At 36.4% G+C, this 52,863-nt stretch overlaps 1 protein-coding gene across 2 annotated transcripts; it reads left to right on the forward strand.

Annotated features, from left to right (window-relative positions):
• The first annotated feature begins 19,004 nt into the window (after positions 1 to 19,004).
• LOC120311859 (WAP four-disulfide core domain protein 5-like) lies at positions 19,005 to 31,776 on the forward strand. Of its 2 annotated transcripts, none has more exons than XM_039351931.1 (5): positions 19,005 to 19,290; positions 20,584 to 20,727; positions 24,001 to 24,138; positions 25,556 to 25,696; positions 31,641 to 31,776. In XM_039351931.1, the coding sequence occupies exons 1-4, from the start codon at positions 19,197 to 19,199 to the stop codon at positions 25,693 to 25,695; spliced, it is 516 nt and encodes a 171-aa protein (XP_039207865.1). In that variant the 5' UTR covers positions 19,005 to 19,196; the 3' UTR covers position 25,696; positions 31,641 to 31,776. The 2 variants fall into 2 exon arrangements, with proteins under 2 accessions (XP_039207865.1, XP_039207866.1); XM_039351932.1 differs by having other exon boundaries at positions 20,584 to 20,670.
• Positions 31,777 to 52,863: the final 21,087 nt, after the last annotated feature.

The following is a 52,863-nucleotide window of genomic DNA, read 5'->3' on the forward strand; positions in this document are numbered from 1 at the left end:
TACTTCTGGCTCTGATTGCAGTTTATTTGCCTGTCTGCTTATAAATTTAAGGTGATTTTAAATTTCTCTGAAGAATTCCAGATTTAACCAACTTATACTGCTGAATACAAATACACATACATCTTAAATTAATCTTTGCAAATCAGACATATTTGAGCCTTTAAATAATTAAGGACTTTCCTGGTTTTCTCTTCTTCCTTCTTTTTCACAGTCTGAGCTCTGCTGAATTTGTTGGTAACTGGAATTGAATCTTGGATCCCAAGCTATGTTTTCTTCTTGAAAGTCCCCCATACTTTGGAACTTGAGCAGATATAGGAACTGAAATCTAACAGAGTAACAAATTTGTTCTGTTGTGCAACAAAGCAACAAAGATGATTAGGGGACTGGAGGCTAAAACATATAAGGAACGGTTGCTAGAATTGGGTATGTCTAGTTTAACGAAGAGAAGGACAAGGGGGGACATGATAGCAGTGTTCCAATATCTCAGGGGCTGCCATAAAGAAGAGGGAATTAAGCTATTTTCCAAAGCACCTGAAGGCAGGACAAGAAGCAAAGGGTGGAAACTAATCAAGGAGAGAAGCAACCTAGAACTAAGGAGAAACTTCCTGACAGTTAGAACAATTAATCAGTGGAACAGCTTGCCTCCAGAAGCAGTAAATGCTCCAACACTGGAAGTTTTTAAGAAGAGACTGGACAGCCATTTGTCCGAAATGGTGTAGGGTTTCCTGCCCGAGCAGGGGGTTGGACTAGATGACCTCCAAGGTCCCTTACAACTTTACTATTATTATTATTATTATTATTATTATTATTATTATTATTATTATTATTATTATTATTAAATCAGTTTTCTGGTATTCTTTTACAGAAAACACGTTCAGTTCAGGGCCAATGGTGCTTGCTGATTTTAGGTTTTTGCTTATTTTACCAAAAATATTCCTATGGCTACTCATTTTAAACAATTCTTGATGGCTCACAACTCTGGGCAATTCCAGCAGCACTTGGTCAGAAGAAGTGCATATGAACAAAGAAAACTACATTTTTATAAAATAAACCACGTGGGTGGTTCAGGTCAAAGTCTTGGAACTGTGAACAGTTTTGTGATCTCGAAAAGTCTTTGTATGTGGTATTTCTGCTAACAAGCTGATCTAGTAACAGACATTACTTTAAAGCTCACATGTTAAAATAAGATGATCAATACAATTTGTTTGAAAACCAGATATTTATGATTTCATGACAATCTTGAAGGAGTGTATAAATGCATTTTTTGGCCACCTAATGAGAAGGAAGGACTCATTGGAGAAGAGCCTAATGCTGGGAAAGTTTGAGGGCAATAGAAGAAGGGGACGACAGAGAATGGCAGGGTGGCTGGATGGAGTCACTGAAGCAGTAGGCGTGAGCTTAAATGGACTCCAGAAGATGGTAGAGGACCGGAAGGCCTGGAGGAACGTTGTCCATGGGTCGCGATGGGTCAGACACGACTTTGCAACTAACAACAACAACAAAATGTTTGTGATTATGTCTTCAAAACAGTTTTTGACTCCTGGAGACTGTCTGGACTAGTCCCTGCAGTTTTCTTGGCAAGGGTTTTCAGAAATGGTTTGCCACTGTCTTCTTCCTAGGGTTGAGAGAGAGAGAGTGACTTGCCCAAGGTTACCTAGCTTGCTTCTTGTCTATGGCAAGATTGGAACTCATGATCTCCTAATTTCTAGCCTGATGCCTTAACCACTACACCAAATTGACTGTTCTAAACCTATTTAGTTAAGTATATTTACAATACTGCCAGGAGATCTGCCTTATGAACCTCTGCAAAATGCTTACTAGATGAGGACTTGAAGACTTTTCTAAAGAGTTGGACATGTGGGGATATTAGTAAGGGTTTGAAGTGTTCTGTGTGCATATTCACTTTCCTCTCATTATAAATGGGGTGAATAAATGCAGAATGTGATTGAATTGAATCAAGGAGATTACTGGAATTTTCTTGAAATAATTGTACTTTTTTACTGTGGAGACATGATTATGGTAACAGCATGTCCATGCAGACACCAGGAATCAAGATCAGTTTGACAGTAAATAACAAACACTAAATGGGAATATTTGCACTATAAACTGGTATACTTAATTATTTGTAGATTCCCCAAAGGAATTTTATTTTATTTTTTAATTGATAAATTGCTCTAGACCCACAACGGAGCATTCAGCACAATTTATCCATAAATGCAAACGGCAACGCAATATAGTTCAGCTAAATGTAATAAAACCTTGACAACATTCACAAATCTAATTTAAAGTAGCAATGATTAAAATATAAAAAACTTCAGAAACTATGTCAAAATAAATAGCTCCAGGATATGTATGAAAAATATGTCAGTAGTAGACTTGCAAAGATGAAAAGGTCTGCTTGGCATAGAAAAATCAATAATGTAAAGGGTTCGGTGACTCAGCAGAGATGCCTGGTTCCTTTCAAAAGAGACTTTAGACCCAGTGTTCCCTAAAGAGAAGGAAAGACTGTTTACAGTACAATAATTGGTACCCCACTCCATTCCCCACTGAGCTTCTTGGTATTTGCATGCCCGAAGTCCCTCATTTCAAAAAGGGCTCTGTGAGTAATGCTCTCATTCACATACAGCATTTTCTTTTTAAATTTAGGAGTTTAGTTTTAACAGTTTAATAAATGTTTATGGACTAGGACATTTTTCCCTGATTGGGAACTATAATCCATAGCCTTTAGAATGCCCTGAGTTGAAACTCTTTTTTATTTGTTTGCTATAACTTTCTTTGCTTTTAAAATAGCCCTAATATTGAAGAGAGAGTTTAACAGAATAACAAAATGACATGAATTGGAAGGGGGCTTGAAGTTCCAGTCCAACCCCCTGTTTAGGCAAAAAAACCCATACCATTTCAGACAAATTGTTGTCCAATCTCTTTAAAAACTCCAGCGTTGGAGGACCCACAATTTCTACTGGCAAGCCATTTCATTGATTAATTGTTCTAAGTGTCAGAAAATTTCTCTTTAGTTTTAGATTGGTTCTGTCCTTGATTAGTTTCCATCCATCGTTTCTTGTTCTGCCTTCTGGTAGTTTGGTAAATAGGCTGACCTCCTCTTCTTTGTAGCAGGCTGTTAGATATTGAAACATGTTACCCCTAGTCCTTCTTTTCATTAAGCTAGTCATACCCAATTCCTGCAGCCATTCTTCATATGTTTTAGCCCCCAATCCCCTGATCATCTTTGTTTTTCTTCTCTGCACTCTTTCTAGAGTTTAGCAGATATTAATTAACACATCAATCATCTTTAAAAATCAAGAGGGTAAAGAATCTGATAAACCCAAGGGAGCTGTCTGTAGATATTATATGAGGCAGACTGGATTCCTGAAATTTGGAAGTAATGGGAAAGATTTGCAAATTAACTGTATATATTAATGTAAGTTGACATGGATTTGGTTGGTCCAGAAATTGGATTGATTAACTGAGAACTATTTTCTTTGTTTAAAAGGCTGCTAATTTCCTACTGCATTGTCATTGACCAAAGCTTTGTAACTGGTCTTAATTTCATCACAACAATTATATTAAATAGGCATCTGAGGATAGGACTTTAAAATAATAGTCTCTGACAAACCACTGGTTTGGAACAGTAGCTTGATGTGGGCTCGTTAAGAAAGAGACAGTATTTTTCAAGAGCTCTTCCAGTGAGGTTTGCTCATAGCACTTTAATTAGCTGTCATATGTCTTATGTTTGTGTGTTTAAACACAACAATACTAATAATTATGGGTAGAGCCTTTAATTTCTTATGTAGTTAGACTGAATGTTAATCTAAGTTACTGGCAATAAAAAGAGCATCTGTTCTGTAAATTGGGTAAACAAATCAGATTAGCTTTTGTTAGTAATTGGAGAGATTGATAACTCATTCAGGAGACATCTAAGAATGGAGGCAGTGATCCAAACAACCGCAGGTCTAAGGAATGCTAAAAGATGTTAAAAAGTTAAAGTGAATATGGAAAATGGTAGTATCAATCTGGAACTGATGACCGACCCCCCCCAACCATATATGGAAATGACTATGTCAGCCTTGCCAATTAGTCCAGACAAGAAGCACACCCAGAAGTATTAGTTCTAAGTTTATTGCAAGGTTACATGAACACAGTGCTTTCCAAATCTTGATAAATTACCCCAAATTGTTGTGGTAATGACACAAAAATCCATTAACAAATCACAATAGGGACATTTAAATTGGCGGAAATGTTTTACCTACATTAGGTAGTTTATTTAAACCCTTAGGATCTTTTTTGCAGCCTCCAGAGAATATGAAGAGCGTCTAAATTTACTCTAGGGATGCTTAGGGGGTTGCAAAAAAGATGCGGAAGAGCCATGTTCAGCCTTCTGATCATGGATTTTAAATTCCTACATTAGACGAAAGGCATGTGGAGAATGTCTTTAGGCTTATTGATGAATTTACTGTTGCCCATGCATCTGAAAATATAAAACAGGAAAAAGGAAAAATGTAATCCTTGTGTCCCTCAATTTTATTTTTCAGCAGTCCCCTAAAGAGAAAAACAATACATTCCTTAATGGATGCTGTTCTATGCTTTTCTATAGAAATTAACATTGTTTATTTGAAGACAGTACTTTTTTCTCACCACAGCTATGTCTAAAAATTCAAAGCTACTAGTTTCTTCCTTCTCTTTTCTTTTATCTCAGACAGCTCTTAAATTTTTCCTTCAGTTTGTCAGTAGATGTTATTGCCTGTTAGTCAGTTCTCAGGAATGGGAATGACTTTTCTGTTTTATGTTTTTTATCTAAGTTTTCCATCCTCTTCAGTCATAAGATACTAGGGAATATGTGAGTTATGCCACTCTATATTATCTTATCTGTTTCCTCTGTTTCCTTAGCTTTTTATGACTCATGGACTTCAACTCCCAGAATTCCTGAGTCATAAAAGTCATAAAAGAGCCAAGGTTGCCTACCCCTGCTTTAGAACATAGGTGTCAGACTCGTTGCACCACGTGACATGTTGCGAAGTATCACAATGTTTTTTGCATTGCCAGAACCGGAGTGGGCACAGTCTCAGTATGTTGCAACTGGCCCATGGACAGGCAGTTTAACACCACTGCTCTAGAACATTTAGTGAATTTAAGCAACAACTAATAAAATTAAACCTGTACAGAAAAATGCTTTGTAAAGTTTCTCAAATTTTTATCTCCCTGTAAAAAGTCATACTCTCTTTTTCATACTCTCAAGTTGCTTGAGGATTTATTTCTCATTTCTCCCATTGAACAGATTTTATTGTTGGAAGTGGCAGAGAGTCCTTTTTTAGTATTCTTTCTTGTTCTACATATTTTCATTGATATTAAGCCTCCTCTTCTCCTGTTGTAGCTCTTGCTGTTCATTTTTCAGTCAGTTAGTGGAAGCCCAAGGGGAACTTTTGGCCTCATAATGTCTTCCTTTGGAATTTAACTGAAGCAAGAGAAGTTTCAGAGAGATGATGTGCAGTGAAACATTTCACATAGCTTTTGGCCATTTCATAATATATAGCTGGGGATACAAATAAGTGCAAGAATACAAGTAGAGAAAATTTCACCCAACGGGGAAGCAAATTCTTTTTCCAAATTGAATGAGAAAAGGCAGGTTAGTTTTTCTGCACTAGAATAAGAAACATTCACGAAATGAAGCCATTATTCTCAAAAGTGTGATGATTCTCATCAAGACAATAAAAATGCAAAGATTGGATAGTGGGAGCTAACTTGGTAATATATTTTGAGAACAGCTTGGGATCCCTTTTGAATTTCCATCCTTGATGAGTGTGTCTCTCTCCAGTTCCAATTGCACAGTCAGTTACCTTCACGATGCTTCAGGAATGCATAGTAATGAGAAAGGACTCGTGCCCAGAAAGAGAAGATAAAGCCTAGCTTGATGACAAGCAGGATGGCAGACTTCCCTGTGGTTCTGTCTGGAGCAAGCCCTTGACAGAATATGCTGCATTTTTAGTGAGGTACATGCTGTTTGGAGGACAGAATTTGGCAAGATGTTTATGAAGCATGAAACAGAAAAGGGCAGACAGAATGCTATAGTGTTCAGAATGAGCATCCCTCACTGTGGAATCTGTTTTTTTTTTTTTGTTTGTTTGCCAGTTTCTGCATTCTGCTCTGCTCTCTGTTCAGCAATTCAGCTTTCCTGAATGGATGTTTTGTGACTGGAACAGGTGTGAAAAAGGATGAAATTCCACCTTTCATCTTTCAAAGTAGCTGCTGGAAAAGTTAGTTGATATAAAGGCTACCTGCTGTTTACATTTTGGACACTTTTGCTCACTGTACTGAACAGAACCCAGGATTTTTGTCCTACAATAATACTTAGATGGTAACCAAGATGAACCTATATAGACTGAGGGCCATAGCGAGGTTAGCAGGAATAGCAATAGGAAGAGGTAAGAAAGACAATAGGGTAGAATTTGGAAATCATCATATCAAACCAAATGAATCCCAATCCCAAATCAATCCCAAAGTGAAAAAGAGCCAATTTACAGGTAGTCCTCGGTTTACAACAGCTTATTTAGTGATTATTCAAAGTTACAATGGTTCTGAAAAAAGTGACTTATGATCATTTTTTCACACTTACAATCATTGTAGCATCCCCATGATCATGTGATCAAAATTCAGATGCTTGGCAACTGGTTCATATTTATGATGGTTGCAGTATCCTTGGATCATGTGATCACCTTTTGCAACCTTTTGGCAAGCAAAATCATTGGAGAAGCCAGATTCACTTAACAGCTGTGTTACTAACTTATCAACTGCAAGGATTCATTTAACAATTGTGGCAAGAAAGATTGTAAAATGGGGCAAAACTCACTTAACAAATGTCTCACTTAACAACAGAAATTTTGGGCTCAATTGTGGTCACAAGTTGAAGACTACCTGTATAAAACTCAGAATTGCATATATTAGAATGTTCTCTTCATGCTAACAATCCAGCAAGGTAGTTTAATTCAAGAGATACTGGATTTTCAATGGCCAGCCTTGAATTTCATCGTTATGAAGAGCAGCTGGCTGAAGACCTAACACTGCCTCCATGAGTCTCCATGTGTATCTGTGCCAGATATTATGTTTATTTACCCTTTTTGAAAAAAATTATACTTTGGACGGGCATGCTGCCAGTGGCTAACAACTGGTGATTACAATGAAGGGAATAAAGTTTATTCATATGAAGAATTTATCAACTTTTGAAACAGTGGCAATTTGTAGTCAGTTCCATATTTGTATTTCTAAATCAGGCATGTCAAACTCGCGACATCATGTGACGTTGTGCGACGTATCGGAGCTTTTTCCCATTGACGGCAATGGGGTGGGCGCAGCTCTGGTATGATGAAACCAGCCCACGGGCCGGCAGTTTGACACCCCTGTTCTAAATAAATCAAAAATCTTATCAAACAGAGAAACATCTTGTGTTATTTCAATTAAGAAACAGAGGAACCTGTATATGTTTTGCATTTAATGCATTTAATTTTCCTTGGAGAAATGTTGCACAGAGGAAAATGTTTAAGATACTAGTCTCACAATAAATTCTCTTTAATAGAATCTACAGGTGCATTATTTCAGGTTATATGCAGAGCTAGTGTTTCTACTGGGGAGTGTGAGTGGTAAAAGACCTCATCATGGTTTTCAGAGGAGGCATAAATTTGCCTGGCTTTTTTTATAGTAGACAAATCATATATGTGGCCTGGCCAAAGTTGTAACAATGAAGCATGCTGTAAAAATATGAAGGACTCTATTCAGAGGTTTCAATAAGGAGAAAGAGGCAAAAAAATCAAGATACTATCTGCAACCTCTACAAACAATGTGTGTGTAAAACACCTGTTAAAAACAGATGGCCAAGAGGTGGATACTATTGCATATTTGTATCTGCCATCTTATTTTTTTAAAATCTCCCTTTCCCCAGCAGATCCCTCCCTCCATGTACTAAACAGTGAATTGGATCTGGTGTTACTCTGAGCAGAATTTGCCTGTGGTCTTTAAGAAGCAAAGTTGATTTCCTAGTGGGGAGGACCCAGAATAGCCTTTGCTTTTACATTCTGCTGAAAACCATCTTCCAATTTCTCAACTGTTTTCTCTCTTTAAAACTAGGCATCTTTTGTTTGCTTTTCTTATTTTCTTTTCACATTGTTTCATAATTTTTGTTTCAGGACTTCTTTGGAGAAGCCCTTTATTCTTGGAGCAGCAGGGAATCCTAGTGCTGGTGTTGTTATTTTTTGACTTACATTTTTCCATTTGCCAATCTGGAAAAACCTAAGGGAAGAATTCTCCTCTGGGCGTGTAAAGGAGGCCTGGAAAGCTTCAGTTTACTGGAGAAATGTACGGACAGTACAAATTAAAGCCTACCCCATAACTAGCCTACTAGAATAAAGTTTGCATCCTAGTCAAAAGAATTTCACCAAAAAGTCTCCTTTGAAAAACAATTGAAAGCAATTGCTTTTCCATCAGACTGCATGCAAGCGATTGAAAAGAACTCAGAAGAAATTTTTAACCCAACACTATAAAACAATGTTTTATTTATTATTGCATTTATTTAAAGAACTTTTTAGTCTGCTTTCCATTTCAAATAAACTCAAAGAAATATGTCATAAACCAAAACCCACCAATAAAATCTTATGATTTAAAAGCAACAGGGAGAGAAATACTAAGTCATGACACACAGCATTTCTCAGAATGTCTATATTCTAGAGAAAAATACTATCTGAGCTGAAAATGCCTTTATGTATTTTTGTGCAGATTGGATACGTCTCCTACCATATTCAGCTGTGGCCTTTAAAGGCTTTGCAAACCCAGTGCATGAAAGCCTAAATAGCTGCACAACAAATTACCCAGTATTGCTCTTCTGTTAATTCCCAGACAGAAAGATGATTATTAAAAGAACAGAGACAAAAGAGAACTAGAGAATACATTAAGAGATGGCAGCCTTTTAAATGGTGTTAACATTGCAATCTTGAATAATTTCATTCCATCTCAGAGCTCCCAACCTTTAGGGCAGGGGTGTCAAACTTGCAATGTCACATGATGTGTCACGATGTATTGTGACTTTTTTTCATTGCCAGCAATGGGGTGGGTGCGGTTTCGCCATGATGCATCCGGCTCGTGGGCCAGCAGTTTAACACCCCTGCTTTAGGGGATTGAGAAGTATATAAATGGCACCAAATAAAATACATAAATAACCTAGAATGTTACTGGAGCTCTATTGAAACACAGATTTAATGAGGCATGAATGCTTGTTCATTATGGTCATTAAATTCCATAGAGATTCTTTTCTAAAACATAAATTTAAGGATATAGCTCAGGGGCTTATTCACACACATACATACATACCTATCAACAATTTCTCTTCCGGGAAAGCAGCTTTATGCAATACGCTTAAACAGAGTAAGAAATTGTAAGTCAAAGCAATTAGGAAATGAGATAAGAACAAGAAAAGGGAAAAACAGTTTATAACAATACTTTCTACTATAGCAACACTACCAACAAAAGATATTTACTATATCTGAGTGAGGAGAATTCAGGGGTGCACTTGTAGGCTCATTGTGAGGATTGCTGTAGGTATAATATGTCAGACAGAGTTGCTTGAATTTGCTCAGAGCTGGACTTTACCTATATAGGTCCTATGGAGATGCCTGAGGTACAGTCTTGCCCAGTTATCTGGGAAGAGTTTGAATCTAGTAGCCCCTATGAAGTGGATAAGATTCTTGGAACTGAGAGCTTGGGTACCAGCGTCTTAGATCACATCCTTCCTGATTGGTTATTACTTCCAAGATGTGATATATGGTTGGACACTTGTGGTGATTAATGCTTCTTTAAGGAGAGAGTTATCTGCCTGGTCTTTAAAAGGCCATTGTTGGACCAGAGGAGCTAGACAATTTTTGTCCAGCCTCCAACTTTTTTTTTCTAAGGAAGGTTGTTGAGAAATGGTTAGCCTGCAACTCCAGAGTGGCCTGGAAGAAGCAGATTGTTTGAAGAACAAATGGTGGCCTTTGTGCAGGTTGTTCACCACTGTACCTTTTTTTTAGACTAGAAGACCCCACTCATTGTAACTCATGCCTTAGTCACCTCCTGGTTGGTTTATGATAACATACTTTTCATACCCTTGAAGAGCATTTGGACGTTGCAACTGGTCTAGAGTGCAGTGGCACAGTCAGTTCTGGGAGTACACCACAGTACACCATAGTAACACCTCTGATTTGTGAGCTGCACTGGCTCTCAGTGAGCTTTTGGGTGCAATTTTAGGTGGTGCTTGCTAACTAAAAAGCCTTACATGGCATAGGGCCAGGTCACTTGCACAATTAGCTGATTGCTCACAGGAACCTGCATTTCTTTCTCCTAAGAAATGCCATCTTAAAGAACCTAGGAAACACAGCGCCTTTCCTATGCAGCTTCTGCACTATGGAACAGCATCACCCAGGAGATCGGAATGGCACCAAACCTGTTGGCTTTTTGAAAGGCGTTGATGACCCACATGATTTTTCAGGTATTTGGGTTGGGGGCTAAACTACCCCTCTTGGCTTGTTAGTCTAGTTCATGTCTTCACTGACTGGAAATGGAATAATTATTAGACATTGGGAATGTGCATCATATTATACGTAAAAAGAATGTTTATTTGTAAATTACTATTTTTCAGTTTTAACCCTCTATGTGCCACTGTTGTGAAATGGGTGGTTATATAAATTGTTTCAGTAAATAAATAACCAAGCAAGCAGCTCTTGAGCACCAAAAAGATGCTTATCCCCCAGTATAGACAATGTCAAACTACAGTAGATGATATAAGCGAAATGAAGATGTCATAATTTTGAAGAAGTAAGTTGGATTTGGATATATTGCCTCACATCTTTTGCAGAACTGCTTGCTGGTACACATAGCCTTCCCTTTCCACAGCATTTTTAGTAATTGCCAATTGTCAAATAAACATATTCTTTATTAGTGAAGATACATTACACATAATCAAACTAGTTAGCTATTTAATCTTGTTAAAAGCCATGATAATTGCATCATTATCAAATCAAGTGCAATATAGAGATGCTAGCTTAATAGGTGATAATAACTACTCTTGATAAAGAAGTGAATGATCTGACCCCTTAATTGTTGGATTCACCTTATCCATCCTGTCTGCTTTTTCTAAGACTATCTTTTTCTGCATAGTCTTAGTTGAATAATTTTCAATTGGAGGGAATTAAATGTAAACAGGTACAGGGCTTGCTTGATGCTCAGTCTGATAGGGAATGCCTTTGAAAAAAGCATGGGGAAGCAGTAAATCCATATATTGTTTTAGTCAGATGGGTGTCCTGGAATATAGGACAGACTGAATCTTTGGATGCCTTCTATTAGCTCAGAAATATGAATCCTGCATTTGGACCCTTTTTAGTGGGATTCAGTTTATAGCACTGAGATGACATTGATTACAATTGATGCAATCAAGATTAAATAGCTAACTAGTTTGATTGCGTGCAATGTATCTTCACTAATAAAGAGTATTATTTGACAATTGGCAATTACTAAAAATGTTGTGGAAAGGGAAGGCTGTGTGTGCAATCCCATCTTTGTTGAAACCTCTTAGAGAGGTATCAGGGATTTGACCCCTAATCATGAATAGCCATGTGGGAATTGAATAACACTGGGAGACAGAAGGTTTCTACGCTTGCCTTAGATCATCATTTTGGGTTAGTACAAGATTATACAGGGATATCATATTATACTCTCCTAACTGCAGAATCTGAAATCTGTATCATTATTACAAAATAGTGTAAAATATATTCCTTCTCATGTAGCTCTTGCAAATGGAAGGAGTCCATTTATCTATCATCTATTTATCCATCGTATTTATATTGCAGCTCATCTTACAAAGTGACTCTGGGTAGCTAATTCAACAAAATATAAATAGCACAAATAATAAAAGCATACAAAAACATCCAGAAAAGCAAAGAATGGTAAACCAAAGACAAGCCCATCATAGCAAATTCACACATCTTACAAGTTCAACTACGTCCTGACTTTTGTGCCTAGGAGTATAGGCGTATAGCCACATCTTAAGAGCTTCATAAAAGGCGAGCAAGGTTGAGACCACTTTAATCTCTGATGAATCTCTGCATTGGAGAAGGTATTCTCCCTGGATCCCAACAGATGACACTCTTTAATTGACAAGACCCAGAGCATGCCCTATCTCTGTGTAGAGAGGATGACAGGGAAATGAAAGATCCATTGATGTAGAGGACAGAGGGAATGATCTTGAAAGACAGGAGAAAGAGCCCTACCCAGACAGTAGTTAGATAAAAGGGACCCAAGGCCAGATTTAGAAAGTATTGTGAGTAAATGTCTCATGCAAGCCACTCCTTAGTTTACACAAAGATCAAGGTGGTGCACCAGTTGCACCTATGCCAGGAGGTTCTGCTCACAGTAACTCACGCCCTTATAACCTTTAGGTTAGACTACTGTCACACACTCTACATGAGGCTGTCTCTGAAGACCATTTGAAAGCTTCAGCTGGTGCAGAATGCAGCTGTGTGGGTAGTAAATGTTGCCAGATATACGGCACATGGAACACCACTTCTGCGTGAGCTGCATTGGTTACCGGTGTGCTTCTGAGTGCAATTCAAGGTGCTGGTGATTATCTTAAAGCCCTATATGGCATGGAACTGGGGTACTTGACGAATTGCCTTTTTCCAAGAGTCTCTCTACTTACCCAACCCGATCTAGCAGAATGGGCATGCTGCAGATCCTGTCAACCAAAGAGGTGTGTGTGTGTGTGTGTGTGTGTGTGTGTGTGTGTGATCTGGAAGATGGGCTTTATCCGCAGTGGCTCCTGCTCTATGGAACATCTTCCCTTCAGAGATTATAATGGCCCCAACCCATTAGCCTTTCATAAAGTCCCGTGTTCCTGTGCTTAAGGTGCTGAATGTGATTTGGAAATGTTAGGTTGCAGGTTTCACATGACATGCTTGGCTTTTAATTGTCCTGATTAAGAGAGTTGCGTGTTGTGTGAACATGATCTTTAACATAAGAATGTGCACAACCTTGAGAGAATAAAACTCCAGGAAGCACACAGAAGCCAGGACAAAGGTTTCAGTTTAAATGCAACTAACATGATAAATCTCCATATGTTCTGTATGTAGATGTCTATTGTAGAATTTATTAGAACTCTATGATTGGGGAAATAACAAATGTTCTAGAAGTCAGCATGAGATCAGGAAGTTGTGCAATGGAAATATGCATAAAAAGATCCAAAGAAATTAAATTAAGTCTTAATGGTTTTGATTTTATTTCATGAACTACGTACAATTCTGTATTAAAGGCAGCATTAGCAAACCAATAAGGTTAGAAATTCGGTATCAAATATCCAGAAATCTTTAAGGAGTTTCTATAAAAGGGATGGTTTTGCAAAAAAGAACAACATATTGCCCTCTTGTGGTGATGTGGCAGTACAGCCCCAATGAAAAATTGTAATGACTTAATTTTATGCTGAATCAAAATTCATGATCATTTATATAGCCCTCTTAAATTGAGCCCTGGAAGAAATGGGCTTAATGCAAATAGAGGTAATGATTGCATGGCCTTTTTCTAAGGATACCTCTTTAATGGTGATCTTGACTGAGCCTTGCGGCATGCAGCTACAAATACCAGTGCAGTATTAATGGTGTAGCTAGATCTAGAGATCAAAATCCAAAGTCCTGGAATGTGTTGGGGGAATCCACCCAAATAGTATTGTTACAGACCATCACAAAATGAATCAGGTATCAGGCATCCACAGGGATAGATGAAAGAAAGAAAGGAAGAAAGAAAGAAAGAAAGAAAGAAAAGAGGAAATTTTAAAACTTTGCATTTGTATTGGTCATCTTACTTTTTGAACTGGCCTGTGGATGCATCATCTATTGCTTACAGTATTTTTAGGACTGTTTTAGAGCCAGGAGCTGGATATTTGGGCATGCTTGTTTATTTGAAAGAGGCTATCAGTGCTGCTAACATTGGATGTTCTTGCTTTGACAACAGATGAAAATGTAGCCATCTTTTCTCTTTCTCTTTTAGAGTTAAGTGATGCTGGGAGGGGGGATGTGGATGAGAGCTCAGTTAGTCATAACAACAATAACTCAGCCATGGGAATCAAGGTTATTGTGCCCAGAGCTGATAAAGATTTGGTGGGCTGGAGAGCTGGGGAGAAAGCCTGCGCTTCAAGCTAATTGGGGAATGTGATTTATGACTGTTAATTGGAGGAGGAAATTGTGCTTTGCTACTCTGTGCCCAGGGGGGGGGGGGAATTCAATTTTTGGCTTTAACTATGTAGTGCTGATACTTTGTTTCTCAAATAAAAGATTCTTTAAGGTAAACAATGCCTCAAAGTTCTTTTAAAGAGTTTCATCTGTTGGAACCATGACATTGGCTACAAAGGAAGATATGTTACAAAAATGAGATTGAACGAAAAATACTGTAGAGAAAGTAATATAGTAAGAAAAGGATGACAAACAATTGCAAACAGAAGAGAAAATGCAGGGCAAATTCTGATTCTAATTTAAAACTATTTTGGAAAGAGACCTTGATAGAAAAAAAATGGAGTTAAGAATAAAAGAGATGAAATGATTTCATATGAAACTGAAATTAAAAAATGCTAGAAGGAGTATTTTAGGAATGCTATCATATGTGGAAGAGCAAAATTGAAATGAACATTTCATTTCATTGTTTTAATGTAGATTATGTGGTAGCCTTTAGGAAGCAATCTGATTCTCTGATAAGGTTAACAACTTTAGTCTTGCATTATATAGGTGAAACTCGAAAAATTAGAATATTGTGCAAAAGGTCATTTATTTCAGTAATGCAACTTAAAAGGTGAACCTAATATATGAGATAGACTCATTACATGCAAAGCAAGATAGTTCAAGCCGTGATATGTCATAAGTGAGATGATTATGGCTTACAGCTCATGAAAATCCCAAATCCACAATCTCAGAAAATTAGAATACTGTGAAAAGGTTCAATATTCTAGGCTCAAAATATCCCACTCTAATCAGCTAACACCTGCAAAGGGTTCCTGAGCCTTTAAATGGTCTCTCAGTCTGGTTCAGTAGGAATCACAATCATGGGAAAGACTGCTGACCTGACAGTTGTACAGAAAACCATCATTGACACCCTCCATAAGGAGGGAAAGCCTCAAAAGGTAATTACAAAAGAAGTTGTATGTTCCCAAAGTGCTGTGTCAAAGCACATTAATAGAAAGTTATGTGGAAGGGAAAAGTGTGGAAGAAAAAGGTGCACAAGCAGCAGGGATGACTGCAGCCTGGAGAGGATTGTCAGGAAAAGGCCATTCAAAAGTGTTGGGGACTTTCACAAGGAGTGGACTGAGGCTGGAGTCAGTGCATCAAGAGCCACCACACACAGATGGATCCTGGACATGGGCTTCAAATGTTGTATTTCTCTTGTCAAGCCGCTCCTGAACAACAAACAACTTCAGAAGCGTCTTACCTGGGCTAAAGAAAAACAGAACTGGTCTGTTGCTCAGTGGTCCAAAGTCCTCTTTTCTGATGAGAGCAACTTTTGCATCTCATTTGGGAACCAAGGACACAGAGTCTGGAGGAAGATTGGAGAGGCACACACTGCCAAAAGCACCAAAACCTGGTTCAATGACCATGGGATTACTGTGCTTGATTGGCCAGCAAACTCACCTGACCTGAACCCCATAGAGAATCTATGGGGCATTGCCAAGAGAAAGATGAGAGACATGAGACTGAACAATGCAGAAGAGCTGAAGGCCACTATTGAAGCGCCCTGGTCTTCCATAACACCACAGGCTGATAGCTTCCATGCCATGCCGCATTGAGGCAGTAATTGCTGCAAAAGGGACCCAAACCAAGTACTGAGTACATATGCATGCTTATACTTTTCAGAGGTTTGATATTGTTCTATGTACAATCCTTGTTTTATTGATTGCATGTAATATTCTAATTTTCTGAGATTGTGGATTTGGGATTTTTCATGAGCTGTAAGCTATAATCATCTCACTTATGACACATCACGGCTTGAACTATCTTGCTTTGCATGTAATGAGTCTATCTCATATATTAGGTTCACCTTTTAAGTTGCATTACTGAAATAAATGAATTTTTGCACGATATTCTAATTTTTTGAGTTTCACCTGTATAAGCTCACAATACATAGTCTCTCTCTCTCTCTCTCTCTCTCTCTCTCTCTCTCTCTCTCTCTCTCTCTCTCTCCCTCCCTCCCTCCCTCCCTCCCTCCCCCCCTCTCTCTCTCAGAGTTGAAGTCCTTGGTGGTCTCTGAGATTGGCTGTTTGCAGACATTTCATTATTCACTAGGTAACAACAATCCTAGTGATAAAATGTCTGCAAGCAAACATCAAAGCTCAGAGGACATCAAGGATGCCGTATTTTCTTCCTGATTGGCTTTTATCTTGTAGATCTGCCCTTAAATTGCCATGTTATAGGTGTTCCATATTTGCATTGTATTAAACATTGCATAAATATGTAGTCCTCCACTTACAACAGTTCATTTAGTGACCATTCAAAGTTACAACGGCATTGAAAAGTGACTTATGAGTGTTTTTCACACTTATGACCACTGCATAACCCTCAGTCATGAAATCAAAATTCAGACACTTGGCAATTGACTCATATTTATGACAGTTGCTGTGTCCTGGGGTCACGTGATCAGCTTTTGCAACCTTCTGACAAGCAAAGTCAATGGGGAACCCAGATTCAGTTAACAACCATGTTACTAACTTAACAAATTCAATGATTCACTTAACAACTGAGGCATGAAAAGTTGTAAAATGGGACAAACTCACTTAATAAATATTTCACTTAGCAACATAAATTTGGGTTCAATTGTGGTCGTAACTCAAGGACTACCTATAGTACTTTGACTTAGGACTAATTAGTCTCCTAATTAGCTAAACAGTGGGATCAAGATTCAAATATGAATGACAAGATAAGAGATCAATATATCTCGAGTGGTTGGAATTAATACTGATAGCTTGCAATACATTCTTTAACAATTACTGTTTAGTTATGAAGGAAGACCCCCCTCCCCAAATAGATGAAGAAACCATGAGGCAGAAAAAAATTAAATCACAAACATAATTAAATCACAACAGTTTAAATCCTTTTAAAAATAGAACACAAGCCTATCTTGCTCATTTCCAGAGTTTACAGCCTCAGGCGAGCCCATGTGCAAACACCTGAGATTAACAAAACTACAAAGAATACAGTCTGGCTTGCAAGAATGTAATAAAATGTAGCAAAATACTTAACACAATAACTGCCACTTGTTAAACCAATTAACAAAACAAACAGACACAGGAACTAACCAGATTTGCCAACTCTGCTCCCTTTTTGGGAATGGAGATTAACTTTTTTCCCCAAACAAAGCCAAATAGGAAAATTATCCCATCAATAGGCACAGGATTAAATGTCACCAAATACAGGTTTAGCATATGTTAGACTGAAATCTCAGAAAAGGGTATATAAACTCACGTTTAGATGTCAGTCTTCCTACCTAGCCAGGAAACTGCTGAATGTCACTCATCTTGGTTTCTTCCCATTAAAGACTTCTTTCCAACAGCTCTACTTCAATTCAATTATTCTTCAAAGTGCTAATCCTTGCATCCTGGCTGGAAAAATCCTTATCATGGGGGGGGGGGCAGTTAAGTTTGGGTTTCTCCACAGTTAAGTTTGGATTTCTTCTAATATTTTCTATTTTTCAGTTTTTTAAATGCAGAGAACTTTCTAGTATTCTCTGTGCATGATATAAGTGATGAAAATAATCTGATGATACAGTTGGAACAAAAAAATATTGCAGAAGCTGTAATAATGTTTAAACACAGAGAGATCAATAGATGGTTTAGGAGGCAAGGACTGATAAGAATGTTTCAGTACCCCTCTGCTGCCAGGTATGATTGTATGATTATATGTAGCAAGCTCTAGACCTCAGATCAGATTTAAACTTTTTTCAAATTTACCCTTACCCTTGGATGCCTTTCCTGGAAGCTGGTATTCATTCCAAGGAAAAACATCCCAGATGCCTTTTTATTCTCTTAAGTCACATGTATGGTAAGTTGATTTCTATATACTTAATAGACTTAAGGCTTGAGCTTGCTGGCCCTAATTCAGCTTTACTGGATCACGAGGGCCAACAGCTCCATCCTCTTTGGATGAAAACTCTTCTGAAGGGGCCAAAACATTATATCTATGAGTTACCCAGAGTCATAGCTGTGAGATGGGTGGCTATAGTTAATCAATTCATTAACTAATTAGGTCAACTGTTATCAAGGCTTTCTCCAAAACCTTTTTTAAAATTTTTTTTATTGAATAACAAAAAAAGAAAAAAAAGATTAAAAACATTGAACATGGTAAATCAGATTTGATAAACATCACAGTTCATATTCACAATTAATTACTAATAAAAAATCTATACAATAACATCACTCTTATCTCAATCTTAACTTATCTCATTACAATGACTTCCATATTTTTCCCCCCACCATCTATAGAATTTGTTCCAAATTTGGTAAAAGTCCGTTTCATCCTGATTCTGCGCAGTGCATAATTTTATGAATTAAGATTTCTTCACTAGGTATAGCCGTAGCTTTCCAATTTTGAGCGAAAACAATTCTTGCCGCTGTAACCACATGAGTGAATAAATACATATCTTCTTTACTAACATTTTCTTCTTTCTTTCCTGAGCAAATTGGGATATATAGCTGCCTCCAATGGCGATAACCAAGTCGGTATCTTTGTATAATATTGAGATTTAACAGTATTCCAACTTTTAATTAACCCTTGCCGGACCTTGTGTTTTAAAAAATATTGATAATTTCTATTTTGCCCCTTCCATATATGAGCATGCCATCCCTGCTCAAGATCATAACCCTCTAACCTTTTGAATGTCTAGTGAGGATTCTGAGAATTCTCACTGCTAGAACCTCATTGCCCCCAACAGAGTTCCTAGGATTCCTCAGAGAGATGGAATGACTGTTACAACAGTCAGCAACAGTAGCTTGGAACAGGACCCCTGTGTCCAGTCCAGTGAAAATCTGGAAAACCAGGAATCCTGGCAGCTTTCCAGAACAACCCTGCTGGTGCTCTTTCCTCCAAAAGTTATGTGTAAAAGATCATAAACCATCTTGGATAGCGGTGATAGATCAGAGTAGACATCATTCTAACAGCACCATGGGAGCAACTGACACTTTTTTTCTCACTAGCTTTTTTATCTTCTGTGTAGAACTGACTTGCTTCATTGGAGGTGTCCCACATCCAGCCAAAGGTAAGTGGAAGAACAATATTTGGGGGCTTCATCCAGACTAGAAACCCTCTACCAGTTGCCTTTATTGTGTTTTCGTCTAGAACCAAGTTATTTTCTGTTTTTCTAAAAGTTGAGAATAAAGTCATGCTGTGGTTATTCAGATTTATTTATTTGCTGCATTTTTATCTTGCTTTTGAAAGAACCTTTTGCCTTTCAAAAGGGTCACATCAGTTGATAGGGAAAACCCTCTGTCCTCAGGCTCAAAAAACAAACAAGGCACTCAAAGGGAGAAAAAAAGAGAAAAAGGGGATCAATGCTTCAAAATCAGAAAGCCATGCTGAGTGTGTAAGTGGTGTTTTGTTTGATTTTGGTTGGGCTCAAATTGTCTTCCTGAAGCTGTTGCTTATTTGGGCAAGGGGTAGGGAGAATTGCCACAAGTGATGGATGACCTCTAGCTGTCCAGGCCAAAGCAACTGTCAGTAAGAATTGAAGTTCTATCTATCAGGGAGGTGAAATGTAAGCTTCCTTCAACTATTCCATTTCTGGCTCATAGAAAAGGCCAGGTAGATTATCATCCTCTTTTCCGTGTTTTTTTTTTTTTAATTGGGACGCAGGCTACAGTTTCCCAATGGTTGATGATTCTTTCGGCTATAAATAAAGCCATAATGTTCTACCCTTTAACTCCCCAGGCTATGCTTAATTTGTTAAATGTTTTCGGTTTTCATTCCTAAAGTCTGGGCACTATTTCTAATATATTAGTAACATATTTTTCATATTAACTATACAAACAGTATCAATGTTCAAGATGTAGGCCATAAATTACAGAAACAAAATCAAATGCAATCAGAAAAACTAGTAGAAGATTAAAATGTAAGATTATTATATCCATGAATTAAGTAATTCTATAAACAGATTGAACTTAAATGGACTCCAGAAGATGATAGAGGACAGGAAGACCTGGAGGAACATTGTCCATGGGGTCGCGATGGGTCGGACACGACTTCGCAATTAACAACAACAACAACATAAACAGATTGGGAAGCAGTTAGCAGAAGCTCTACTTATGTGGGATTATCCTAGACCAAGGACCCATATACTGTATCTATGTATAATTTTATGATAATACATGTGTGTTATATTTATTTTTGAATGAAACTTTATCGTAGAAAATTCAGAAGAGTTTAGACAGGTTAGGGTTTTATGTTTACAACTCCCCCCCCCGTTCATGCCCTCTGGTAGATTCTTATCACAACATTTCTAATTGTTCCAGTTATTTACAAATATCCTTAAAACTGTCTTATATTTTTTCCAAAGTGAAACCTGGTGTCTGTCCATACACTGACGCCATCTGTCATGGAGGACCTATTGGAAATCGATGCAAGCAAGATGACCAGTGTCCAGGTGCAAGGAAATGCTGTCCTGGCTCTTGTGGGCAAGCCTGCTTGTTACCAGAGAATGGTACTAGGTTCAGATTTTGCTTCATGGGGAGGTGGTGATTGCTAGTTTATGTAGAAAGCCATCCTGGAAAATAAATAATACATTTTTCAACCCCTGCTTATCTTGCAGTCATTCCTATGCTGAATCCAACCACCTCCCCATTGTTTATGTTATTTCTGTGACATTGTAGTTCCCTAATTGTTAATTGCTTCTGATGTCTAAAGCTTACCAGTAAGCAGTATTGACACAAGGCTCTCTATTTTCAGGAGAGTCTCCCTTAGAGAATGCAATTTCCATAATAAGGGATAAAAAACTATGAAGGCTTTATCCTGCAACCCTATTATTTTCATCAATCCTCTTATAATTAGATCCCGGTCTTACAACAACAACAAAAAATCACAGGACCTTAATGGATCTCTCCCAGAATCAGCAACTAGCTTGCAGACTTAGAATTATGTTGTAATGCTCCCCACCAATCTTTTACTACACATGTCATTAAGTGAAACATGCCCAGCCAAATTACAATAAGTATTAGTCATTTCGGAGCAGACAAGAAGAACTAGAAACATCACTGCCACTATTAAAAATGGCATGTTTGATGGATTTACACTTTGATTATTGAAATAAGCATAGCGATTGCTAGCTTAGATAGATTTCATAGTGCTGTGCCATAATCTGGGTATTTGGTTTGAATTCAAACTACCGAGAAACCCAAACTCTGTAAATGATGACTATAGCCTTGTATGATGCCCTAAAATGGTTAATGAATTTGTGTGATGCTTCCATGAATACAACTAATAATTTAATCAGGGTTAGAGATGGCAAGAAATACATATCACATGTTTAATAATTATCCCATATTTTACACACACACACACACACACACACACACAAACACACTATATATATATATATATATATATCTTAAAATCAATAAATAGTCGAACACCAAGAGAATAAAATTATACAAAAGTTAAAAATGTTAAAACTTTTATTTACTAAACCTAGCTTTCGTCAAGAGCTCTTGACATCATCAGGGTGTAAACGGCAGTTCTTCTATTATATCTATATATATATATTAGTATATATATATATATATTAATTCATCTACATATACATAGACATAGACATACTACATACATACCTATTCTTATATATATAGTAGATATAATATAATATATATGTATATATTTTTTTCTGAGGTTGTCGCGGGTGTTTGTATGTAGGTCTTTGGTTGTTCGGGTTTTCTCCCGCGTAAAATTGGAAGTGTCTTGGCGACGTTTCGACGAAGTCCCATTCGTCCTCTTCAGGCTGGTGTTTTCAGCTTCGTGCTTTGAGCAGCAACATTGCTGCCGAAGCACGAAGCTGAAAACACCAGCCTGAAGATTACGAATGACTTCGTCGAACGTCGCCAAGACACTCCAATTTTACCGGGAAGAAAACCCGAACACCCAAGACCTACATATATATATATATATATATATTTATATATATATATATATATATATAATATCAGTAAAAATTCGACTCCTGGGTACATCCATATATATTGTAGGGAGCATGATGGCTCAGCAGTTAAAGACGTTCAGCTTGACAGCCTGGGTTTGAGACCCAAGTGCTGCACGATGAGTGAGCTCCCATTATCTGTCTCAGCTCCTGCCTACCTCAGCTTGAAAGGATACAAATGCGAGTAGTTAAATAGGTACCACTTCGGTAATAGCATTCCACATGCCTCAGCATATAGCTGGCCACTGCTGGCCACATGAACATGGAAATGCCTTCAAACAATGCTGACTAAGAAATAGAGATGAGCATCGCCCCCTAGAGTTGGACATGACTGGACAGGGGAAACCTTTACCTTTATTGTAAAATAAATCTGTTTCATTGAAAATAAATACACCTCCCCCCCCACCAAATTTCAATCATTGTTTTAAAGGGCATGCCTGCTTACATTTCATTGTAGTCAGAAGAAAGAACATTGCTTTTGCAGATTTGGAATAGAGCTGGGGAAAATATTTTGGATGTCCATACTAAAACATGTGAATACACATATTCCAAAAGGAGAGCAGGCAAAAAATGCCTGGAAGGTGAGCTGTATGTTCAGCAAAGGAGAGATAGGAAAAGGAAGATACTGGGAAGTTATAGGGAGAGTGGGTTGGTGGTCTGTTGGATATGCCATACTTGAAACTAAGGACATTGCTGGCAGCTCAGCTGTTTTCAAGCAAGGCATATCCAGCTCATCTGTGCAACCCGCCAATCTTCTCAGTGCCTTCCTTTCCCTGTCTCCCTTTGCCTGATTTGCTTGGGGTAGTGAAAGGAAGATGCTGGGAAGCTTGGAAGTGGGGTGAATGGGCTAATTGGTTATCCTGTGTTTGAAGCAAGAGCATCAGCCATCTCATCAGCAATTAAGGGGAAAGGAAGGCCCTGGGAAGATTGATAAATAGCTGTACAGAAAGACCTTGCCTTTACACCCTCAGGCTTAGTACTTGGAAATTCCCTTCTCACTGCAGTCTGATCACATTTCCTCATCTCATCCTTCTGCATTGTGGAGTTCAGGGTCAGGGTTTGCATAGCAGCTTGTACCTCATGGACATAATTATTGCTCCTCTAAAAGATGAACTAAAGGCTCAAGTTTCGGACAAGGATCTGAGAACAGGGCACTGCTTTCTATTTAGCATGTTTTTTCCATGAACTGGTCATCCTCTCTCTCTCTCTCCCAGTTCTCTCTTTGAGACCACCTGTATTGGTTGACTGCAGTCCAGCCAATTGCAGCCTATTAAATAATCCATGGTTAAGCAAGCTATGATATAATATATATGAACCAAAGCACTGTTTATCAGAATACTCTACAGGGAGAATTTTCCCATAGTTTCTTCAATATACATAAGAAGTAGAGGCTTACACATATATTTAGCTCCCTCAGAAAACAGCAAAGTGGTATCTCATAAAAGATTATGTTAGAAATCTAGTTTAATGTTTTTTAAAAATAATTCTGTATTCCTCGCAAATTTAGAACAGACAGAAAAATCATTAGGGTAATCAAATAACATATTGTAATAACTTATGCAATGGATTATACAGAGCTATTTGCTATTTATAAGACTCTTGTGACCCACTAAAGTGAATTAATCACATTTCATCATCTCAATAAAATACAGTATTGCTTCGGGAGAATCACGTTGCTGAGTCTCGAAAAATTTTTTTGCAGGAATTTCTCTCTGTAGGAAGCTGGAAGAATCTAATTTCTATTTCACATGTTTGTTTCTCTAATATCTGTACTTTTTTCTTCCACAGTGAAACCAGGAGTTTGTCCAGTGCAATACACAGTTTGCCGAGCAGCCTTTGATGTATGTGAGAAGGATGATGAATGTCCAGGAATAAAAAGATGCTGTGAGGGTAATTGTGGGACAGTGTGTCGCACACCAGAAAAAGGTACTTCTTGGGGCTTAAATCTCTTCTTTCTCTCTCTCCAACTATATGCAATTCTACATATAGTTATCAAAGTGAAAAAAAAACTAATTAGGAAGCAAACCTGGTAACAGGTGATCAATTGATTATTTTTGATTATTTTTGCCTTTTGTGGACATAGGAAGATCACCACTTCATGAATGGGCTATATAAACATTTTTTTCTCACTCTTGAATTAAACTATTAAGTGTCTATTTTATTTATTAAATTTGTTTGCTGCCCATCTCACCCTGAAGTGACTCCATGTGGCTTACCATGTTAAAGCAAGAACAGTGCTATTTAAACTATTTTCTCACATGATCTCTTCATAGCCCTCCCAACTCTGCTTAGATTTGGATGTTTTTAATAGGGATATCTGATGATGCATGCTAGGAACATGCTGGAACAAGAATTGTGAATTCCATCTCAAAGGTCCTGCATTCTGTGATCTCAGAGACCAATTTCTGCTTCTGGAAGGTTAGAACAGAATCCATAGCCTAGTGCATAATAGCCTAAAGTTTTGCAGCTGTCCTTATGTTGAATCAGCACCTTCTCTTAGAGCAGAGATGCTTGAGTCCAAGGAAGGGGGGAAGCATGAGAATTAAATGTAGAATAGCACCTCTTTAATTACTTTAATTGAGGCCTTTGAACTATGGTGCTGGAGAAGACTCCTGTGAGTCCCTTGGACTGCAAGGCGATCAAACCTGTGAGTCCTAGAAGAGATCAACCCCGACTGCTCTTTAGAAGGCCAGATCCTGAAGTTGAAACTCAAATAATTTGGCCACCTAATGAGAAGGAAGGACTCACTGGAGAAGGGCCTAATGCTGGGAAAGATTGAGGGCAATAGAAGAAAGGGACGACAGAGAATGAGGTGGCTGGATGGAGTCACTGAAGCAGTAGGCGTGAGCTTAAATGGACTCCAGAAGATGGTAGAGGACAGGAAGATCGGGAGGAACATTGTCCATGGGGTCGCAATGGGTCAGACATGACTTCGCAATTATCAATAACAACAACAATTACACTAGTATAGGTAGTGGGTGAGAATTATTTTAGTAGGCAAGATTCTGTTACAGATCTCTACCAGCAATTGAAGATTTTTCCAGAAATCCAAGTAGTTTTGCTTCCTTAGTGCCCCTGACACAAAGGACTTGAAGTGTCATGACATCTGATGCAAGACCATAAATCACATTATTTGCATGATCACATTTGTTGTATCATTTTGTCTCCACTCCCGGGCTCCCACTGAGGTTGCTTGTCTTCTCAAATATCCTTCTTCTTTTCTCTAAAGTGTAAGCATAGCTTCCTTATCAGATTTAAGCTTTAATGCTTTCTCCTTCTGTGTAAATAAAGTGTCTTTAAGGCTCAGCTTTTTAAAGCTTTTTCCTACTGCTCTTCTTTGCAGAAAAACCAAAGAAATGCCCAAAAGATATTATAAAATGTCCAACTAAAGGACCATATGAATGTAATAATGACTCTGAGTGCAAAAAGGAGAAAAAATGCTGCTTCTTAAAGTGTGCCTTGCGCTGTGTGGAACCATATTAAGGTAATTCCAGTGGGGAATACTGACCCCATATTTCTGCATGGCTCAAGTCAAAATGAATGGAAATGAACTGGTCTAGGGTTCTGGATTATCACACATCCAACTTCTCACAAATACTGCATTTAAGATTAAAAAAAAGCCTTGTGATTAGGGTTCTTCTGAGTTAGGAGTGTACAACCTCCAATAACCTAAAAGCCATTCCAGGCTTTGTGTACCAAGTATGCTCTTAATTTTTCAGAGTTCTTAAATGGCAAAATGATGCCTTAAGTCTCTACAAAGCTTAGAGCCAGTATTTTGCCCTCAGACTTCCAAGAAGAATGAAATAGACTAAATTTATCTTTAGGGTGATCGGGCCACAAAAAGGGAACCATTAGTTGTGGCTGCATTTTATACACTCCTAAAATTCAGTAATCTCCATGTTCCTGAAAAGTCACAATGGCCTTTTCTGTACATGATGTTTTTGGACAATATCATCATTGTCTAATATTTCTTTTGTTCTAGGAAAGGCAGCATAGGTAGAAAAAAGGCCTAGCAAAATTGGTACTAGATGATCACCACTATCTGACCTTTTTGTAATTTATAGTTTATTGATTCCCCCCCTCCCCCCATAACATGATAAAAAAGTTTTTTTGCTGAAGGATAAAAATTGAGGGAAATTTTGAAGCATTCCTGTGCTTTTTTTTATTTATTTATTTAATTTTTTTCAAAAATTTTACAAATAAACATCCACCCCCCCTCCCAAACCACCCCACCCTCCCCCCCTGACTTCCCAGAACTGAATATAGGATTATTGAACAAATTTTAAAAAATAACGTATACAATTTATAAGATAATTAATAATAATAATAAAAATCATAATAATAATATATATAATAATAATATACGTAACATAAACTTTAAAGTAAATAATATATATAAAAAAAAAGGGAAGAAGAAAAAAGGGAAAGAGAAAAGAGAGAGAGAAAGAAAAAAGAAAGAGATAGGCGAAAAATAAAACATATATAGAAAAGTATATAAATAATAATACAGAAGAAGAAAGAAAGAAAGAAAAAAAAAAACAATCATTACAAATTATAAAAAGGCTAAATAATATTTTTCCATATCCAAATTATGTTGCATAAAATTTATCCATTTTTCCCATACCGCAAAAAATTTCTCTTGAGATTGCTCCTTTAAAAAAGCCGAAATCTTTGCCATTTCTGCCAAATACGAAACTTTATAAAACCACTCTTGTAAATTAGGCAAGGATTCCTTCTTCCAATATTGTCCTATTAACAGCCTAGTGGCTGTAATCAAATTTAGCATCAATATAACCTCCCTAGCATCACAATCAGTAACAATACCTAATAAAAATAATTGCGGAGTAAATTTTACCCTCCTTCTAAAAATTCTCTGAATATTCCACCATATCTTAATCCAAAAAGCTTTTATATGCTTACACGTCCACCAGATATGATAATAAGTAGCATCCAAGTGTCCACATCTCCAGCATTTCGGCTGTAAATTATAGTACATAATGGACATTTTCTTTGGATCAAGGTGCCATCTATAAAACATCTTATAAAAATTCTCTCTTAAATTTTGCGCTTGTGTGAATTTAACATTTCTTGTACAAATAAGTTCCCAAGTATCCATTGAAATCGATTCACCAATATTCTGTGCCCATTTAATCATACAATCTTTAACTAATTCAGATTCTGAATCCAATTCCACTAAAACCCCATAAACTCTCTTAATATGGGTTGGCCTTTGATCTCTTACTTGTTTTAGGAGAATTTCATCTTCTCTAAGCCAGCCCATTTTACAATCCATCTTCCCTCTGTCCACTATTTGTCTATATTGGAACCATGAATAAGTTAGATTTTCATGTATTAGTTCTTCCAAAGATTTTAACTGCCAGTCTTGGCCATCCCATCTAAGTAACTGTGCATAAGAAACCATATCCATATTAACCCCTTTCCTTATACCTTCTATGGCATGCCGAGGTATAGCCCATAATGGTATTTTAAAATCAAATTTATAATACTTCCTCCACACTCTAAGCAAGGAGATTCTTATAATATGAAACTTAAAAACCCAATCCACTTTTTTATTAAATATTAAATAGGCATGCCATCCAAAAAGTAAATCCCAACCTTCCAAATGAAGTATTTCTATATTTGTTAAATTCACCCAATCGCTGATCAATGTTAGTACTACAGCATCATAATACAATTTCATATTTGGTACCTTGAGTCCACCTCTCTCACGAAAATCTTGCATTATTTTAAGTTTCACCCTTGGTTTTTTCCCTGCCCAAACAAATTTATTAATACCTTTTTGCCATTCACCTAAATTACGATCACTCTTTAAAATAGGTAACGTTTGAAACAGAAAAATAAACTTTGGCAGGACATTCATTTTAATAATTGCAATTCTACCCATAAAGGATAACTGTAAATTGTTCCAATTTTTTAAATCCTTCTGTATCTCCATCCACAACTTTTCATAATTATTTTTATACAGTCTGTTTTTGATATATATTAGATAGTACTTGTAATATATTTTGTCCAAAATTCATCTCCTTAATTAAACATAACATAAACTGCCAGTTCACTTGGTCAAAGGATTTTTCAGCATCCAAAAATATCAAGCCTGCAGAGACTTGGTTATTCTTTTCTAAATACTCTAATAAGTTAATAATTTGTCTAACATTATTTTTCATATACCTTCCAGTTATAAAACCCAATTGATCCTTATGTATAATCTGCTGCAAAATCCCCATAAACCTATTAGCTAAAATTTTTGCAAAAATTTTATAATCCACATTTAAAAGAGATATAGGCCTATAATTTTTAGGCAATGTAAGATCTTGATTGTCTTTTGGAATCAGTGATATAAATGCATTACGCCAAGATGGAGGGATCTCTAACCCCTGTAATAAGTTATTAAACAATTCACACAACGGTTGAGTCATCTCTTCTACTAGAGTTTTATAATAAATAGATGTCAACCCATCCGTACCCGGCGCTTTGCCCAATTTCAATTGTTTAATAGCTGTAACAATTTCTTCCTTAGTAATTAAACCATTAATCTCTTTTTCCTGATCTTCTGTTAATTTAGGAAAATTAACTTTACCTAAATAATTGTTTATATCTGTAGTTTGAATATTAGTACTCTTGTATAATTTTTGGTAGTATTCTAAAAAAGATTTCTTAATCAATTCTTTCTGATAAACCAATTTACCATTATAATTTATTTTATCTATATTCCTCTGTTTCTGTTTCTTTCTTAACTGATAAGCCAACCATCTCCCTGGTTTATTAGCATTACAAAATGTATTTTGTTTCATAAATAGTAAATTGGTTGCAACTTGATCAGCCATCAACATGTTAAATTGTGTTTTTAACAGTTTTATAGCTCCTTTCACCTTTTCATCTAAAGGATTTGAAATTAGGAGTTTCTCTTTTAATTTAATCTCCTCTTCTAAATCTTTACGTTTCTGAATCTGTTTCTGTCTATGCAAGTTATTCATTTTTATCAAATACCACGCATAAAAGCTTTACTTGCATCCCACACCATTGACATTGATGTTCCCTTATTCATATTTAAAGCAAAATATTCCTTTAAACATTCCTTTAGTTTGTGAACATTTTTTTCTTGTTTAAATAAATTCTCATTCACCCTCCCGGATCTCCTGTCTTCTTTCTCAGCAAACAGTTCCATCCAAACTGGACTATGATCAGACAATGTCCTAGGAAAAATTTTTACATTCTTCACCCTGTTGTATAAATCTGTTGTAATAAAAAAAAATCAATTCTTGAGAAAGATTGGTGTCTATCTGAGAAGAAAGTAAAGTCCCTTTCTTCCTGGTTACGTTCACGCCAATAGTCTCTCAATTCCCAATCTTCTTTCATGTCAAAGAAGGCTTTAGATAGCTTAGCCTGTTTAAAAAAAGTAGAAAAGCCTTTTTTATCCTTTTGTATATCTAAGACGCCATTCCAGTCTCCCATTAAAATCACAGATCTATAGTCCAACAAGGTTATTTTCTGATGTAGCAACCTGTAGAATTGCTCCTGTTGCTGGTTTGGTGCATACAGCCCCACAATAAGAATTTTCTTGCCATATAAACCAAGTTCAAGCATAACATATCTTCCATGAGGATCTGATTCTAACAGGATAGCAGATAAATTCTTCTTAACATAGATTACCACCCCCCCTTTTTTCCCAGGGGCGGGAGATACAAAATGAGATCCCAAACGAGGATTGTTTAAGTATTTTTGGTCTTTAGATGTAATATGATTTTCTTGCAAACAGATAATATCATTGTTGTGTTGCTTTAAATAATGGTAGATTTTTTTTCTCTTTTGAGGAATATTTAATCCATTAACATTCCAGGTCAGGAGCTTTGCCATCTCCCTTGGCCTTGAGCCTGGAGAAGATCCCCTCAAATTCTGCTACTGAAGAGTATGTTGCAGAGCTTTTGGGTCTTGCTCCTCCCACCGGCATTGAGACAATTTGCTGAGTAGATTCTTTAATTTCTTTTTCTTTGTTCTGTTGTTCTTTTTCTTTGCGTTTATGTGCTGCACGGGTCATTCTCTGTTCTTTAACCTCTGCTTGAGACATCCATACCACCTGTCCAGCAGTCATCACACCTGTACCTTCAGGTTTCTGTTCCATCTCTTTATCACTCAAGACTTTGTGCATCATGGGCAGAGGTGAGCCTGCACCCAGGACCGTTTTGTAAAAATCCTTAGCTTTAGCAACTGTATTAAGTCTATAACGTGTCCCCGCATGGCTCAGAACAATACCCATCGGAATCTCCCATCTAAATGGCATCAGTCTTGCTTTAAGCATTCCTGTGCTTTTTTGAAACCAAGTTGCCACTCTAGTCTGAGAGCCCATAATTTGAAGATTTCAGGGTAAAAGATGGTTGAACACTGAAGTGGCATTCTAAGTACTTCTTCTTGTCACTTGGAAAGATAATTTTTTTTAGCTCACTTTAAACTGAGTGAGATAGTCCTTCATTTTTGTAACCCCTTAGAGAATGCTGTAAAGTACTATGAAACAGTATATACATATAAATGCTATTGCTATTTAAAGTATCAATTTCTTTATTGCCCCTTTAAAAAGTAGCCCCTGCTTTTAATCCCAAAGATGGTTTTTCAAAAGGCAATTGGACTTTATTTTTCCTTGAAGATGTTTAGCTTCTCATCCAAGAAGCTTCCTCAGTTCAGATCAGAACTGAAGACGCTTCTTGGATGAGAAGCAAAATGTCTTCAATGAAAAACAAAATCTAGTTGCTTTTTGAAAAACCACCTTTGGGACAACTATGTTCTGGATGATTGAGAATCTCCATAGACTCCTGCATTTAAAGTCTTCTGGCTAAGAAGATGGGGAATGCTCTCAAGTTTTCCAACCAAGATTGTTCCAATCACAATTGTTTCTAAAAGCCCATCTAATTTCTGTCACTTTTTTTTTCAGCCTTTGTGTAGTCATTTTCCTTTTGGAGAATATTTTTTGGCTCTTCTGCTCAAAATTTACATTTACAGCCAAGTTATTTATAATAATAATAAAGTTGGAAGGGACCTTGGAGGTCATCTAGTCCAAACCCCTGCTCAGGCAGGAAACTCTATACCATTTTGGACAAAGTGTCTTTGGATTTGAAACTAACTAAAATGGAAGCTTGTTACTGAGATACCCTCAAAGTATGTAATAATTCTACAATTCTGAAAGTTGTCTGCTTGTTCATTTCTGGCAGTTCCAAGAGAATGCTGTTGTATTCTTGCAAATGGAAAATGAGTCACTCTCACGCCTGAGTTCACAATTTTAATCTTATGGTACTCACGCTTCAATGGTAAGATGTGAACCAGAGCTAGCAGTCTGGTGTAGAAATTGTTTATGTGACATCTGCTTTCATTTGGAATTGCTGTGTTTTATTTCTCTATTCTTCTCATATTATCTCTAGGTCTAATTCCAGGGCCTTCTATATAAGAAGAATTGTTTCAGGAATTTGTTATCATACTCAAGAAGCTCTCACTGGATCCTGGCAATTTGAAGATATCATTTGCATGAAGTTTCTAGTAAACTTGCCAATGGCACAACTTTCTGAATCATAATGATTTGGTTTAATCATTTCTTTATCTGGAGGAATGTAGATTGTTCGTTATATATAAAGACTTTTTCAGAAATAAGCAAAATCAGTATATTCTAGATTTACACATTAGCATAATTCTTAATCAGCTGAGTATCTGAAGGTTTAAAATGATTTAATAAGAGGAATAGTTGATGCAAACTCTCCTTAATTCTATAACAGATGTGCCTAGGAATGGAAAATCTAACTTCATGTGTCATGCTGGAGTCTAAACTGGATGACCACTATCATGAGGTGGGTTAGTGGGGAAGAATTTTAAACTAATGGAAAAGTTGATTGAGTCAAATAATTTGGAGAGTCAAGAAATCTATAAAAGGCAAGAAGACTGTATTTAAAGAATACAATTTAAAAATAGGGCACATTTTCTGTATAAAATATGTGAGAGGAGAAAAAAAGTGGGTTATTGCCATATTTTACATATCCTGGAAACACTGACTCAGCTAGGTATCAAAATAAAGAAGCCAAATAATTTGTTATTTGCATAAGTTGTCATATATCCTGTAACTGTTTTCTAGATGGGGCATACCATGAGTCAACAGAGATGGAGAAAACATTTGGCTGCTACAATCTCTTTTTGCAACCCTGTCTGCAGGGTTTAGTCAAGAAGATCAAGATGGTGCAATCCAAGTTTTTGGCTATTTTTTAAAAATGTGCATTTTTTTTTTTTAAAAAAACAACCATACTCTGCAGACACCCTAGCTGGCTCTGCTAGCCAATCCCATCAGTACAGTTATCTTTGTTATCTTTTTATCTGCCTCAGAGAAACAACAACAATAACAAAAACACATATGAACTATTTTTAAAACCCTGTAATCTTCTTTTCATTTTAATAGGATATTTGTTTTTTCTGCTGTGTGCAGTTTTCACTCACTGGAATACTGTGAAAATTTCCAGAACTATTTCTTAAAATAAGGGATTTTATATTTCATTACTTCTGTATAGTTCCTGAGGGAATTTCAAATGGTGTATAAAAAAAGCACAAGATTCATTAATGCAATTTGATATAGCAGCTTACTGTCAAAGAGCAACAAAAGTAGAGTGCTTAACTGTATTTTAAAAAAATCATTTAAAATTCATTTTTATCCTGGCACAATGTCTTCCCAACAAATGAGGAGTTGCTTGATTGTGATGGGTGGCATATAAATTTAATAATTAAATACCCATGTGAACAAGTATTGCTTTATGTTTCTTGAAACTATGCACCAAAAGAGCTATCTGGCTCCTCCCTTCTCCTGATTATGCAACTCTTAGAATATATAGAACATATAGAATAATAGAGTTGGGAGGAACCTTGGAGGTCTTCTAGTCCAACCCTCTGCTTGAGCAGGAGATCCTATACCATTTCAAGTAAATGATTGTCCAGTCTTTTTCTGAAAGCCTCTAGTGATGGAGCACCCACAACTTCTGAAGGCAAGCCATTTCCTTGGTTGATTGCTCTCATTGTTAGGAAATTTCTCCTTAGTTCTAGGTTGCTTCTCTCCTTGGTTAGTTTCCATCCATTGTTTCTCATCTTACCTTTTGGTGCTTTGGAAAATAGTTTGATTCCCTCGTCTTTGTAGGGAGCCCCTCAAATATTGGAACACTGCTCTCACTGCTTCTAGAAAAAGTGGCTGTCCTGTTAGGGCACCACACTGAGAAGATCCTACTACAAGTCAGTCCCAGGCTGTTGGGAGGACTATGAGCAGAAGTTTCCCAGAAAACACTGCTTGGAAGGTATTTAAATAAGAAAATATTTGGGGGAGAGTTGTTTGTTTTTGTTTGTTGGCTTGATTCTTCTCATCTCCTCTCTGTCTCCCAAAAGTTAGCGAATATATATTCTCTTGTCTTATAACAGGTAGTGAAGTTTGCCAAAGCTTAAAGACCACTGCCACCCTGCCAAATGCCCTTTTCAGTTGGCATCTAACCAGATAAGGGTTGTGGAGACCAAAGAGAAAGTGATAAGAGGAGTGTGAATAAGAGTCTGAAAGTTTCTACATCCCACTGTAATTCTTTCTTAAAATACTTAAACTTACAGTCATAATTGAGCCCAACATTTCTGTTGCTAAGGGAGAAGTTGTTAAGTGAGTTTTGTCCCATTTTTGCAACCTTTCGTGCCACAGTTATTAAGTGAATCACTGCAGTTAAGTTAGTAACACTCATAAGTGTGAAAAACGGTCATATGTTGCTTTTTTCAGTGCCATTGTAACTTTGAATGGTCACTAAATGAACTGTTATAAGTCAAGAACAACCTGTAATGAAAAGCTGCTGTATTAAAAAGAAGAAGATGTCTTATAGCCAATATAATATTTTGTGATTCTAAGGGAGATAATGCTAAATGACAAAAACAAAAACAAAAACGAGCAAGAAAGGTATAATGGATGTAGAAGACCATACCGAAACCTGGTCAATGATGATTAAACTGAGGAAAGAAAGAACAGAGGCAACCATTTTCTTTCAGTGAAGTCTTCCTTTGATTTCCATAGCAACAGTTAGATAGTAATCAATGCCTTAACATGTGGCATTTTTCAGATGGCCAGCCACCTAATAAAACAGGGGAAAATTCTAAAATTTATAGATTTGCATACAGTACTTATGTTTCTGAGTTATCACCAGAGGGCAGTACAGTACTAAAATACACATACTACTGTCAGTCCTTCAGATGTGTACCTTACTGAATTAAATTTTTTTCTGATATTGAAATTTCTTGAACCTTAATTTGCCAATAATATTTATCAATGATCTTTACTGAATGTACTTCAGATACAATATTTCTTGGTAGTAAACCGCTATTTGAAATAAAACATTAAATGTTGAACTTTTTCTATGTGATGTTTACAGAATCTTAAAATACAGTATGCATTAAAGCTTTATTGAAAGTAATAGTATCTCAAAGCAACTAGTGAAAATTAATTTTGCCCTCATGGGTACTGACATCTTAAATTTAGCTGCTATTATGTTATCATATACATCTATATTGATAAGTAATGGTTTCTGAGCAGAAATACTTTTTATTCTATCCACCATACTGGTGCTATGATTCAGAATACAGAAACAAATATGTTCAAAGTATTTCTTTTCTCTTCATGACCCCAATAAGATTTTATTTGATTAGGGTTGTTGTAGGTCTGTGAGAAACAAAGAAGCAACTGTAAGATCCAAAAGGGAGACCAGAAAATGGGCTGAATGTACTTGGGCCATCTACTTTTTGCAATTGAATTAACTGTATGTAGACACTATGATCTGATTTCAGAGGACTGAAAAATAAATATATGCTGCTTTTTCTGTGCAGTGAGGGATTATTGCTGGAATGCATATTATATGTTCAAAAGAGTACACTCTGTATTGTTTTATTGGTTAAATCTTTCTATTTCTTAATTATGAGCTTTGTGATGTTAAAAGTACTTTCATGATTTACTTTTTTTTGTATACAGTATTGGATTGAAGATGGAACTAAAAATGTGATTTAAGAAGTGTTTGTGTTATGGGTTCTATCCACTTTGTTTTGTGATAATGTCATTTAACTTAGTATTTTGTGCAGCTGAATGTGGTTCAAAGGAATTATTTTATATTGCTTTATTAGATTTTCCCCAGTCACCACCCTAAAATAATTCTGCCCACAGTGATTTATGCTATCCTCCTTGACTACATTGATTGACTACATCGGTACTTGTACAAGTTGCTAAAGATAGTAGAGGAACACCAAATAAAGTGGCAAAATTGTACCACAGAGAAGTTAATTACCATCTTTATCAATGATTTTTTTTCTTCAAAATGGTCTGAGAACAATAGAGATGATTGATGATTTGTTTATTTTGCTCATCTTGTATGGAAGAAGACCGTTGAGTCCTAGAAGTAAAAACAAAAATAAGCAAATAAGGGAAAATTGCAGTAGGTCTTTTTAACTGAAAAATCCAGTTTTCAATTTCCTTTTTTTATCTACTTTCTGCTTATAAGAAAATATCTTCTTGTATGAGAGAGAAAATCAGAGTGAAGTTAATGCAAGATATAATGAACAATTAACATCCATTAATTGTGAAAGCTAAATACTTATTTGAAATTTCACATTAAAGAAATAGGCAGGTTGAGATACAGGTTCCAATGCATAATTTTGAAATGATTTCATAATCCACAAGACTAGATAAATGCAGTTTATTTAGTTATCCTGCAGACATTGAATAACTCACATTCTACATATCTTATTGTGGGTCCACACATCGTAAAAAGCAGTTAGAGCTGCAACACTTCTTGAGTCCCCCACAATCATAATCATTCTGGCAGTTTTTCTTAAAAATGTGTGGGCATTTTATAATTTCTATGGGGCAACTTTTAGGTACTTCTGTAAGATTTTTTTTTTAAAAAAAAGAAACAAAAGGTAATTGATATGTTTTTCAGGGAAGATGTTGTCACCCGCCATATCTCTCAACCTATCTTTCACAATTAGTACATACGAGACACATTACCAGGGATCAAACGATACAGCTGGGCATGCATGCTTGACTAGTTCTGTACAAATCAGAAAAGTATGTAATATTATCTTTGTCATTGGTAGGCAATTTGACCCTGCTAAGGTGATATATAATATAATTGGTAGTTAGAGTCCTTTCATGCCTGATCAAGCCTAAATGGACAGTATGTAGTCTTCTGATTACAACTGAATTGAAATGCCCAACATGCTTAGCATCAAATCCCATTGCACAAGCTAGAATGTATGGGAATAAGGGCTTATTAGCATCTGAAGAAGGCACTTTCCTTATCCTTGCCTTAAGCACAATCCTAATATAAATGTGACATTATTAGGAATATATGAAATATCTGGTCATTCAGACCAAAGAAATAAGAATTCTTTGTTCTTTAGTGCACTTTGCTGTAAATGGAGCAGATAGATTGGTCCAAACGGGCTTTTCTCTTGCAGGGTTTTTTGGATAGTCCCACCACCCCATAGCACCCACTTTCCACACTTCACTGATGATCTTGAAATAACTCTTCCCACTGGTTGCACAAGCCTTTGAGACGGTGCTTCAGTTCAACAAACAATAAAGTGAAGCACCTTTGCAAAGCCACTTAGTAATGCCAAGTAATGCCACTTAGTTCCTCTTTACCTTCCTTGCTCAGAAAGGTAAAGAGGAACAGCTCCATTGTTATTCTTCACTCTGGTTTGCTATCCCTCCTCAACCTCTTCTTGCAAGAGATCTCTGGCAACTTTTGCAAATGCTGCAGGATGCTAAAAAGAGTCACTAAGAAGGCTTTCATACTCACTACAAAAAATGACACAGGATTAGCACAGAACAGATTTAGATGGCTTTGCCTCCCTACTTTTATCCTTACTTCTCTTGTAATGCAACTGAAACTGACTTTTTCCTCCTTAGCTTGACACTTGAATGAACACTCTACATGGATCCTATAGTTTCCCAATTTCTTACAAAGGAGGAGGAGGAAGAGGAGGAAGAGGTGGAGGAGGGGGAGGAGGGGGAGGGGGAGGAGGGGAAGGAGGAGGAGAAGAGTTTCAAAAAAAAAAAATACTGCCTCAGACAAGTTACTGAGTACAATACCTTGAACAGGGAAAACAAAAGATTTTCCACAGACATTTATGCAGCATTTCTTTTGATGTGGGCACTTCTCGTCACTCCCACAATCATTTTTAAAATTAACATCTGAACAAAGTTGACTGACGCCTGGGCAAACTCCAGGTTTCACTTTAAAAATATGATGGGACAAGCTTAATGATAGCAGAAAAGATCTGCAGAAATCAGAAATCACATGCTGGCTATGATTTACATTTAGTTGTTATATCTTTCAATGCATGCACATTAATCTCACAAATGAAGGTGAATATTTGGGTCCTAGAATAAAGTTTCAGGATCCAATCTGGGTTGGTCAATGGGACCAGAGGTTTTGTCTAGCCAGAAAGAAGATCCCTGAGAGGATGATGGGCTCCAGCACAAGTCCAAAAGCTCAGAAGACGAAACCTCTTGTCTTGGTGATCGACCTAGATTGGATCCTGCAATGGTTAATCTGTTCATCAGATTAAGCATAATGTCTGTGAAAATTAGGTGCAAAATTCATTTCTTTTCGAATGAGTCTGAAAAAAAATCAGATAGCTTCCAAAAAATAGGATTTTTCTAGGAATCATTGCTGATTAGGGCTACGGAACCAGAGAAAATAGAGTATTAATCAAGGGCCAGATCTAACTTTGACAGACAAGAAAGAGAGTGATAACTGACAGAGATATGGGAACTTCTTGGCTCTATTAAAGCTGACCTGGAAAAATGTAGAAGAAGCAAGATTTGGCCTGCAGTTACATAGTTTTGCTAAATGCATATCAAGGGTGTAGAATCTGTTTCAACCTGAAGGCTGCATTTTCTCCCCCTTATGTTCTGGCAATAATGTTGTGATTTCAACAGAGTGAGACTAAAACTTGACTTTTGTCTTAATTGTCAAAATGGGTGTCTTGCATTCTAGATACTCATTTTCCATCTGATTTCTACTCAAAATTGTAAAAATATCAGCTCAATTCTGTTGGGGTGGGATAGAATTTTTAAGGGGTGAAATGGAGATTGCATTTGCAAGATTTTAGTTGCCCATTTTAATGGGAAAATTAATTAATTAATTAATTAATCAAATAAATAAATAAAATTTACTCTCAGAGTAGTTTTGATCTATTTTAAATTAGATATTAGAACCAATCCGTGTTTACTATATAAAAAAGTATGGTGGGAGGACCTTATATTCACAATGAGGCTGAAGATCCAACCTTTGATTCGCTCATTTTCTGTTGACTAAACACATCTAAGCATATTAAAGTTGGTCACCATACCTTTGTCAGGCACAAGACAGGCCTTTCCACACGGACCTAGACAGCACTTCCTACCATTTGTACACTGATCGTCTATTGCACACTGATCTTGAACAGGACCTGTACAGGTTGTAGTAACTGTTGGACAGGACTCAGGTTTTCCTGTAAAAATCACAGAATAATAATAATAAAGAATCATATATGAGTTTGCATGTTTATTATATTATAATTATAAGTATCCAACAAAGTTACCACTGATTAAAATCTCAATTATTTATTGGTTTGTTAGCTTTATACCGTATGTTTTCTTTTTTCTCTTTCTTCACTAGAAGAAATAAAAAAGTTAAATAATTGATTTTTTTTTGTACATTGTATGTTATTCTTTGTTTCTTTTGTTGCAGATTTGTAGATCTTAGAAGTTGAAGATAAATTTATTTATTTAAACAATAGTGTGGAAGCTGTTGTTCATATGAAAGATCTGGACGCGAGAAAGGAGGAAAAGGGTATCTTCTTACATTATCAGAAAGATGACCTTTGAAAAGGGACTGAACAAAATCAAGAAGTAGCTGATCTGAACCAGACCATCTCCAGGAAATGAACATAATACCTTTCTCAGGGGACAAGCATTGTTTTACACAGACACCTTGGCAACACTTTTTGTTCCCAGGACACTTTCCCTCATTTCTGCACTGGTTCCTTTCATGTGACAACAAACAGGAAGCATGAACTATTGGGCAAGTCCCAGGTTTCTCTTCAGGAACATAAAGAAAAGAATTTCAGTGACAATTATAGGGGCTCTGGGGCAAAAAAACAAACAAACTGTTTGGGGCAGCTATTACTGTCAGGTTCCTTCCAGAATTGGTTTGAAAGCTATAAATGGAATTCCTCAGGGATTTTGAACACAAATATTGATCAGCACCCCAAAAGAGATGTAGAGCAGTTTAAAATACCATGAGGTCAAAATTTAGCTTCTAAAGCAAGTTTTTCAGAGCACAGCCAGATGTTAGATTAAAGAACTATGCTCTGGACCATGAACTAGAAAAAAGTAGCCAGCATAAGTTGCGGGACCATTATTGCCAGTCCCTGTTGTCTCTGAGTTACAAGGCTGGTACTATCCTTATTTTAAGAGAAGGAAATCAATTGGTGGATTCCCCTGCTTCATATTAGCATTCCCAGCTAATTTCATTTGCCAGAGGGAAAAGCAACTATTAGGCACTCTCTTTTACGTGTAAAAGGATGGGAATGACCAAATGCGGGCAGGTGCTTAGAGGTTTTCTGTGTGTATCAACTCTCAAAAAAATCATGAACCTGGATTTAGCACTCTTGAAAGAATATTAAACCAGAATTCAAAATGGCCAGACTAACAGGTCATTGGGATGAAGAAGGAGTATTGGATTAAATGGGAGAGAGCAATCTATTGATGGCAATGAGCACCATTCATTTTCGTTGGTGTTGCAGTGAGTGGTATGACCAGAAACACCCAGAAATAGCTTGAGAAGTAGGTCAGATGAGTAGAAATAGACAAAATGTTACTAACTCCAAACAGTAAAAAAGAATTACTGTGTAAAATGTTGCAAATAGGAAGTTTGGTAAGATCATCTTTTCTGAACTGAAGAAGTTTCTTGAATGAGGAATGAAATGCCCTCAAGGGAAAAAAAAAGCATATTTGGGTCACCTTTTCTCCATTGCAATTAGCAGCCCATGTAGGTTGAGATAGCAAAAACAACCAACCAACCACATGGCAGCATATTTGCAACTAAACGCTTCTGTGGTTGCGTTGTTGTGAGAACTGGAATACAGGAGAGGGAAGATAATAAACAATGCCTTGATGCTATCCATGCTGGTTATTTTCTGTTGAGTATATAGGAAAATAGCATGAAGCAAGAGGCCCCACCATTAGCAAAACAGGCTGATTATAAGCTGCAGCAAAGCAAAGGAAAAAAAATCTTGTTCTGAGGAGCGACTTTACTTTTCTAGCAAGAAGAGCCCATATTATATTCCAGCAAGAGCCATTCCTGTTGAAAACTTTGTTTCTACAACAGAATATTGCAGTCTTGTTGGCTATAGTACCAAATACTGGTGGGAGGCTTACTTTTTTCATTAGTCTTATAATGCATGGGCAAAATCTATTTATTTTTAGATTTTTTAGATTTTATTTTTATTTTTCTATAATTGAGAAAATATGGAATGGAAGCCATTTTATATTAAATAAAATAAAAATTGGCACTCCTGATTTAGTGGGAATGAGTATTGGAATCTAGGAATACTGTATCCAGGAAGCCACATATAAACTATTTCTGATGCATAACCTATTCATCTCCTTCAATTACAAACAGAACATCTAGTTTATAAAAGTTAGATTCATGTTGTAAAGATAACTATTTTGTTACAACTGGTGTTGCTATGGATCAGATATTTTTATATTCCCGGTATTTTCTTCTCAAATTTAACATCAGATATTGTACTGAATACACATTTACAAAGTTTTGTGGTAAAACATTATCTGCCCCAAATCTTGATCTATAACATTTAACCCCATCTTTGATTGCCTTCAAAACAATCAGACTAAGAGCTCCTAGCTTGTAAGACACCAAGGGCTGCATTTTTGTATATTAATCCCACCAAGCTCACCCCTCATTTATGAATGCTTGAAAATTGTATAGATTGGACAGAAAAGCTAGGTTCCTCCAAATACAACTATAAGTACTCGAGGTTTAGGAAATGGCTTTCAAAAATACCTTGAAAAAAGATTTAAGTAATTGTATAGAGCAGTCTTCCCCAACCTACTTCCCTTCAAATGTGCTAGAAAAATTTCCTAAATTCCAAGGTAACAACCATGTTATAATGTTACCAGCTTGCTAATCATTGTGTTTCTTGAATTCCTTTCCTTGGTTATGTTCTTTCATAGCTGCCAATAACTGCACTCTGATTTTGTAGCACTGTATATGATGTAGACTCCAATATCCACAATCATTTTAAAGATGGGGGAGTATATGTAATGGATTAACCACCACTACTTATCTTTAGTACAGGCAGTGTGTTCCTCTGTCCATTTCCATAGAATGTTATTTAATTGAGAACATACCTGCATGTGCTTTACTCAATGCTGATATCATGTCTGAGAGAAGAACTAGCTAATAGCAGATCTTAAATATGATCATTTTCAAGAGTTAAACTGGCATTTATATTAGAAGAACTATGCTAGGAAAAGATAGTATCTTCTCCCATCCTCATACCTAGCATTTTCTCTTTGTGAAGTTGGACTGAGCAGTATTTTTAGTTTGCTTGTATATTATAGATGACTGTTTTAACTAATTTTCATTTCTATTCATTACTTCATCATACTGGATGAAGATTTCTCGAATCCCAGTGATAATTGCATTTATTACATGCACTCATTTAAGAACTGCAAATTTGATTGGTTCAGCTTAAAATATGAACTTGTCCAGTTGAAGAATTAATAAGAAAGCAAACACAAATTGGGGAAAAATAAAATTAGAACTGCATATCAATTCAATGCAATATAGAGGCAGGGCAGGGTTAAACACAAAAATCCATATTAGAGAAAAAGCAACAAGCAAAATCAGAGTCTAGAAACAGTCCAAAGAATCAAGTATCAGAGACTCAAAATTAATGCTTAGAATAACTATGTCTTCTTTGTTGAAGATTATAACAACAACAACAACAATAAAAACAATAACAATAATAATAAAAAATTGGAATGGACCTTGGAGGTCATTAGTCCAACCCCCTGCTCAGGCAGGAAACTCTATACCATTTCAGACAAATGGCTGTCCAGTCTCTTCTTAAAGACTTCCAGTGTTGGAGCATTCACAGCTTCTGGAGGCAAGTTATTCCACTGGTTAATTGTTCTAACTGTCAGGAAGTTTCTCCTTAGTTCTAGGTTGCTTCTCTCTTTGATTAGTTTCCGTTATGGATGGTAAACTACCACACTGGTGGAGTGAGAGTTAGTTGATAAATTTAAACATTAAATTTAAAAAATTCACAGTTTAGGGCTGAAAAATTGATTGGACCAAAGTAACCCAGTTGGCTTCTATGCACAAGGGAGAACTAGAACATGAGTCTTCCTGTTGTGATCTAACATTGTGACCACAACACCTCACCAACTATCCACTAGGTGGGTATGTTAGTTCATAAATGCTATTCCAGAACTGACACCACAAAATAGAGGATTTAAAAGACATATTTCCTAAAGTTTAGTCCTGTGCTTTCCAGATAAGAATCAGGATTATCTGAGAAAGTATTTCTCTCCATATATAAATAAGGCTCCTTACTTCTGAGAAACATTATACTTATAAGAACGTACATTGATCATTCATGTACTTCATTATTTATTCTTAAATGCATGAACTTTCTGATCTCTTAAACCTTCTATGTCTTCAAAAATCAGGTTCAGAGTTCTGTGGATTAGATACTTCCTTATCCTGAAATTGGCAGAAAACTATATTGGCATGAAGTGCCATCTCCATTTCCAATCCACACTCTGTCTTCATTGCTTTTTTCAAACTCACTACAAATATCTCAGGACAGGATGACAAGACAAATTGATTTTATACTCCTCGGGGCAGTCTTTGAATAATGTCAGAATAAAGGGGAAATATTGCTTTAATATAGCTAAGCATGATTTAACTCTGTTTCACTCATAGGCTGGGAATGAGATGAAGACAATGGCCTAGAGGTATGATGTTTGCCACTGCATGTTTGTGCTTTGTGAGGAGCAAAAGGGGAAGGTTCAGAATTCTAGTTCCATCTAGTATAGGAGGAAGGCATAATTGTGTATGAAGGTCGGAGACTGATGGGCAGTTAATTTTATATATTTTCTATATATCTTGATGCTGTCAGTTTGGAAATTTATTTATTTATTCTTTTTGAGAGGCTTGTTTTTTTTTATTAATGCTGGATTGTTGTAGGTCACCCAGAATTATTTTCTGTGAGGTGGGTGACATATACATTTGATTAATTAATAAATAAAAAAATAAATGCTGATGCTGATTGATAGCCATGATATTCTTTGGCAGATCATGCCGTACAAATAATACCACACAATAATGGTGGTTGGTTTGTGTAGGATCTATACAAAAGAAATTTGAAAAACATGTTTACTTAAATCACCATTTATGCACTTTCCATTAATTGCAAAGCAATTATAGAAAGAAAGAAAAAAAGATTAAATGCATTGAAGTATTGAATTACTGGTGGCCTATTCTTTCCTTATCACATACACATTGTTCAATCTATAAGCATTAAAACATAGCAGGTAAATGATCATCTGGCATCAAAGGCATCTTCAAAAGGGCCTGCTTTGGTAATCTAAGTACTAGGATAAATACAACATCCTAATCAAATACACAGCCTTCCTCAGTTGTGTAGATCTCAGGAGATGCCAAACAGCTCACCCCAATCCTGTTTTCTCCTAGAGTCATGGCTCTAAGTAGTCTGCTATATCACAAAGCCAAAGTAATAGTTTTTCTTCTCTAGCCACATTTGTTTCTGTTAGATTGAAAAAATATAAATAAGGGCTTACTAATTGTCTTTTTGAAGAAATGAGATGCTATTTGTACAAAAGTTCAACTATTATGTATATCCTCCCCCCAAGCTTATAGAAATCAATAAAGGGACCTCTGTGTTATAAGTCTTTAAACCTCTTTGTTTGTTTGTTTTTTTATTTAAATGTATAAATATTTTTAAATGTATAAATCTTTGAGGACTGCTTCAGTTCTGAGGGATGAAGTAAACCTGAACTGAAATCATAAACAAATGACAGGCTCAAATTCACCCAGGTAGTTTTATACTTAAGGGAGGATGATCATTTAAATTTCTCTCTCTTAGTCTGGTTCCTTTAACAGCTACAGCAAACTGCCTCATAGTAATAGTGTATTATAGGCAAATAAATTGAGTGGTCTTGGGAGAAAGGGAAGAGATAATAGAAAAGAACACTAGTGCTTTTTAATTTGAAGTAGCTATGAGGAACAATATCTAGAGATAAGTTTAATACAATCCTTAAACCAGTCAGGTAAGAAAGATCATTCTTACAGCCCCTAAGGATGGAGAATGGGAAAAGCAAAGTGGGCAAATACCTTAAAAAAGTCACCCATCTCTTTCTCATCTAAAGTGCTATGATTGAGATACCACTGATGGTATGATTTGTGGGCAGTTCCTGAGTCAGTTGATTTTGAAAAATAATCTCCCTACCTTACAGTACGTCAGATTTTGGGGATGGTGTCAAGTCAGAGCACAGACATCATAGAAACATCAAGGCCAGATATCTACTTTCCATTTTAAAGCATCATTCTAAGACTAGGCTATAGACCAATTCATCACTGCATTTGATATCAGCCTACAAATCTGCTCACACCTGAAGAGCAGATAATAAGCAATGTTTCTTCTCAAACTGTAGCAGTTAACTGGCTGTCATAATCAATAATGCCAAAATAAATGGAAAAATAATTTTATCTGGCATAAAGTAGCTGTTTACTTTTTTAAACCTACTAATTTGTTTGTAATGGTAAGATTTGTTGTTTTTCCAAGAGCTTTTGTACTGAACAAGATAATAAAGTAGAAGGCAGAAGCTGCTATCAGCAAAAATATGTTAAAATCTGTAGACAGAAATGCTCCTTTTCATCCTTTTATTTTTTGTATACTTCTTCTGATGTACATCTTGGGAAATAAAGGTGGAAGTAACTGTTAGAAAATCAATTTCTACAGCATTGTTTTGGATGTAAGCAAAGGTTCCCCACTTACACAAAAACATTTTTTATTTATGGCACACATCAATCCATCATACACCATTCTTAGTATTCTTATAGTGTTATAGAAAGGTAAGGGAAGATTATTTGACATATAGCGTAAATGCCATAAATGAATTATGTTCATACTTTACATTTATTGCAACAGTCCCAAATTCTGAAGCAATGGAACATCCATATATCCTCACATGTAATTAAGAAGGAAGACAGTCATAGCTGCTGGATTAAATAGTTTATTGTAAATAATAATATAGTTCTAATTGTATCTAAGTATACAGTTTAAGCCAGATTATATTCAAACTTTCTTTTGTACCACCACCCCAATCTCTTCCTACAAAGGGTGTTTCATCTAACAGTTAGAAATACTAGAATGAAAATAATTTTGTGTAAATATAATAAAAATTCTAGAAACATAGATAATCTATTTCATTTATTTAAATAATGTAGCAATAGAATGTTATTCTAGATATTTACTTGACACAGTATGTTTATATATGTGGAAGCTGAAGATGGAAATGATCATTGATGTTGTATAGCTGGACATCCATCCTTAAAAGTTCTTTTTGGCTATAGTCTTGTACAATAAGTAATTTCTAAAATTCTTGATTAATAAATCATTCAAAGAGAATCTTTCTCAGCTTAATGTTGAAGTCAGTTGTTGATGCCTGTGTTCATCAATGAAGCAAGAAGTTAGACTAAAAAAAAGAGAGAGAAAGATCTGGTACAATAAATGCTATGTTTATAAATAACCAGTATAAATGGCAGGCATTTATATTCAGTACTGAGAGTAAGACAATGTTAAACCTTAACAAATTTAGTCTTCAAAAGCCCACTTATGTTAAGTGCTGATCAGGGTTTGAGACCCTACTAAGCACAATAAGCAGGAATTCTGTACTTGAAGAAGTTCACATTTAATTTAATGATTAGAAAGTGGCTATCCTTTACTGTATTTGTAACAATGTAAATCTGCAGTGTAATGTCTACAAATAAAGATAATAAATTGTTCTAAAACAAAAAGAAAGAAGAATTATATTATTAAGATGCTGTCTTCCTCTATTCCATTTGGAATTATACTGACCAAACCCAGCCAACACCAGATGAAGGAAATTATATCTTTCCTCCCTTATTAAATACATTGGGTGATTAACTGATCGAAAAGTATTTCCAAATCCAATGACCCTACAGATTCTTAGTTAAGAATTTAGGAACTATAGTCCAACATATCTCAAAGCAATGAATTGGAGAAGCTGTTATTCAGTCACAAACCATAAATATAATCTTTACTAGATGTTCCAAATATGTTTATATAAAGAACAATTAGATTGTTATCATGGCTAACATTGGTTTTTATCAACAAATATTATTGGCTTCAGGAAAGAATGGCAACACTAGTATTGTTGCATTAGTAAAAGTTTGATCTTTTACATTTTTGCATTAGTAAAAGTTTGATCTTTCCTTGCCACCTGTCTCTCCTTAATACAATAGAGGAAGCTTATAGACTACAGTACCAGACACTGGTGGGGTGCATCTTCTTCCACATGCTTCTTCACAGCACTTCTCCTTTCCTTCACATTGGATATCATGATCACATTTATTAGGAGGATTAGCCATCATACACCTTATTTTAATATGCGGGCAACGTCCAGGTTTGTCTATAACAGAGAAAACATACAATGAAAATCAAATGCATCATTTTTATGATTTTAGCAGGCCAAGTGCTGATATACAACTTTCCCCCCTTAAAGTAGTGTTTCTCAATCTCTGCCACTTTAAGATGTGTCGACGTCAACTCCCAGAGTTCCCCAGTCAGTCCTGGGTAACTCCCAGCTCAATTCTGGGAATTGGAGGGCATGTATCTTAAAAGTAGCTAAAACTGAAAAATACTGCTTTAAAGGGTTTAAAAATGTGGGGAGTAGCTTGCAAATGATATAGTTTGTAAAACTGTATAATATATCAAGCAAAACAGAAAGTGGCCAAATTTTGAATTTGTTCTTACCCTATTCTATCATCTCTAATCTTTGGCTACAGAAAAAGAATAATTAAAAAAATGAAAGTGTAGCAAAATCCTTGTTTGCCATGCAATATATTATAAAGCACTGGGTAATGTATAATGCATTGTCGGATTAAAATGTTAATAATATCTATTTCCCCCCAAAACAATATCGTTAGATGGAGTTGCAGTCCAAGAGTCTCTGAGAGGCCACCTACCTGGGCTATTTCTGGCACAGAGTTTACATTCAGATGTTTTGAGTTCATCTTGAACTTTAATAACTCTAATACTTTAATAACTCTAATAAATACAGTAAATATTCAAAGGTGATACCTATTGGGTTTTGGCAGATCCGAGAACAATTCCGGTAACAGCACTTTAAGATTCCAGGGCAGTCATAGTCAATCCTGCATTCTTGCTTTTCTGGTTTGTGGAATCGAGTTAAACTTGGAGGGCAAGTCCCAATTTTGTCTGAAACCCCCCCCCCCAAAATGTTAATGTTAATAAATACTCAGGGACTGTACCTGACAGCAATGTTTTGAGATTAAATGAAACAGTTGCCTGTTAGATGGATGGGTAGACAGAATGGAATGGAGTGTTCAGAAGACTCATGTCATTGCATTTAATTACAAGTTTAGTTTGTGGTACAGTGTAACTTGGATTCATTTCGGGGGAACAACTTTCAGTGCTTGCACTTTATGCTGTTGATTGAAAGATGAAATTTCCCTATTAAAGAAAGACAAAACAGAAAGAAAAAAAAAGTTTCATCTAAAACTAAATTTTGTGATTTCATCTCTTCCATTATGTATTAATTTTCCTCGTAAATGTATTCATTTCCCACAGTGGAGCATGGCATTAATCAGTATGTGATCTTCACCTGCTGTCTGCTGTTTTTAACAATAGAATTAATTTATTATGTGCTAGTGAAACAAGCACAAGATTATATTAAGAACAGCATGATGGAAGAAGCAATCATAACCAAATTTTATGTTTGGTTGAACATCATCCACACACACACAACTCCTAGGGCTAGGCTCCTGTTTAATATCTCAAATTAAGGAGAAACTTCCTAACAGTGAGGACAATTCACCAGTGGAATAACTTTCCTTCAGAAATCTTGGGTACTCTATCACTGGAGATTTTAAAGAAGAGACTGGATAGTCACTTGTCTGAGATGGTATGTGTTCTCCTGCTTGAGCAGGGGGCTAGACTAGAAGACCTCCAAGGTCCGTTCCAGTTCTATTATATTATTATTATCTACATGAAGCCACTAAGAAAGGTCCTCTGCTGAAGATGACAAGGAAGATGGTACTCAGACATGCTTCTCGATACCAGGCCAATCATCATTTTTTTGATGACTGGGGGGTCTATCAGGCCCTGGATGAGGAAGAACAGATTTCCATTCAACCCAGGAAAGATTGATTGCTGTGGGCTTTAGCTCCCTCCACCCCAAGCTGGTCACAGCTGCCACCTATTTCTTAAATAGAAGTCATGAGTCCAGGAGATCCTCCAAATTGTGTATTGGTTGTGTTTGAGATAGTTAGTTTGAGCTGGCCCAATGCTAAAGATGTAAAATCTCCAGATCTCTTTTGAAGTGGGGCAGCCTCTTGCAGAGTAGAATGTAGAGGTCTGCTTGGGAATTGACCAAGGAATAAGTGCCTCCTGATCTCTGTTGTAACCTGTATGCCAATTGTTTACTTTCTAGATCAGGAGGCACTGAACACAGTTACTTATTCCTGCCCTTGAAGAGCAATTGGATCCAGATGAAGTAGCATGGTCAGTTATAGGAATATCTCACTATGCACCTGCCTTTTCTGCTCTATTGCACTGGCTTCCACCGTGCTTCCAAGTGCAATCCAAGAGCATGGGGTCAGATTATTTGTGGAATGATCATGTTTTGATTTTTTTTCTATCTGCCCTAATAGGCCCAACAATAGGCATGCTCCATGTCTCATTTATTAGGGAATGTCCCCTAAAGTGGATTTTTTTTCTGTTGCAGCACTTGCCTTCTAGAATACCATAGTCCCTAAGATGTGGCTGGCCCCAACTCTGCTAATATTTCAGACAGCCTTAAAAACACAACTGTTTTCTCAGGCATGGGAATCAGGAGATTAAGGATACCGATGGGAAAGTTGTTATGGATGTAATTATTGTATTCTTGGCTGTCATTGTATGTATATTATAATGATTCTTTCTTTTAAAATTGTTCTTTTAATTCTGTTAGCCACCTAGAATCACTATTTGCGAGATGGCCATATAAATTGACTTAAATAAATAAACAAACCCAATCACAGGTCAATAAGACCTTAGTTTGTAGAGGAGTCATAGAAAGTTGACTTACAGTTGGGAGAGGACAAAAGAGGAATGAAGTTGGGAGTTGGGAATGGTAGAATGAAATATTGGAGAATTGAAAATGGGCCTCTGCTGGAAAGTATTTTGGGACAACCTCCCTCCCACTCCTTTACATCATTAAAACTTAATACGAGGTCTCAGGTTAGGGTTCCCAAATGTCAAAAAGTCCTCCTTTTTGTCCTCATGTTCTCTGTCCAGCAGGCATAGGCTTAAAAATCAAACATCGTCTTGCTTTTTAAGCATCTGACAAGGTATTTCTTCTTGAGCAGTTTTTCTCCATGATACAGCGCTTCCCTAATAAGTGCTAACTGCAAGTTGACATGCTTTGCTTAGTTTATTAGTACCCACCCATAGGCTTGCTGCCTCAAATGACAACGCCTTAAAGTTATACTCCTAGGAGTTTTGCCTTTAACTGGTTGTAAGACATTCCTAAGATTAAAAAATCAGTTTTTCTGATGCTGGAAAAAATACTTTCATTTACGGTAGGCCATTTTTTTTAAGTCTTTTACTATAAGTTTTGTTGCAGATACTAAGAAAGTTAAATAATTAGTGTGTCCTCCTTCCAATTGCTCATGTCCTCCTTTGCCTATTCAGCTATCCGGTAACTTTGTCCTAAGCAAAATAAATAATTTCCAGAGTTACTATGGGAGACTATGTCCTTTATAACCTAACCCTTAAAAATATTCCATAACCAGAAAAGATCTTTAAAAAAGGTTCTAACTGAGCAATGGACATTTTAAAAACAATCCAAACATGTCAGTTACAATGGAATTCTGTCTCTTTAACAGAACAAATGCTGGATAAAACTGGATGACATGGGAGTAGAAAGGGATATCATAGAGTAGGACATGACAGACTGGCTGAAACAGGAATACTTTGTACAAGCAGTCCTCAACTTACGACCACAATTGGGTCCAAAATTTATGTTACTAAATTAGAAATTTTTTAAGTGCCCCATTTTACAACTTTTCACACCAGATTTATTAAGCGATTCACTGCAGTTTTTAAATTAGTAACACGGTTGTTAAGTGAATCTGGTTTTCCCATTGACTGTGTTTGTCAGAAGGTTACATGACTCTGGGACATGGCAACCATTAAAAGTATGAACCAATTGCCAAGGATCCAAATGTAACTCACATGACTATGGAGATGCTGCACACAGTCATAAGTGTGAAAAATGGTCATAAGTCATTTTTTCAGTGGCAATGTAACTTTGAACGGTCACTAAATGAACTGTTATAAGTTGAGGACTACCTGTACTATAATACTGATAAGAAGCAAAGTTTAAGTAAAAAATAAATAATTGAAGTTAGTTTCTTTAGAACTTCTTTTGGAGGAATGCTAGAAACAGATGGCAATTGGGGACAAAGGGTCAGGAATCCCACAAAAAGGAAAGCACATGTGATCTTCATGATGTATTCAGAGACTAGGTCCAAATGTTTAAAACAGAACCAGGTTTATATTTAACTTTCTAAAGAGGAGGGATTGATTCATAAGGGAAAGAATACTTCATCTCTGTCACAAAGATTTCCTTCAATCTCTTATTTTTACTTCACCTTTATCCCATTTTTTTTGAAGAATTGATATCTGACCTATGATATAAATCAGTCCAAAATATGGAAGGTACCCTATTATTAAATAGCGTTAATTAAGGGTTTGGGAACAGGATTCAACTGCTTTTTGGACAGCTGTCTTATGACAGTCACTGCATTGTCAAAGTGACTCAGCAATTAGTGGTCATTCCAAGTTAGACCAAGAGTAACACAGATGATGTTATCTTCTGTAGGGACACCTTGGCATGTTCTTCAACATAATTCAGAACCTTGCAAAATCAGAACACCAAATATATGCATTAAACCAGTGGTTCTCAACGTTTGTGTGACGGCGACCCCCGTCACACAAACGTGCCGCGCATGCGCGGCGCGGCCCCCTGAGGGGGGAAAATGGCGGATCGCCTTGTTTGGCGACCCCCGAGAAATGGTCGATCGACCCCAAATGGGGTCGCGACCCATAGGTTGAGAACCGCTGCATTAAACAGAATGATTCCATATTGCTATATCTGTTTCATTTATTTTAATAATTAATTTTGAGGTTTGTCCTAATATTTTTCTGAAGTAGATTATCCTATTAAGATTGTGTACCATATACAGTATATAAATAAACTGGACAGAACAGTATTCTTCAAATTAATTAAACTCAGCATGTTAATTTATTTGGTTATGTGGCTACAATGAATTTTATTTGTTTGCATTATTTATATTTTAACTGAGTCAGAATAATAGAATTGGAAAGGATTTTCTAGGCTGGTGAATACAATTTACAGTCCAACACAGTCATCCAAATTAATTTTTGTCTTCTTTCTTTATAAACAAAATACTTAACATAATAACACTAGTTAAAAACAACCCCTTCCCCAAACCAAATAATTTAAATAATCCTCTACATTGGTTACCCAGCCTTTCCTTGAACTTATTGAGCTCCTCCATTTATAATTTCTTAGAATTTTTTTTGATAATCAAGCAGAATTTGCTTTTCTGTGATGTAAAATAATCTTTACACTGGTTCTGTCTTTTAAGATCAACCATGTACAGTAAAGAAATAAGCAGCCAAGGAACACAGTAAAGCAGTCATGAAGGCCTTGAGAAAAAATAGTCAAATTCCATGATTGATCTATACCTACAAAGATCAAAATCATGGAACCATGCATTCCTTGTGACACTCTATGGAAGTGAAAATTGGACTTTAAAGAAACAGGATAGAGTATTGATGTTTTTGGTCTTTGGATCTGAGAAATTTCCTGAGAATATCATGGACAGCCAAGAAAGAAACAAATGATCATTGAATAAATCAACCCAGAGTTCTCACTCAAGGCACATATGACCAGGCTCATTTGGACACATTATAGAAGATCTAGCTCTCTGGAAAAGCTCTAATACTGGAAAAGATGGAAGGCAAGAGAAGAAGAGAGTGACTAACAACAAGCAACAGCAATTACAGTGGCAATGGAACAGTGGTGGGATTCAGCCAGCTCGCATCACTTTGGCAGAACTGGTAGCTAATTTTTTGTTGCTCCGGCCCAGAATGGACTTCTGGAAGCAGCATCCACACAGAGAACCGGTTGTTCACATATTTGAACAATATGCAATGGAGGCATTG

This window comes from Crotalus tigris, unplaced genomic scaffold (genome assembly GCF_016545835.1).
Source record: "Crotalus tigris isolate CLP2741 ecotype Arizona unplaced genomic scaffold, ASM1654583v1 scf7180000018371.15429387391:27106975, whole genome shotgun sequence".
NCBI lineage: Eukaryota > Metazoa > Chordata > Lepidosauria > Squamata > Viperidae > Crotalus > Crotalus tigris.

Coding starts and splice junctions, on each gene's coding strand:
- LOC120311859 (XM_039351931.1), top strand. CDS start 19,197: ATGGGAGCAACTGACACTTTTTTTCTCACTAGCTTTTTTATCTTCTGT. Junction 19,291..20,583: donor TGTCCCACATCCAGCCAAAG/GTAAGTGGAAGA, acceptor TTTTTTCCAAAG/TGAAACCTGGTGTCTGTCCA. Junction 24,139..25,555: donor GTGTCGCACACCAGAAAAAG/GTACTTCTTGGG, acceptor TCTTCTTTGCAG/AAAAACCAAAGAAATGCCCA.